This window comes from Papaver somniferum, chromosome 3, assembly GCF_003573695.1.
Source record: "Papaver somniferum cultivar HN1 chromosome 3, ASM357369v1, whole genome shotgun sequence".
Taxonomy (NCBI): domain Eukaryota; kingdom Viridiplantae; phylum Streptophyta; class Magnoliopsida; order Ranunculales; family Papaveraceae; genus Papaver; species Papaver somniferum.
This window is the reverse complement of record NC_039360.1, coordinates 158,764,865-158,836,953: the sequence shown is the minus strand read 5'-3', so window position 1 is coordinate 158,836,953 and position 72,089 is coordinate 158,764,865. Positions and strand designations below refer to the sequence as shown.

The 72,089-nt window shown below is 36.5% G+C and overlaps 1 protein-coding gene across 1 annotated transcript; it reads right to left on the bottom strand.

Annotated features, from left to right (window-relative positions):
• Positions 1-54,749: 54,749 nt before the first annotated feature.
• On the bottom strand, positions 54,750-56,899 carry LOC113361747 (amino acid transporter AVT6C-like). The gene is made up of 5 exons (XM_026604884.1): positions 56,489-56,899; positions 56,134-56,286; positions 55,760-55,963; positions 55,167-55,632; positions 54,750-55,070 (listed from the first exon to the last, which is right to left on the bottom strand). The coding sequence occupies exons 1-5, from the start codon at positions 56,874-56,876 to the stop codon at positions 54,950-54,952; spliced, it is 1,332 nt and encodes a 443-aa protein (XP_026460669.1). The 5' UTR covers positions 56,877-56,899; the 3' UTR covers positions 54,750-54,949.
• Positions 56,900-72,089: the final 15,190 nt, after the last annotated feature.

Sequence of the window (72,089 nt, the reverse complement as noted above, 5' to 3'; positions counted from 1 at the left end):
ATCCAGCATCTTGCTATTTTCCTTTTCAGGAAGCTCAAAACACTAATATGGATTATTATAAATATTGACTCCACATAGTCTTGTAATAAGTTCATCTTCATCCTACATAGTCAAGGCAACGTAGTAAACACAAAACTATCAAAATGTTCATATTAATTAGAAAATCCAAACTACATACCAAAGTGTACAATTTGGTTACACGTAAGACTTTTAACTTGGTTTGATGTAGGCCGATATTTATATACATAACCTAATCTTGCATCTCGTAATATCCTATCTCGTAATAAAAGAAAAAGAAAGATGATATTAATATTGCACATATGCTTGCAGGTGGAACAGATGGAAACAATCAGTCATCTGACTCTCTGCATCATAAAACAAAAAAAGCACACTAATCAACAAATTCATGCTTAAATTGTAGTATTTACCTTGGTCATATCTTGAGTGAGATAACACCACTCTGGATTTTTCAGAATGTATTTATCAGAATTCCATGTGACGTTATGATAAAAATCCCTATAGCTTCCAACTATGCAAGTCACACTCCAAAAAACGAAACCTGGAAAACAGATAAACTCAATGAAGGCCATAAAACAAACAAAACAATATAGAAAAAAGAAAGATAAAATTAATAAACTCATCCATAAATCCAGAATCTGGGATCTTACATTTTCTGACTTATACATACCAACAATAAAAGTATAATGAGAGGGTAACAAATTCTACAAAACAAAAGGTTAACCATACAGCGCCCTTATATTTTGATTTAACAGTTCCTACACCACCTATAAAATTGGATTTAAGAGTAAAAACAAAGAAAACCATCTATTAACTCACCCACATATCAAGGAGAGGTACCATCAACGAATGCAACAAAAACAACACCGAGGAGAGGTACCATTAACAACAACAACTGCAAAACAGACAACATGTCTCTCCCTTGAATTTTGATTTGACAATTCCTACACCACCTATAAAAGTGGATTTAAGGGTAAAAATAAAGAAAACCATCTATTAACTCACCCATACATCAAGGAGGGTACCATTAACAACTGCAACACACACAACACCGAGGAGAGGCACCATCAATAGCAACAACTGCAAGCAAAACAGACAAATTACCGCGCCATGTATTTTGATTTAAGGGTACCTACACCACCTGAAAAAGTGGATTTAAGGGTAAAAACAAAGAAAACCAGCTATTAACTCACCCATATATCAAGTAGGGGTATCATCCACAACTGCAACACAAAAAACACCGATATATCAAGTAGGGGTACCATCCAAAAATGCAACACAAACAACATCGAGGAGAGATACCATCAACAACAACCACTGCATAACAGACAACATTGTAGAAGAAAAAGCAGCGTAAAAAAAAGAGGTCTTGGCCCAAAATAAAGGTATCTAATTTTTATAATTTTGTATGACTACGCAATATTCGGATAGTCATGATAGTTGTCGCAACAGTTTTGTATGCAACAGTTTTATTTTCTTATTTGTTTTTCTATGGAAAGACTATGAAAATCCATCTAATATATTGTTTTTGCTTGGAAAAAAATAAGAAAAAAGTTTATTCTTTTCTCTGTTAGCTTGTTCCATTAAATATTACTGTATTTTGTTTCAAATAATATACGCCTTTATGCTAATGATTTTGTATATATTTTTTTATTATTTGATAGTTTCTTTGCAAAAGAGAAACAACATTCGATTACGATCCACAGATTAGTACTATATATGTTGTAATCCATTTCGTTAGAGTTCAAACTAGACTGAAAGAAGTTCATTTGCTCCGTTTGTTAAGACTTTATAGTTTGAAAAAAGCCCCACTGTATCGTGTGTCCTACTTGCTGGGGTTAATATCAAATAAACAAAAAACCATAAAACAAACCTAAAAATTATATCGCATCTTTCACAAACGCCAACAATCATATTTACGCGTTTTAGAAAAAACTCCTCAGGTAAACATACATGGTAAAAGCAACAGTTTTCTTACTGTCACAGGAGGGGAATGGTCACATTTTACACTTGCCGAGATGAATTCTCTTCTACAAAACTATCTCTGCCACAAAACTATCTCTGCCACAAACGAAGCTTCTCTACCATCCTAATCGAAAAATCCAGGGCTCAAAAAGTAAATAACCACTAATTTTTATTTGAAAGTTCTCAAATAACAAAAATATAAACTAAATCACTTACCCGATTCAATGGGAAGAACCACCGATAAATGAGACACAATCTCTCATATTCATCAATCAACCCAATAGAAACAAAAGAAAAGATTATGGAACAAATAAAGTATTGGCGTTTTTTGTCATAGAATAAACTCATAATTATACTACTTGAATAAACAATTATAAGCAAGAAAATAAAAATCATTCGACCAGTTTTCAAAGGGGAGAAGCATCGCCAGTCGTCTGCACACACTTCCATTATATCCTGCAAAATAAATGGCAACCACATATCAAAATAATAATCGATCGTAAACATCCATTAACCAAAAAAAAGAAGAAAAAAAACCACACCAATAGAATGAGGCTTGGATTTTGCTCAAGCGTTTTTATACAGGAAGAGATTACTGCTTTTGGAATTTATGTCTTATATATTTTCTAAGAAAAAAATTGTGTAGATTTTTCCTTCCTTAATTTTTGTTCGCGTATTAAATCTTTTGAAATTGAGTTATATATTTACCAAAAAAAATCTCAAAATATATAATTTTGGTTTATCTATTGATTCATTTTCGGAATTTTTTTTATTTTTGGTTCAAATTAAAGTTTTACTACTCACGGAAAGTTTTTTCTTTATCCAATTTTTATTAATTTCATTTATTTGTGGGAACATTTTTGCCCAAAAAATATTGAGCATTTATTCTACGTCTAAGAATAGAATTTATTTTATTTACTTTTTGTTTTTATTTTAATGAATAATCTTACTATGAAAAACTGCATTGAAACAAAATTGACTTTTTTATTTTGGTTCTCATCACGATTTTTTTTTCTTCTTTTTAGAAATGATTTTTTTTCTTTTAATAATTTTGTATTTTGATCATTTGATAGGATTTGTCAGTTTTTCTGGAGGAAGGAAGAAGTACAATTCGATTTTCAACAGGTACTAATCATCTAAATCTGATAAATAATTTTTTTATTTTTATCTCAATCTTAATTGTATTGAAATTAGTTTAATTATTAGCAGCTTGAAGCTGTAATGAGGGCTGGTTTAATTTTAAGAAGTGTAACTGGACGTTGGACATTTTCTTGGACGATTTAATTCTTAGATTAATATCATGGTGCACATTTTAATCAATAGTGATGAATAGCATAAACATTATTTCTTTTTAATTATTTGTCTGTGTGTTTTATTGATGGAATTTAATTATGATTTTCTAATATTTTCAATATATATTTGGTAATTTATAAGATTTTGTGCTTTTTTCTAATATTATGGGGTAAAAGATATTTTTTTAGATTATTTTTTCCAAAAATTTATAAAATTGCCCAATTTTTTTTATGGCGGGCCAGAATTAGCCAGAAGCTCTGATTAACCAGGTTGCTCCAAAAAACTCTATTTTTATATAGAGAATTATCGTTTCCGAATTTTGGACCGCCAGTGGCTTTGGTGATTGTCAAAGAGGTATTTTCTGAAAACGTCAGTACATCAAGTTCCTCGAGACGAACCCAGTTTTTAGGAACTGTTTGAGCACTAATCCATGGTTGTTCCTCAACGGACGATCCACCTCCAACAGCACTATAACATTGTACAAGTTTTGATGTCACTTGATTTTCAAGAGCGTCTGAACGGGAAAGCATCTCCCCTCTTTTAAGACCATTGATAAGCGCACTTTTCTCATCCCTCTCTCTATTGACTTCAGTTTTAAGGATGGCGTTTTCTGCTTCCAAGTCGGAAACTTTTTCCTCAAGAGCTTTCTTGTCAGACATCACTTGTTGCATAATACCAGGTAGACTCCAGAAAGCAGAATTTGATTCCTCGCCTGACCAGGTACCAGTTCGGCTGCCTCGATCCCAATTGATCACAAAACCTTGACAGTTTATCAACTTATAAATCCCATTCTTAGTATCAGGAAAGGAAGCTTTGAATGCAATGAAATCTGTCTCTTTATTATCGAGCAAACGCAGATGTTTGGAGAAACGTAAGCATTCTTTCTGTTTAAAATCACTTCGCTCAATTGGGGTGGTACCAAATGCATTCGTAACTCTATATACGCAAACGCATGAACATATAAACAATTGAGGATCTCTATACCACGACATAGTTAACAACGGAAAAGTTAGAGTGATCGATACAACCAGAGAAACTATTTAAAAAGGAAGAACCTAGCAAATTTTCTCCCTTGATAAAGATTAAATGCTTAAGGTTAGGGTTGTACTTATAGTAATCAATATTCCCCGGAATCAATATCCCCTGAATTCTAAACCCACCAACCCCATGGGGTTTTGGATTCCCGGCTATTCCTATTCACGGAATATGGGTATTCCTAGGAAAGTGATTCCTTCCGATCAAACGCTCAAACTCTCATATTCCCTGAACGGCATCACATAACACTCATTTTTTTTTTTTTTGCTCGATAAAGAAAATTATATTAAGAAAGAGGGCAAATTACAAAGCTGCAAAGTAGAGAGCCACCAAGCAGGGAAAAAGTCACATAACACTCATACATACTCTATATGATTTGAGCAACGCACGTAGCAGGATTCAAAGATGATTAAATAGTTCTTTTGGGTAGAGGTAAGTAGGTGGTATGAGCCATTACAGCAGAAGAGGAAGTTTATTTCAGGCAACATACAAGACAGAGATCCGTTTTCTGTAAATCAGTAAGCAGGTTTTGGGAGTCTAGAATTTCATTAGAAGAGATTTGATAGTTGGATCAACCAGTTGAAGAAGAAGAAGGGGTGGTAGCAGAAGAAGTAGGTGCCGCAGGAGGTGGCACGGAGAAGAAAAGAGATGAACCAGAGGAGAAAAAGGAAAAAAGTTTATTTGAGCAAGGGCTCAAAGGTTTCTTTGTTATCATGAATTAAGGTTTTGGTTCTCACTTTCACAGTTTCACTTATTGTGAAACTGCTTCTCAGTGATTTTCTTTTTGCTTCTCAGTGATCATACTAGAGCACTAAGCAGTCATGTTAGGTGCTTTTGAGATTATTAATCCCACATTGTTGGGCAATTTAAGATCCCGTAGTTTATAATCTCTTAGGGCCTCTCCACTCATAGCCAATTGATTTTGAGTTGGACGCCCGTATTTTAACATGGTATCAGAGCAAGCTATTTGTGCCGAGTCATTGACCCCGCCTTTACTCCGCATGTTTCTCCTTTGGATGCGCTAAGCAGTCATACATCTCTAAGAATGAGAAATTCTGTACAAAGTCTAACTACTACATGGTTTATACAGAGTGTTACATCATAGTTGACTCTGTATGAATATGAACACGCTATGTGAAATTGTTGGAAAATCTTAAATCTGTATAGGTAGATAGGTGAAACAAAAATCATTGAATAGCTTCTTTGATATGTTTCCGATCAATAATTTTGTTTCCCAATTTGTATATGTGGCGTGAATCTTTGGTAGTAGAGGATTGACTTGTTATGAAGGACGTTGTCTATTCTGATTGTGTGAAATTTTTGTTTGGTTTTGTCAATTTTTAGAACAAGCAGGTCGCTCATTTTTATTAGAAGTGTAGAGACTAGAGTTATCCTGGTCATTCGTCGTATTAAAAGTAAGAGTTTGACTTGTTAAGGACAGTACGAGTAAGATAGAATAAATACGGATGTAACATTAACAAAAGCATGGTAACCCGATAATACAAGTCAGGAATGACTTTATAAACTATGACCAAACCAAATGCAGACACTCAAGAGGAGAAGTAACACTAACTTAGAAGAAAAAACCTTCAGTTCCTTTAGATGTTTTATTCGTTTGAGTTCTGTTATTGTCAGATGGTAGTTGTCGAGATCTTTGCTCAACTTCTTTTTGTTTTCTTCAAGTCTAGCGTTAATTGATTTCAACTCAGAGTTTTCTTTCTCAAGAAATCTTGACTTAGCCGAATCATTTGATTTTAACTCGGAGTTTTCGTTCTCAAGCGATTGTAACTTAGCATAATTAACATTTGATTTCAATGCGGAGTTTTCTTTCTCAAGAAATTGTAACTTAGCCGAAACTGGTTCAGGGAGAATATCAGGTAGACTCCATAAAGGCGAATTTAGTTCCTCTCGTGACCAGTTACCTGTCTGGTTGGTAAAATTCCAGTTGATCACCAAACCTTGACGGTTTATACACTTAAAAATCCCGGATGTTCGAGGAGAGGAAGCTTTGAAAGCGTCGTAATCGCTCTCTTTATTATTTCCCAAATACAGATGCTTATAGAAACTTAATTTTTGAATCTCCATTAGATCACTTGGCACAATAAGGTTGATACCAAAAGATTTTGTAATCTTAAACACGGAAAACTTACGAGAATCTTTTTTTTGAACGTAAAACTGCGAATCTGCAACACGTACTATGAACAACTGAGAATCTCTATACCACGACATGGTTAGTCACGCTTTGGTAACTGAAAAGTGAGAGTGATAATTAACGAGAAAATGTCTTAAAAATGAAGAAGAAGGAAGAACCTGGCCATTGTTAAAGAAATGATTGAGATTTTTCTTATGACAGCCTGAGATCAAATACTATGATCATATATATAAATTTAGGATATATCAAGAACAAGGTAACAACATCACAATATGTATGTACATTCACATTCAAATTCACACCCTACAGCTCAACAATTATTAGAATTAAGTATACTGCTTATACAAAGTCAACCCATTTTATAGTTTATACAGAGTCCGTGTTATATCATGGATTAGCTTTCAACCATCAATCAAAGCCAATACAAGTAGACACTAATCTCAACCTAAACAAAATCTCCATCAACTACTTCACCCATCTCAACCATCCCTCTCACCCATCTCATACATCATGGATTAGCTTTCAACCTTTGATGAGGATCACATCCATTACATCATGGGGAAGCCTTTGACAATGAGATCTCGTCCACCGGCTAACCACCAGTTCCTTGAGGTCCGAAATGAAACCATTTAACAAATTTCATCACGTGTATACACGTTAATTATATATTCACAAAATTGGTTAAAAAGACCGAAATCAACAATTACTGGGTGAAAAAGACATTTAGATTTTGATACTGTTTAAATGGACAAAAATTAAAAGGATACTGTTCAAATGGACAAAATATAAAAATAGCCAGGATGTAACCAGTTTCATCCTACCCATTTTCAAATACTTTTTCTTATTTTTAATTTACATGAGGATACATCCAGTTTCATTGTTGCTATTTTCTAAGTTTAAGCCAGGATGAATCCAGTTTCATCCTTACTAATTTTTTTTTGTCAATTTCATCCATACTAATTTTTTACTCGTCCATTTGAACCATGTTTTAAATTTTTTTGGACAAATGACCCATTTTCCGTTATATATTAACGTATACTTCTTTCTTATTATATTAAGTATACACGTAAATTAGGTTCTTTCTCATCTCTCTCAGGAAACACTACGTGTCTGTAATATAGGTTTGGTAAAAATTAAGTAAAATATTGTATATTTACACGGAATGTCTGTAATATAGAGCACCTTCGTATACATCTCAACAATAAGAATTCAAAAAACTTAACAAAATCCAACTACTATAGTATAGTTTATATATCGATCCAGAGTGTTGCATCATGGTTGACTTTGTCTGCATATGAACATGCTATGTGAACAACACGTACTCTATGTTAATATTATCAAAACAAACATTCAGCCGAACTTACCGAACCAATTCTACCGAGCACTGATGAATGGTCTTGAGCCGATGATGGAAATTGATTGTTATTAAAATTTGAAAAGCTATCTCCCAACGAAGAAAAGGTGAAATTTAAACTCGAGAAGGGAGTTCTTCTAACAACCTACAACCTATTTATGCTTCCCCGGCGAGCTGCCAAAATGTGATGGGTCCTTAAGCAAGACATCCTAATTGTGTGTGTTCTACTTATGCCGTAATCAAGGCTACCATGCATTTGAGATATATTGCTCTTGCTAAGTAAAGACTTTTGTTACACCCTATGTTATATATTTGATGAAGGTCCCGGACGAATTGTAAATGCAGATGCAAAAGCCGTACATGATCAAGGGATTGCAGCTTCAAGTCGTTCTTGAGATGTGACCACATCTGGATTCCTTGACTACTACCTCAGCCATAACTAACACAACACATTTGAATAATTAATCAAAACAGAACCTAAACAATCTATTCCACAAAATAGATTGATGTGCCAGAATTGATTAAGTGGGCGTCTCAAATTTTAGAACTATTTTGGATCTGTACGTGAGTTGAAAACTGAATTAAAGGAATCCAGATTTTACGATACAACAGACTTGGATGATCCGATTTATTTAAAAGGAAACTAAACTGAGCATATAGAGATTGATGGATAAACTTTACAAACTATGACCAAACCAAAAGCAAACACAAAACATAAGGAGAAATAACAATAATTGAGCAGGAAAAGCCTCTTGTTCTTCCTTGAGATTTTTTATTCGATTCTTGAATTCTGTTATCGTCAGATGGTAGTTCTCCAAATCTTTGTTCAACTCCATATTGTCATCTTCAAGTGTAGAATTATTAGATCTCCACTCGGAGTTTTCATTCTCAAGAGATCGTATCTTGGCCGAATTATTTGATTTCAACTCCGAGTTCTCTTTCTCAAGAGATTGTAACTTGGACAAATTAATATATGATTTCAACACTGAGTTTTCTTTCTCAAGAGATCGTAATTTAGCCAATATTGATTCAGGGAGTATACCAGGTAGACTCCAGAAAGGCGAGTTCAGTCCCTCGCTTGACCATGTACCTGTCTGTTTGTCCAAATCCCAGTTCATCACAAAACCCTGAGAGTTTACAAACTTATGAATCCTGGATTTAGGCTTCAAGGTACCTTTGAAAGCTTCGAAATCACTCTCTTTATTATTCCCCAAAGACAGATGTTTAGAGAAGCTTAAGATTTCTATCATTCTAAGATCATCACCCACAACAGGGTTGATACCAACTTTTTTTTTAATCCTATATACAGAAAATTTCGAATTTGCACCACCTACTATAAACACCTCAGGATCTCTGTACCACGACATAGTTACCCGTATTGTTGTAGGAAAAGCTAGAATGATAATGAGAGGAAGTCTTATCCGGAATCGGAAGAACTTAGCTAGCTAGCTTGTGAAACAATGAAGCAAGTGAAATTTTTCTTATGATAGCCTGAGTTCAAACATTATGATCATATATATAGATATAGAGTATATCAAGAACAAGGTAACAGCCATAAAAATATGCATTGTTCTTCAAATACTGAGAGCGAATTCACATACAGCTCAAAAATTATTAGAATTAAGTAAACTGCTTATACAGAGTCAACCATAGTTAGGACCTTTGATGATGCGATCTCATCCGTTACATCATGGAGAAGCTGTAGGAGTGAAATATCGCACATTCATTATGTATGCGAAACAAAGATCATCTAACACAAGCGAAGATCATCGCACATAAGCAAAATTGAGATGACGTATTTGATGATGTCAGCATAGTCACGAGTAAAGTGTGATGATCTGTGCGAAGTATAAAGTGTGCGAAGTTGAGTGAATGTATATGAGCGATTGTAACGCATGGTGATTCCGAAAATAGGGGATATATTAGCTGTCACCCATTATATAAAATCCTATATAAAGGGAAGGGCTATCATGGAATGAGAGAGATCTCAGAGGGTGTGTTAGACAAGAAATTAGGAGAGAGAAAGTTTATTTGGAGAGAAAGTAAAGTCTTTGTATTATCTTGTATCCAACTTAAGATTTTAATAAGTAAATGAATGATTTTCACCATGATTTCTTAGTGTATTGTTTAGATTATATGGATGTGGTTGTAGGATTTTCTGCAACTACAGAATCCTTTGACAATGAGATGTAATCCACCGGATAACCAGTTCATTGAGGTCCGAAATAAACCATTCAATAGGATTCATCGTAAATTTGGTAGATATCTCTAGCAAAGAAATATTAAATTATTTTGCAGCCGGGTGTTTAGGGCAGCAGATGTCGTAATTTTTTTGTCCTTCCTTTTAACTGGTCTGGTTGCATTAGTCGTCATTGAAAGTGAGTCAGCTTTTACATAAGTAATTCGGTGACTCTTTGTGGCGACGACGATGAGCTGGTTTTGGAAGTTATAAATATTTGAACTATCCCTTCGGATGGCCGGTAAGGGAATACTCCGAATGGCAAGAATGGCATGTTTTATATTCCGTTGTGCAACTAGTACTACTAGTAATCTCTTAGAGTAATTCCTATGGAATGAACAAACCTGGAGTTTGTTCATTTTGCTCCCACTATGGAATGAACAAACCTGGAGTTTATTTATTTTGCTCCCACTATGGAATGAACAAACACAGAAAATGGATGTTCAAACCAACATCGAGTCGGAACAACCAGCGCGCGTCTGTTGTGAAGACGCGCGATCATGCCATTGACGCTGGCGCTCGAATGAATGTCGCTGACGCTCGAATGAATGTCTCTCCAAAACCTCATTATTATAATTATGGTTTATTTTTTATTATTTATTTTATTAGTTAAATAATATGTGAGACCAAATTCTTATTAGTTTATATAAATAAAATGATTAGTGGGACCCAACTCTTATTAATTTATGTTAATAAAATCAATAGTGGGACCTTAAAATATAAGATTTGTTCATTTTACCTTGTTTTCCATAGTGGAGAATGCAACTTGTTCATGGACGTGATTCAACAAAAAAATAAGTTTGTTGATTGTCATAGGAATTGCCCTTAGATGGACTTTCATCTGTTCCGGACCTTACAACACTCTCACTTTTACGACTAAGGACACCAAACAGCTTCCACTCATGAGACCTCCAATCATGAAAATTCTTATCCTTCTTCAGCTTACACCCAACTCTTGCTTAGTACAAAACTTAGGGAAGATTACTTTATCGATTCAATATAGTCCATGGATCTGCAAAGGGGTAAATACGCATATGTCAAAAGTTGCAGACAGACATGAAGTTGTTATCCATTAACAAAGAAACTGGAGCTGGATGCCCAAAAATCAGCATTGTAAATCCTTACACGAAGTTGTTATACTAGTTTGGAGACATCAATTTACAAGGTTCATTATCAAGACTTTGTTTATCAACTAAAGGTTCATTATCTTGGACATTAATTAGAGAAATGATTTGCATTACTTTTTATCGAGAAATGATATGCATTACATCCTGATTAGAGATGTAGAGTTTTTCTTAACAAAATTATTTACAACCTCCGACCACACCACTTATTGCAACTTAAACAAAACCAAACGCAAATTAAAAGAAAATCAACATAAGTTTACATGATTAAGCATGCAAATAAGGGCCTTAAATGAACCTTTCAATTCCCTCAAACAGCAGCTGCGATCCATTGATCTGCAGACATATTAACATGTCTTGTTGTGAGCATTGAACGTCGACATCTCTGAGGCTAATAGCTTACGGGCTGCATAACTATCACTGAAATACCAGTTTGGATGTCAAATCCGAAACTTGTTTTTGGAGAGCTTCTAAACCAAGAGCTGCATCAAGAGCTTGTTCTCTAACTGATTTTGGTTTGGCAATATCAGGTAGACTCCAGAAAGGGGAATCTGGTTCCTCACAAGACCATGTACCCACTGGATACTTCCAGGTAATCACCCAACCTTGAGAGTTTATGAGCTTAAGTTTCTCCATTGATTTAGGAAAAGGAGTCTCTGAAAACCTTATAATCGGTGTCCTTATTATTTCCCAAAAACAGATGTTCTGGGAACCTTAACACTTCTCGCTCTTTAAGATCAGTGGGATCAATTGGATCGGTACCAAATTCTTTCGTAATCCTAAATAAGCAAAACCCCATACCATAATATATAAACAGCTGAGGATCGCTATACCATGACATAGCTTCTCGCTTAATTTGTTAACAGAAAACTGAGAGTGGTGATGACAGAAGAACCTAGCAAGGTTGTGAAAGAAACAAGTGACTGAGGATATCATATGGGACGGATCAAATCACTTTTTCTTTGACTGGTTGCGCTACTAGTCTCCATTGTGATTGCTTTGTCATTTAAGATCAAATCAACTTTAATTAAAGTGTCTTTCTTTTTCTTCTTACAAACATTTAACAATTATTAAAACTCAATTAATGGAATCCCGAGTCATTTGCGCATTTTTTTTTTGTTGTAAAGTGGATTATTTGTTTGTTAAAGAAATAATCGGCACCTATCTGCATGACAACCTGTCCAATTAATGTTGCAATTAATGTTGCAGTACTCTCTAAGCTTGTTAGGCTCCCAATTTTTTTTTTGAAATAATACTTAAAGAAAAATGTTTAAAGAAATTGTTGTTTCATGTACAATGATGAATCATTTTGGGAATGACGAATTCCATTGGAAGCCATCTCCAATGAAGCACTGATACATAACGGTGTATATATTTGGCGTAGAAAATTTGGTGTATACCCAAAGCATTTTTTCGTACTAACCCATAGTCTGTGTGGGTATGTGTTGCAGCCATGACTACCGTTGATGTCTTAAGGGAAGACGTTTGATGTTTGATGAAGTGGTAAAATACTACAAGAAAAAACTTAATCATAAGCTTGTTGAGATCCGATCAGCCACTTCATTAACCAAGAAGAATAAAAACAATAAAACCAAATGAACACTTGTGAACTAAAAGAATAAACTTGATCATAAGTACCAATTAAGCAGACATGCATAAATTCAAGTGAACCAAAGGGATGATAGTGATACAAATGTAACAAAGCAGAAAAGATTTTACACCCTCAAACTTGAAAACATAGACAAAACCAAAAATTAAAAGACAAGAAATAGAAGTTGACCTAACTAATTAAGCATGGAAATGGCCTTCAATGAAGCTTTGAATTGCATCAAACGGCAGCTGCGACTCTCTGATTTGAAGACGTATGATAACATGTTTTGTGTGCATCGATCTCTGATATGGGATGCATAACTAACACTGAACATCAAGTTTGGATGTCAAATCTATAACTTGTTTTTCAAGAGCTTCTAAGCGGGCAAGCATGTCCTCTCGTTTAAGAGCGTTGATAAGAGTAGTTTTCTCATCCCTCTCTCTATGGGCTTCAGCTTTAAGGATGAGATTTTCGTTCTTGATCCTTTTGTTTTCTTCTTCAAGATAGGAAATTTTGACTTCCAAGTTGGAAACCCTTCCCTTAAGAGCTAGTTCTATACCTGGCAGATTCCAGAAAGGAGAATTACGTTCCTCACGTGCCCAGGTGCTTATCCCGTTGGGTTGATCCCAGTTGATCACCAAACCTCGAGAGTTTGTTAACTTATAAACACTCCCGGATTTAGGAAAGGAAGCTTTGAAATCGTCGAAATCGCTCTCTTCCATATTGTCCAAAGACAGAAGATGTTTAGAGAAGATTAAGTCTTCTCGCTCTTTCAAATCACTTATCAAAATTGGGTTGATACCGAATTCTTTCGTAACTCTAAATACATAAAACTGTGAATTAAAACCAAATATAAACAACTGAGGATCTGTATACCACGACATAGTTAATTACTAACAGAAAAGTAATAATGAGAGAAAGTCTGTAACTAAAAATTAAGCGAAGAACGTCCTAGCTAGCTAGGGTTGATAATGAAATGAATGAGGATGAAACTTTTCATCCCTTGGATCATTCATTTATCCCATTTCCTTGTGTAATATGCAATTGATAGTCCAATGACATCATAATTCAAAGTAACAGTATGGGTTAGGATAAATGATCAAACTGCTTTTGATAAAAACACAGGCCACTGACCCCAGGATTATCATGTCTATCCAACAGCTTTCAGGCTGTCAAACACCGTTTATCTCTCTAGTCATGGTACAGTAAAACCTTCGTATATAAAAATATATTATAAAAGAATAAACTTTATATATAAATTAACCGGCCGGGAGTTATAACCCCATAGGTGTCACTATCTATGTACAAAAACTCCAACAAAACAAATTGTTCAGAAAAACCCCATTTAACATAAACTATCAATATTACCCTTCTAGTTTAAATCACCCAAAAAAAATAAAAATCAACCCCACCTTTAATTTTTATTATATTCTCACAACAACACACCACAGCAGCACCACCACCGTGCCACTACCACTGACCACCACCACCGCCGCCGCCACCGACCACCACACATCGCCGCCGCCACCGACCACCACACATCGCCGCCACCGACCAAAACCACCACCACCGCCAACACATGCCGCACCGCCACCAGCACCACGACCGCCCAACATCACTACCACCGTCGCCGCTACCGACCACCGCCGCAGCCAACCACCACCTCGGCCATCGACCACCGGCCACCACCGCCGCCGCTGACCCCCGCCAGCGATGACTATCATCGCGCCACCACCGCGCAACCATCGTCGACCACCACCGCGTCGCCACCGCCACCACCGCCACTGCGCCATTGCACCACCACTATCAGCCACCGCCGACTACCACCACTGTCGACCACCGCCGACCACCACCGCACAAAACCAGCACCACCGCCACCAGCACCACGACCGCCCACCACCACCGACCAAAAATTAGATGGAACCAAATTTGGTTTCATCATAAATACGATGAAACCAGTTTTGGTTTCATCATAAATACGATGAAACCGGTTTTAGTTTCATCATAAATAAGATGAAACCATAATTGATGCGAACCGAGTGTCAGCCTACAACAAAGTGAACTAATGTCAACAAGCAGTGATACAACTTAAATACTCAAGAATGAACAAAAAGTAAATTCTCAATAGACAATCCAAAATCAAGTTGATCACCAATCGAAAATCAAGTTGATCACCTAAAAAAAGTTTCCTTGTCTACTAACTTATATGTCCTAGAAAGTTTATTATTTAATTGTACATTATGAATAACAAAAGATACCCATATGAACATCTAGAAAGCTTGACGTGATTGGTGAATAGTTAAGCAAACATGACCACTATATATCAAGAGATTTGACATTGCAGGTGCAAAGTTTATTGCTAAAAACAGGTATCCTATTTTAGTCGTCAAGAACTTCAACAAAACTATTATCTATTAGCAACAGCAGGCAACAGAAGATACATGCTAGGCTGTCGAATAATAATATAAATGTTATAACTTTAGCATGCACTTACGGAGTTGTTAAATTAAACTTTTGTGGTCTATGTCTCTAATAGAATTAAAAATCTCTTCACAAGCCAACCAGACAACATTAAGCATATAATTCTAGCATGATTTTATAAATCCCATCTAGGAGCTGGACAAAAGTTTCAAAATAAGGCACCAAAATGGGATACGATATACAGAGTAATATGTATGATTTCTACCTCCATTACGGTTCCGATGGCAACCACCATAGGAATCTATTGGAATATTTGACTTCTCAAGCATCTCAAGGGCCTGCAAAAGAAAGTTTCGGGCACCACAGTCGGAAATGAAGGCAGCCGCAATGGCCTTTTCTGTCTGTGGTTGTAAGGGTGTCATAATGTCATACTCAGCCCACGAAAAATAACCAACAGGAACATCTAATGAGAGACTAGTTGTCATTAAAACTTTAAAACCTTTCCTAATACAAAAGAAATTATAGCGAACGTTAGTCTTTAGAAACTCTTGATAGTTCTGGAGTGGTAACAACAATAAGACATAGCTGATGTCAAAGATGGTTACTCGTCAGTAGTTTCATTCTGATGTGCTAAGGTTAACTTTTGTAGCCTAAAATTCAGACTTGTAGGGATGCCTGTGAACGCTAAATAGATATTTTCAATTAGAAGTATTCATTTAATGCTTACTGGAACGGTTATCAAGTCACAAAGGGGATTACTTCTAATTCAACGCCTCACACATATCCACAATCTTGCAAATTCATCGTCTAAAGTCTGAACTATCAAACTAACAAGACTAGTTATTGCATCAATCTTATTTCTAAAAAGACATTTTGGATTGTTCTTACCCACTCTCGTGCCGGAGCAACGTTATTCTCTGAATAATAATGCGATGACTCCATTATCCGAAGAATCCCAGGCACTCCATTACTAGGTTGACCAAACGAAGCATCCGGCGTCTTATCATCTCCACTTTTATGTCCAAAATGACATCCAACAGAGCAAGTATCCCACTCCTGAGCCTATATGCACATACAAAAACTAACCATTTTCGGGCCTTTTCTTCAATTTCATGTAACAAATCCTAGCATACATCTAATCCATTATCAAGCACAACAACAATTCAAACTCATAAATAAAATTCAATTTAAGTAAGGATAAGATTAGATGGAACCAATTATGGTTTCATCATAAATACGATGGGACCAATTTTCGGTTTCATCATAAATAAGATGAAACCGTAATTGGTTTCGTCAGAATTCAACTACAAGAAAAATTGCAAACCATGATTCATTCTGTTTGACCAAACCAATACCAATAACCTGTGTTGGTTTATAAAAAAAATAACTTGAAACTCGCACAAATATTGTAAGGCATGGACACACACAGAGGTCTCAACTATTGAAACAAACAAATCATTTCACAAGTATCTATTAATGAATCACTCAACTTGGTAAACACATAACTAACAAGCAGCCACACGTTGAGGACTGCAACTAAGCATATGCTGCACCAAAAACAAACACTAATCAGGAAGAAAAAAACTGCGCAAAAACCAATTTTGGATTTCCACGATGAGAATAAAAAGTTTCTACACATTTGAACCTTCTAGAAAACACTCATAGTTACTAGGCTCCAGCCCGTCCCACATCCTATTCACCATTTTACAATACCATCCACCTCAACAATAACACGTATCCAGTGGATTATTGCATCCATGTTCTCCCTACCTATGGTTACTAGTTGCTAGCAACATTAGGTGGAAGTCTGTTCCACATTCTATATACCGTTGTATAAGTTTGGAGCAAATATAAACAAAATAGAATTTAACTACATCATAAATCTAAACAGCAGAAGAGTTAGATACAGAAATCCTATTCAGAACAGTCAAATAGGCAAAATACATCTCCATATGACTATAAAGTCTACCCATACATGACTAAATCTTCACTTCGCTTCGCTTGTAAACCTCATCAGACCACACTAGTGATGCAGTTGTTGTTTCATATGATCTCAACACATATCCAACCACATTTACAACAAAACATTTCTTCTCGTATAAATAGATAAAATTCATTTTTATTTACCTTAATTGTTGTAAAAACCCAACTCAAAATTCATTCAATTTTTAACCTAAAAAATCAAAAGAAAACTGATTACCTTCCATACAAAAGACCGAATTCCAGCACCATCAGGTATTCATACCGATGTTAATCTTTTGAAAGCTGATATTCATAAAATTAAAACCAAATTCTTTAGAAAGCAGATTCTGATTGGAAATTAGATACAAAAAAACCCTAAAATGAAATACGCACCTCTTGTAATAGTTGAGGTTGAGGTGAAATTTCTTCAAATCAAACAATAGATGATGATGATAATGATATATCATCATTGTGATTCAATTTTTTGTTTAGTGATTCTCGGAGATGGTCAGAAATTGTAGGTTGGATCGGAAGAGGAGGAGTAGGAGGTTCGGTAAAATTATATGATTTGGAGTACCACCACCGTCATCATCATTGATACAAATCGATTTAACTCAAAAAATTAATACCCAATCTTCGTTGAATCTAGATCTGTATTTCGAATTTGCTTGTAGATAAGGACATGGAAATGGGTTTGATTGAGGTGTAATGGTAGGAAGAGGAGTTGTGGAGGTGATTTTGATGTAGGATCAGGATATTGCAGTGGGTTTAGTGGTGGTGCAAGAGTAGGAGGTTGAGGTGTTGCTGCTGGTGAAGGAGGCGGCGATGGTGTTAATGAAAGATATAGACGCGGTACTGGTTTCAGTGGTGGTTTGAGAGTTTAAGAGAGATTGGGAAATTAATATCTCGTACAAAGAAAAGCATAAGAAAGGGTAAGCCTGGTATTTCTGAAATAGGAAAAGATCTAATTTAGATTATTATTTTGGATTTGGAGTTTTTGTATCACTTTTGGGGGAAATGGAGTTCTTATAATTCTCAACATATGGCTGGAGTTTTTGCATCACTAATTTGGTCACCTTGGTGTTTTATGACTAGTTTTGATAAATTAAAAAAATTAGTACAAATTTAGGTGAATCTTTGTAAAAAAATTGTATGTTGCTTCATTTCAAAATTTTCTATAAACCTCCAAGAAATGTGTTGAAAAAGTATTTTTTCTTGAGTGCTCGAGTAAAAATATCAAAAGGTTAACAAGTCTTTGGAATAAAAAGTGGAAAGTGACAGGAAAAAACATAATTAGTGGAAGAATTTAAGAACAGTGTGCCATTAATTATTGCTATTTGTAAAGTAAAAAATTGAGGTAAACAACTTTAATTGAAGTGTCTTTATTTTCTCTTTTAGAACATTTAACAATAGCTAAACTCAATTAGTGGAATCGGATGCTTTGATTAATGTGCGACAAAAGCGAATTCGGGTAGTTGTAGATACGTACCTTAGAACGATTGCGCCTGGCAAGATAAAATCGATACATAGACCAGTTGTTGAACCCATGAACTGAGAGAAGTACCATATATTTGGGATGGCTAGCTATTGTTATTATGTACACCAACACCAAAAGTAAACAAGTTAACAATTCGAATGGAATTCTGTGGGAAGCCAAAGGTCGACACTTTGGGAAGAGGAGTCCATCGGGATTGATCCTTAGAGGAAATACCAGCATAAGATATAAAATGCAAAACTTAAACGAACCACGTCGTTAAGGATTGACCCCACTGCTGAACCAAATTCTTGGTTGAAATTGACTAGTATGTCGGGCATAATGGACTCTTCAAAGAACAAGTACAACAAAACAGTAAATTCCAGAACACAAAACTAGTGATATTGATATACGCACGGACGAACAAACATACACTGGTGCAACATATTTGGGTTTGAGGGGTGGACCTTATGACACTAACTTTTACAATTATAGGCACCCAACAGTTTCCGCTCGTGCGACTTTCAATCATGGAAATTATTTTCCTTCTTCATCTTACACCCCACTCTTGATCCATTTAAAACTTAGGGAAGCTTACTTTATCAATTTAAATCGATCAATATAGTCTACAGATTTGCAAAGGGTAAACAGGCATATGTCAGAAAGGTGCAGTTCGACACAAATTTTACCGATCAAGTGCAGAAAAAGAGAAAAAGAACAAGTCCCAAACAAGTGCTATAAAAGGCTAGAGCAAGCCTGACAGAAGAGAAATCGGAGACATCAATTTACAAGGATTTCACCAGGTCTTACATTGCGAAGGCTAAAGCCACGAATATTTCCATGGTTGCTTCTGCCTTCTGCTGCGCCTTTTGGTGCCTGTTTTCGTGAAGAAGAACAAGGCACATTGCCAAGTATCCCTTTCGTCTTGCACAATAAGGAATTGGGAAGTATATGGTCTTCTTTTAACACGTTCATATCCGGAAAGCACAGTTTTCAGGTAAAGTTGAAGATCTGTTTTGTTCGGCAATTTTTCATGGCGGTTCATCAAAGTTTATGAATTCTGTTGTTACTGGTGTGCATCCGTTAAAAGAGAAGATCTTAGAGTTTGATATTTCAAGATTAAGACTGGGGTTCCAAAATAAAGATCACACTGTATTGACTTGTGTTTTACTTCTAAATTTGTAATGTTCGACAAAATGGCAAAGGAGGTTTTTGTTATAGCTAAACCTATCATTAGTGCAGTCAATGTCTTATCATAAGTGAAACAATGAATTCAAATGAAAACTTGTGAACACTTGTGAACTAAAAGAACAACTTAATCATAAGTACCAAATTTGAATCAGCCAAAAGGATACCAGTCAACATATATTTGAATAAGCCAACAAAAGGATGTTACCGGTCAAAATTTAAACAAAAGCAAAGGCAAACCGAAAGAAAAATAAAAAAAATTGACATAATAGAAAAGGCTGTTAGGATCTACACGCACCGCCGGACCTTACTTCTGGGCCCGACCACATATCACCGATATTGTCCCCACCTAACCACCTGTTGTAGCAGGTGTGGGATTTTAATCTAAAAGGCCTCGGTGCTATGTAAGGAGATGTCCAAACTTATTAGGCAACACATGTACTTCCTCTTATTCCATGTGGGACTATCCTAGCTATACATATGTGGTTTACATCACGCCACGTACTCCAATAATCTCCACCTTGGCGAGATTAAGCCACCTCACCAATCCAATCATACTCCACCATATGATCACCGTTCGTATATGCTACCCATCGAACATGATTATTGTCACTACGCGCCCTGGAACCCTACTCCACTTTGAGTTAATGGGAAGGATAGCACTAACTCCACCTTGAGCACAACCTTTCCCACTTAGAACCCTGCTCCACCTGAGTTAATGGGGTGCGACACTAACTCCACCTTGAGCGTCAGCTCTATTTTGGGCCTTGCCTGCTCCACCTTGAGTCTGACTCCACCTGCGCCTAAGCTGGGTGACATCCACAACCACTTCTCCGTTCGGAGAGTAGCCCCAACCATAGGCTCTGATACCAGTTGTTAGAATCTTCACGGACCGCTGGACCTTACTTCTGGGCCCGACCACATAACACCGATATTGTCCCCACTTAACCACCTGTTGCAGCAGGTGTGGGGTTTTAATCTAAAAGGCCTCGAAGTTATGTAAGGAGATGCCCAAGCTTATGAGGAAACACATATACTTCCTCTTATTCCATGTAGGACTATCCTAGCTATTCATATGTGGTTTACATCACGCCACATACTCCAACAAAGGCCTTACGTGAACCTGTAAATTCCTTCAAACGACAGCTTCCACACTCCGATTTGAAGACATATAAGCATGGCATGTGTGCATTGGACGACAAATCTGAAACAAATGGCTTACGCACTGTATAACTTATGCTGAGCAAGTTTTGATGTCAAATCTGAAATTTGTTTTTCAAGAGAGTCTTGAACTAAGAAATTGTGAAGAGCAGATTGAGAAGAAATGGAAACCTGGGTTTGCGGTGGGTTAAACTCATCGATCTTGGGTTGATTATGGCAGTGAACTGATGGGAAATCAATGGAGTTAGGTATTGAGATAACACACTGATTTATGAGTTTGGGTTGAGATAAATTTCGAATTTAGCAGAAGTTTTGCAGCCACTCCTACAACAACTTATTGAGATCAGAGTTTCAGGGAATAAATGATTCTGATGGTAGATATGGAGAAGAAGAGAAGATAGGTTGGAGTCAAAAGAACTGAAACCAGATAGAGGAATCTGAGTGGGGTTAGAAAGCAGATGCGAATGTTGTTGATTCCATCAATTAGAGAGCACAGAGTTGGAAGTGAGAGAAGGTTCTATGGGATGTGTTCAAAAGGTTTTATTTGATTCGAATCAATGATGGAGGTAAGAATTTTGGGGTTGTGGTGTCAACGATTGAGAGAAATGGGTAATAGATGTTGTTGATTATGGTGGCTGACAGGGAAGGAAAGAATATGATTTTCTATAGCTCCTTATTACTGCAATTTTGGTGGTTGTGATGAATCTGTGAGTTCTATAGGAGGTCTTTACATCTTGGGGTTAATTCGATTTAGTAGTGGTTGTGATGGTTAGAGTAGGAGAAGCTGAGAAGAAGGAAAACATGAAGGTTCAATGATATTAATGGGTTTTGCTTGAATTATGGCAGTAAGAACCAGTTGAAGAATGATATGATTTATGGGTCTTTCTTTGTGTTGCATTTGGCTAAGGGTGTGAGAAGTTCAGATGGAAGGAATGAAGTTAGACGATGGTGCATTATTTATTGTTGATGGATGGGACTTCAGATGCAGCGAAGGCATTCTGCTGCAGTGGTTGAATAGGTGGTACAGAAAACTAAAACTGCAAGGAAAACAATGTGTTGATGTTGTCAAGGATGAAAATGGATGAATGAGTCATGATGAATACTGTGAATGAATATCTGCAGGGTTGTTGGAATAGCAGTCTATGGAGCTGAGATATTGCAGGTGGGGGAAGTGATGTTGCACCATCAAGGATGGAACTGGAGTTGTGATGCACCATGATGGTGCAACAGTAGTTTCGCATTTGCAATAGCTCGGGCCTTGGAAGAATAGACCAGTCAGCCTAGCTGACCCTGACTCCGAGGACTATTCAGTCATTTTAAGTTCACTTAAATGAGCTAATTTTCCATCCACCTTTTTTGGTCAAATAATGCCTGGTTTTGTAAGAAATAAAAGAAAAGACTTAGTTATGTAAACCATAAAAAAGCAGGGCTAGATTTGTAAAAAGCACGAAATTTAACCATTCCATATCTGTAAGATCACTTTGCACAATTGGGTTGCCAAATTGTTCTGTAACCCTATATACGCGAGTGAATGAACATATACCACGACATAGCTATTACCTACTTTGCTAATTGAAAAGTGAGTGAGTGATCGATATAATGAGAGAAAATCGATCTTAAGAAGGCGATAAGAACCTAGCTAGGTTGTGAAATAATTCGATGTTACTTTTTGGGGGTTTATATCTTGGTGACGCGGAGGGTTCTATGAATCAAGTCACGTGTCTCACGTAAACCATCCCATTTGGTGGAGGACCGGAGGTCCAAAATCAAACTGGGCTTTGTAATTTTTACGATTGGAAAAGCCCAAAACAAAAATGCCAACAAACTATCAAATGATGGGCTTGCTTTTACGATCATTCCGCTTAACAGGGTTGTTACCAAAGTCTTTCGCAAATCGCAACTCTAAATACGAAAAAAGTGGGAAAAGCAGTGCCATGTATAAATAATTGAGGATCTCTATACCACGACATAGTTGCTCGTTTTTTCTACGGAAAAGTGAAGAACCTAGCTAGTTAGCTTGTGAAGAAATGAGCGAGTCTGCGAGTATATGATTATTTCTTTTAATCTCAAGTATTGTATAAGGTTTAATGGTGTTTATATTGGGATAAAGAATAAGTACTTTGCAGCTGCTGGGCGTAAAATTAACCAAAGAATTTCTCAATTCTGACATAAGATACTTATTCTTTATACAACTGTTAGAAGTTAAATCAAGATATGGTGATTTGGTTCGTGAATCAACATATGATGTTGATCCAGTCCAAGTGGATCAACTGCTGCAGTTGACGCAGTCAAGTTGGATCAACATACGTTGTTGACACACTGTGCGATATTTGGAAGTTGGAGATAACTTGAGAAGCAAGTTGTGTCGGTTGCTGTATTTAGAGTTTTCCTATGTTTAGAGTTTCTTTGTGTTTCTAGAAGTGTGCTTTATTTAGAGTTTGGTTTCATTAGGAAAGTACTTTGATTGATATTCAAGTTTGTGAGACTATAAATAGGCTATTGAGCCATAAGAACTATACACCAAACTGATTATCAATGTAATTGTTTTAGTTTATTCCGCGTTGTGCTCTCCTCTCTCTTGCTCGATCCTACATTTGGTATCAGAGAAAGGTGAGAGGAAGGGAGAGGAGAAGGAGATAGAGTTCGAGAAAGTTAAAGTTAAAGAATTTTTTTCATTTTCTGGTAGAGAAGTTGGTTATGCAAAGTTATGGTGATCATAAAAATTGTTTTTGGTTTTGAAGAAGGTGTAGTTCGTAGTTTTTGTGATGCACATCGAAAGTTTGTCTCGGTCGAGAAGAATAAAAGAAGGAGATGCTACTGATTGTTAATGGGTTTCTAGGTTGTTAAACCGTGTTGATGTGTTGCTGTCAAGGCTTGCCAAACCGTGTTGCTGTGTTGGTGTATCATTACCAGGTTCCAGAGTTAAAAAAAAAAGGTTTGTGCTTAGCTGGTGAAGACGTAAGGATTATTGCTATCTTGTCCGTGACTTGTTGCTTGTGAAGTCGTGGTCGTGTGGTTTTGTTCATGTGTTGTTGACGAAAAGAAGGACTTTGAGCAAGATGGAGAATTATATAAAGAAGGAAAAGATGTTACTGCCCTAGATTTGATTTCCAGTGATGATGTTTGGCTGTTGTTAGTTCGATGGAGAGATATGGAAATTGTTTTATGTTGATGCTGTTAACGATGATGGAGTCATAGAAAGAATGAAGACTGGAGATCGGCAAGAAAACATGGCTGGCTGGTAATTGATCATCGGTGATGGAAGATGAAGCTGCGATGGGTTAGAGAATGGCAGCCGTGATGAAGATATTCCGATCTCGATTTTACAAAACAGGATGCTGCGATCATTGGATGTTTACGGTGATGAAGCTGGTGGTATAATGAGATGTTATGTTTGTTGGGTGCAATAATTAAAATAAAGAAAAAATCAAATAAGAAAAAGTTATTGATACTTATCTCCTTTATAATGGAATTGATCGATTGACGAAACGAACGAGCTTCTCATATCTCCACAACAGCAACAAGGCAAAACTTTGGAAAAACAGAGTGAGTCACGTGTTCAACACGTTGACCTTAAGACATTAGCGCCCGGATACACTCAAGAGTGATGCTATAGCCCTCACAGGACGGATATCTCCAGGGGTACCGTAATACTCTACTAAGTGCATCCCAATGCTCTTGCTCTGGACAACAAGTATATGTACTTAACTTACTCACACTATAGGAAATGTATGGACACTTACAGTTCATTAAATTCATCATACATCCTATAACTCTTGAGTATTCAAGTTAAGATACTCCAATATCCTTAATTTTCTTGAGTCTACAAGAATAATCGTACGGAGTACAAGCAGGCTTACAATCACACTGATTGTATCTCTTAAGCACAAAATTCAACATAATGAGAACGACTAAGACTATAAATGCTATATTATCTTCTAATCCTCATCCCTAAGATTACATCAAAAGGGTCTAAGTCTTTCAAGTCAACGTTCTCATTCAGCGCATGTTTTTTTTTTTAGTGGAATTAATCACATCTAAGTTTGTATCAAGTATAAGCATATCATCAACATACAAGCATACAATCACACAGGCATCCTTAACAAGTTACTTGTAAATATACTTGTCAGATTCATTAACTTAAATCCACTATACATTATCACATGATCAAATTTTCCATGTCACTGTTTACGTGCTTATTTTATAAACCATACAAAATTTTGTTCAACTTACAAACTTTGTCATCATAACCTTTCACTACAAAGTCCTCAGGTTGGTCTATGTGAATTTCTTTATCTAATTCACGATTTTAGAAAAGCGGTCTTAACATCCATCTGATGTATCTCTAATTTTTTTATGACAGCAATAACAATTAACATCTCAACGTAAGTAAATCTCGTCACATGTGAATAAGAATCAAGGAAATATACACCTTCTTTTAGTTTATAGCCTTTAGCTACCAACTTAGCCTAATATTTTTCTACAGTTCCATATACCTAATGTTTCCTCTTAAAGACTCGTTTACATCTCATGGTCTTACTCTCTGGAGGTAAACTATAAACCTCCCAAGTCAGGTTCCGACGGACTGAGTCCATTTCACTAAATGAAGCTTCTTACCAGAATGGGGTTTCAGTAGATATCAAGGCTTCTTTACAAGTCCGGGGCTTAGACTAAGCTAAGCATTTTATGAAGTCGGCTTCATAAGAAGTCTAGGGATCAGCAACACATCTCTAATGAGGTGCAGGTTTAAGAATAAACATCTTCAAAGAACTCAGCATCCCTAGATTATGTAATCGTAATCACACCAAAGTCAGAAAAAATCACACCAAAGTCTGAAAAATCAGAACACACAACCAAAAATCTATATGTAGAAGTATACTCAACATACCTTATATGAAGACACAATCAACATTTTTGGTTTCTATCTACTTCTTTTAGGAAGACGAATGGAAAACTTAGTCAAACACCCCCACACTTCGACGCATTCATAAGAAGGTCATCTGCCTATCCATAAATCATATGGAGTTTTATCTGATCCTTAAGGGTACTCTATTCAGGATATACTAGTTAACATGACTGCCTCCTCCCACAAGGCTGCAGGTAATCCTGAACTAATCAACATGACAATTATCATCTTCTTAAGGATACAGTTGTTATGTTCAAGGCTTCTAATTGGTTTTGAACTTCAAGTTTATACATCTTAAGGCTTCTAAGGCATCATCCTTATCCCTAAGCAAGTATACAAGACAGTACCTCGTACAATCATCTACGGAAGTTATAAACCATCTTTTACCACAATGATTTTAGGTTGAACTCATGTCATCTAGGCCTAATTGAATTAATTCTAAAGGCTTAGAATTACTCTGAACATTTGTGCTAAAAGGTTTTAAAGCAAATTTGATTCTTCACAGATTTCACTTTTGTGTTCAAAGTCCAAACTAAATTTGGGTACGCAGCCTATGCAATCCAGTGAAGCATTGACTTATAAGTTTACGGTTACAAGCTTACCACATAAAACAATCAATCACATAAAGAAAGCACAAGAATCAAATATGTTCACATCATCAGTTTTTTCCGTTAAGCTTATATAGATCCAAAGTCCTATAACTCTGGCTTAAAAAATAACTGCCTTGTTACAACAAGTTTTCCAGAAAAAATTAAGATCTTAAATCTTTTTCCATCTACAATAGAACAAGATACAAGATTCTTTCATATGCTTGGAATATGAAAACTTCATTCAATGTGAGAGTATTATAGATATGAGCTTCTGCTCGACCTTTTCCTTTTATGCAACCTCTATTGCATATGAGTTACTCAAAAAGAGTTTCTCGACATCCCCTATCCTCTGATAAGAGGTGAACAGGTCTCTGTTTCAACAAACATTCTTGGTGGCTCCAGAGTCCACCTTCTGGTCTCTCACATTGGTTGTTAAAATAACTTCCGACATCATGTTAATGAACTCGTTCTAATTTGTTTCAACTAAATTAGCATTAACTTTCTACTTATTAAGGTTTTCTGTTTTCTACACTTTACTACCGTATGGCCCGGAATTTTACAAACATAACAATCACCCTTAATTAAAGTAACGCCGGATTCAGTTTTACGAAACATACCTTTCTTATGAATACTACGGTTAAAGTTGTGTTTGATATTCCCGCCTTTGTCAGCTTTGGAAGACTTGTGTTCATCCACATGCGCCTGGTAGCCATGTTCCTTTTCAATTTCATGTCACAATCTTCGTTTATACTCTGACCACGGACACGGTAATTTCCCAATCACCTAATACACCACATCTCACAAACCTTAATTCCGAAATGGAAGATAAAATATGAGTTTTGCAGATAATATCTATATTTACAAACTTCGTTTGAACCACCATATCAAAAAACTCATGAATACCCCATAAAAAATACTTTAGTTAACAACAAAAGTTTGCCCGTCTGAATTTTTCAGGAACATTTGTCTGTTTTGTAAAATATCAAAAAAATACTTTTACAACCTCAAAAATTCTGAAATTTTACGTGGGTAACTATCAGGATGTCGACTACGTTGTGTCAAAAGGGTTCATCGAAATTCCTTCTAGGTTAAGAGATAATCTCGAAACTCTACAGCTGACCAAAAAATTGTTTTTGTTTTTCACTCCACAATTAACATCCATGACTCACAAACCAACCAACCATTTTCGATTATTACAAATTATAATGTCTTAAGATTTTTGGGTGCAATAATTAAAATAAAGAAAAAATCAAATAAGCAAAAGTTATTGATACTTATCTCCTTTATAATGGAATTGATCGATTGACGAAACGAACGAGCTTCTCATATCTCCACAACAGCAACAAGGCAAAACTTTGGAAAAACAGAGTGAGTCACGTGTTCAACACGTTTCCCTTAAGACATTAGCGCCCGGATACACTCAAGAGTGATGCTATAGCCCTCACAGGACGGATATCTCCAGGATAAAACACCCTACTACACCTACTACTAGCATATGTAGTAGATGCTCAACTTGAGCTTGGGAACTCCGAAAAAACCGTTAAGGAAAACCGCGAACTCTTAAGAAACGCTATAAAATATTTTCCCTTAGAGGTCCCTCTAAAATATAGAGCAACCCCTTTCCCATAGATTTTACAAAAGTAGTGACTTTCTTTATATAATGGAATAAAACAATTTAAGAAGTGGAAACTCCACAATGTGGGACTAATAAGTTTATATAGTTTCTTAAAACTACTAAAAATTGGAAACTCCACAATGTGAGATTAAAAAGTTTCATTCACAAAAGAAAACAATAAATTATAATTTTTTATTAAAACTTTAAAAAATTATTTTTTTATTAATGGTTTTCCAACAATGTTGCCATTGATAGAAGCAATGTTGGTCCGGAGAATGATATAAAAAGATTGAGTCTGATTGATGGTGGTTGTGTGCTGTACACTAAGATGGACGACTTGAGTCTGGAGATGTGAAAGGTGTTAGGTCGAATGATGGTGTTCCTAAAAAATTGCTGCTGGTAATGATGAAGATCGATGCTGCCATTAATGGAGGTTATCAATGGACCGATGGGTGTAGGTTAGAGATGCGATGGCAGCAATGACGATGACCGGCGATGAAGTGATGTCATTGGCAGTAATGAGGAGGGTTGGTTACGGTGATTAAACAAGTTGCTGCTCGAATGATTATGGCCACTGGTGTTTGCAGGTAGTAGGTTAATGGAAACAGAAATCTCGCGTTTTTTATTACAAAAAAAAAAGAAAGAGTGTTATCGAAAATTTGTAGCAAATTGGGTGTTACAAAGACAACTGTTACAGATGAAGAGTACTGTGATTAAAGGATATCACAGTTAAGTGTTACTGAAGAATTGTTACAGAAACGTAACAAAAGAAGTGTGACAGATTGCTGGCAGAGGCGTTGCAGAAAGAAGTTTTTGTGTATGTTAATGATTGTTGAGGTAGTTTAAGCAAGGGTTGTTGTGGCAGAGCAAAGGCTGATTTTAGAAGGTAAAGAAGCTTAAGGTGATTGGTTGTTTGAAATGGTTAAGTTATGGATTTGAAATATACGCAAAAGAAGATCAAAGTTGGTATTGCAGTCAAGAAGGACTGGTACAGCTTGATGAAGTTGATCAAATTCAAAGACTTAGAATGACAAGGAAAGTTGGATGGTTATGTTTGATCTTAAGGGAGGATGGTATCATGTTGGAGTTTAAGATCAAACATGTTAGAAGAAGTAAAGTGTGGTTGAAGAGTTTGTGGAAGAAACTTGGAAGTCTTACAAAGTGTGGGAGACTTTGTGTTAGTTATTGCTTGTGTAAGAACCGTAACAAAAGAAAGATTGTGAGAGAATCTTGAAAAACAAAGAAGTGTGAAGGTTTCGCAACAATAGCGTGACTGGAACAAGAGAAGATGAAACAACAACAATGTTATGAAGAAAGAGAAGTAATCACAAGGTGGTGATGAGATATTGAAGAGAAGAGACGTCACAAGGTTGTGATCGTGAGAAGTGAAGCAAATCCAGTGTGGGGATTTGTTTAAGAGTTGTGTGAATCAATCCCAGTAGGGATTTGGCTAGAGTTGTGTGAAGAAATCCCAGTGTGGGGATTTGGCTAGAGAAGTGAAGAAATTCCAGTGTGGAATTTGAAGAGTGTGGAAATCCTTCATGTAAATTAGGTAAACAAGAGTTGAGTGGATGAGCTACAATGCTCGGTGATGAGTTTGTTTTTGTGTATGATTAGCAAGTTGCATAGAGCACAATGAGGTGTTTCCATCTTGCTAAAATATTTGTGTTCCGCTGCGATGAAGAGGAACGTGAAAGAAGTTTGTGATTATTGCTATTGTATGATAGCAGTACGAAGTGAGTGTTTGATGATTGTTGTTAAGCAAATGAAGAAGATTGGTTTGTGAAATTAGTTTGATAATGATGACGGAATTCTGATATGAGAAAAGACAAGAATGTGTTAACTTTTATCAATGGAAGAAGAGGAATGGAAAATGAGAAAAGACAAGGACGTACAAATGTTTATCAATGGAAGAAGAGGGTTACAGAATTGTCGTTGAATGATATCTTGGTTTAATGGAGGATGTTGGAAGTTAAACCAAGATATGGTGATTTGGTTTGTGGATCAAGTCCAAGTGGATCAACTGCTGCAGTTGACATAGTCAAGTTGGATCAACATACGTTGTTGACACACTGTGCGATATTTGGAAGTTGGAGCTAACTTGAGAAGCAAGTTGTGTCGGTTTTTGTATTTAAAGTTTTACTATGTTTAGAGTTTCTTTGTGTTTCTAGAAGTGTGCTTTATTTAGAGTTTGATTTTATTAGGAAAGTACTTTGAGTGATTGTCAAGTTTGTGAGACTATAAGTAGGCTATTGAGCCATAAGAATTATACACCAAACTGATTATCAATGTAATCGTTTTAGTTTCTTCCGCGTTGTGCTCTCCTCTCTCTTGCTCGATCCTACAACAACAAAGAAGAAGAAAAGAATTAGTACCTTGTCCCCGAATTGAAAAATTATATGGCTAAGTTACGAGCAGCCACAAGATACTTCTTCGATCTAAATGACTGTATCAAGAGTTTGCTAATCACCTAGAGGTTCATTGTCTTGGACATTAATTATACAAGTTACATGCATTACGTCGTGATAACAGATGTAGAAGTTTTCTTAAGAATCTTTTTTTTTGGTGGCAAATTTTATTAAAAAAGGCATTCAGTCATAGAATCATGACTAAACACTGAAAAAAGACATGTCAAAAGCTCATGTCAAAACAGCATCCCAGTTACAGATGATAGTACTTAAATAAAAATTCTCAAAAATCTTAGTACATCTACGCCAGTTGTAAATGGTGCATTTAACTGCAATTATTAACTGGTTAACACCTCTTCTCCTATTCCCATATAACATGTTGTTGCGCTCATTCTAAATATTCTTCCAGATGGAAAATGGTAACAAGCCCCATAGTTTTTTGTGCATAGCATTTCCTTTCTTAGCAGGCCACTTCCACAAAGTAGATTTAACAAAATCCGAAAAAACCTAATCAAAACCAAAACTTTTGAGGAAATAATTCCATAATTTTGAAGTTTCAGTTCAATGCAGGAAAAGATGATTGTTAGTTTCCTGAGACACATTGCATAAAAGGCAAGTATTGGTTTCCCGTTCTTAAGAATACGTTTAAAGATATACAAAACACACAGTTTTCACGTAATGTCGAAGATATGTATTGTTTGGCGTTTGTGGACGACGGTTCATTAAAGTCAATGAGTACTTCTGTAGTTATTGGTGTGGATCAGTTAAAAGAGAGGATCATAGAGTTTGATATTTCAAGATCAAGAAATGGGTTCGTAGGATGATTTACGGTTTGAATACTGAATTCATTTCATTATAGACAAAAGAAATTCAGTACGAGCAAAAGGTAGAACTACAACGGCCGTATTACGGGTAGGTGCGACTCTCACTTGTGAAGTACAGTATGAGAATTCCTTGTCGAGATCAGATTCACGCTTAATTAACGAAAAGTTAAGCAATGGATTCAACGAAGACATGAGAAGTAAAAGAAAATCTTAATTATATGTATCAAGCAGGCAAAAATAACTCAAGTAAACATAAGAACAAATGCAAGCACAAGTTAAAGAGAATTAACTGAAGTTGACATATAATTAAGCACGTAGATTTCCTGAAATGGTAGCTTTGCCACGCTGATTATAATTTTATTCAAGTTTTGATGTCAAATCCCTAATCAGTTGTTGCAAAGATTTTAAGCTGGACTGGCATATATCCTTTGTTTTAAGACCGTCTAGTATTTTCTCGTCCTTTTGTTTATTGACTTGAGTTTTAAGGATGACGTTTTCTGCTTCTAAATCCGAAACTCTTCTATCTACAGCTTCTTTCTCCACCTTGTTGCTGTTGGCTTCATCTTGAAGAGATGATATTTTGGCTTCCAAGTGGGAAACTTTTTCTTCAAAAGCTTCTTTCTCATTCTTGATTATTTTGCATTCTTCTTCAAGTTTTAAATTATTTGCTTTCCACTCGGATTTTTCTTTCCCAAGAGCTCCATTCTCAAACATCGACATTTCGGGTGTTTTAACACCAGAAAAACTCCAGAAAGGGCAATTTAGCTCCTCACGAGAAAAGGTACCTTTCTGTTTGTTAGAATCCCAGTTAATCATCAAACCTTGTGTAGGTACACGAAATAGGTTCGCCACGTGTCGGAGATAAAGAGAAGAAATAGGGATAAAAAACTCACTAAAAGATCCCAGTCAGAAACTTGTCAATTCAAATGTCAGAATTATCTCGCCGACGATCTCTCTTACGAATTACAAAGAGAGTGAGTGTGGAAGCGAGGAAACTCGCACCAAGTTGAAGTATCCAACAAGATATCAAAGACGGAGTCATAAGGGACGAAGTAAGATTACTTGGCTGAAAAGACAATCCACGAGATAGATAAATTTTGGAGCAAGAAAGAGACAGGTGTCCCGACAAGCCCATGTGAAGTAAGCGAAAGAAGGGGAATTTTTTTTTAAAAACGATCTGGGCGAAATGTAAAGCATTACTGCGAGAACGCGACAAGATAAAATGAGTTGTGTTCCATTAGGGTTAGTTGTCCTATAAATAGAGGTCCTTGGGCAATGTATAAGGGATCAGGTTTTTGGAGAGTGGGATAGCTTAACCCAGGGGAGAGATTAGGATTTCCTTGTATTCAAGAACTTGTATCTTTGTTACTTTGAATGATTCATCAATAAGAATTTTCGGTGTTTACTTTACTTAAGATGTCGTAGATCTTGGGTACTATTACTTTGGGTGTGCTACTGGGTTTCCAGTAGTTACATTTTGGCGTCCAGAAATAGGGAACATAGATTAGGGATTCATCCTCATCTAAGGAGTGGAGAGAAGCTAGAGTTTTAGGAGTAATAGATCTTGACGAGACATCTTAGCTAAAGTTGTAGGAGTAAGAGATTTTAGCAAACATCCCTTTTAAGATTAAATTTAGAGAAAGACCAATATTGAAATTAGGATAAGTCGATGACTAGAGCACCAGATCGGGCGGCACACATGATAGCGACGAGGAGAATTAAACGATTGGAGGCCAAAAGAGGAGGAAGAATAGAAAAAGGAGGAACTTCAGCTGCAAGGGAAAGGCAACGCGTGAACCAGCGGCAGACTGAGGAGGCCAACGAAGATCGTTTCTGAGAGGGATCTGTACACACTTCTGACACAGACACCATTTCAGAAGAAGAAACGACGGGTGAGGAATTGGAGGAGAATATCGGTGAAGAAGACATGACGTTGGACCAGTTGAGGGAAACGCTCCGTCTTGAAAAGGAACGACATATGGATCTAGCGGAGCCGTATGCCCGATTGACAAGGAAAAATACCAGGTTAATGTTGCATAATCTTCAACTGAACGAAGAAGCGGCAGTTGACGTCACGGATTCCGAAATGAACGTGATATCATCAGGAGAAGAAGAGTTACGACGAAGGAGATACACTCGCGAGGACGACGGAGGAGAGCGAAGAAGGAAACGACGAAGAGAAAAGATTAATAAGAGAAGATGAAAGACAACTTGAATTCAACCGGAAGGATGGGGAAGAAAGGAGACGTGGTGAAGGAAGGCTCAGTGTGATGAAAGAAGATCGACGGGAGAGAAACGGAGGGAACCTGAACCACGAAGTCTTGGACGAGCTGCGAGATATGAGAACACTGATAAACAATTCGCGAAGAGGTAGCAGAGTGCAGCTGGCGGAGGAAATAGAAGAGGCCGATAAATCTCCATTTACCTATGATATAATGTCTGCGTACATCCCAGAGAAATGCGTGCTACCAACGCTACCAAGCATATTCAGCGGGTCTGATAGTGTTGTGCAACACTTGAAACAATACACCCTTTCGTTGATGCAATGGGGACGAAATGATGCGGTACTTTGTCGATACTTCCCCACGAGCTTGGCCGGGAAAGCGTTGGCCTGGTTCGATAGGCTACCAGAAAGATCGATTTCATCGTTTAAAGACTTACAGAGGATATTTCTAACCACTTATATAACTAACAACATGTTGAGACCAGGAATTAAGACCCAAAGAAAGCCTACGAGAATTGGTGACGAGATGGAGAACGGTATGCAGCGAGCTTGCAGGGAGAGTTGACGAGAAAAATTTCATCTTAGCTTTCGTGAACGCTTTAATCTCAATTGACCTGTTGTACACTCAAATATTCATTATCCGAAACTCGTTGACGATGAATGAATTGAAAGAATACCAAGAGGAGTACATAGCCTTGGAAGAGAAGCAGAGTCAAGTTAGTGAAGTGGCACTGATTCCAGCAAAAGAAGGAAATTCAAGGCTATTACCAAGGACAGTGCATGTCGTGGAGAATAATTCGAAACATGAGAAAGGAGAGCCTTCAACTACATTCCCAGCGAAGCTTGTAGATGTATCAAGTGGAGATCAAGAATGGATTGATCAACAAAGATATTAGGAGTCAAGACGAAGGAATTATGAGCCACGAAGTTACAATGAAGGGCATCAACAAAGAAATAATCAAGGACCTAGATTTGGAGAACGGCGATCAAATGTGCCAGATTTCGAAGATCTGAAGCTCCCAAGGCTTAACACGACTATGGAAATGGTATGGGAGGCAATAGCATTAATAGAGGAGATACCACCACCACCCAATTTGGGAAGAGAGCCACCCCCAGGGACCAGGAGTCATGAGTTATGTAGATATCATCGTTTTCACGGGTACCACACAAGGGACTGTCGAAACATACGACGAATTATACTTCGTCTGATAGAACAGGGAAACTCGCACATTTTCTGGAAGCCTATGTGCCGCTACCACCGCCACCACTTCGTGACAATCAGCAGATATACATAATTGAAATAGATCGGGGAGCACAAAAGCCGAATTTTAATACGATAATACATGCAGCGAAGAGCATCCAAAATTTCCATGACAACATACTTAAAAGAGTACATAAGAGGGACTTCGAAGGCAATGAGATATTCAGCGTTACAATAATAGAACCATTAGAGGAATGGCAAAAAAGATAAATAACATTCTCGTCAAAGGATACACCCGAAGGAGGAAATTCTCACACAAACCCCTTGGTTGTAACCCTGAATTTTGGGAAATACTCAAAGTGGGAAGTAGATCAAGATGAAAAGAAGAAAATCTGGGAAATTGATAGGATCTTGGTGGATACGGGGAGCTCGGTTGATATACTCTTTTATCACACCTTTAGAACCATGGGGTACAAATACTCGGATCTCGTGCCATCAACGTGTAACATATATGGGTTTAACGGAGTTGCATCTAAGCCGAAAGAAGAACTAGTTGTAAAAAGATTTGCTGGCGAGCTGGAAACAAAAGTCACGGTATGCGATATAGACACAGACTCACCATACAATGCTCTCATAGGGAGACCATGGATACACAGAATAAAAGGTATTGCATCTACATATCATCAAGCAATACGATTTCCCATGCCAATTTCGATTGGAGAAATAAGAGGAAACCTCCTGAACGCGCAAGATTTCATCAAGAAGGATGTCCATAACTATGAAGATAAACAAAGAAATAAAATCGAGCAAAGAAAGAAGGCGTGCGAAGAAAGAAAAGCGCAGCAAGTGATGGTATTAACAATCGGGACATGTGAAGAGTTGGACGCAACACGGAGGGACATAGGCGAGGAGGAAAAATGAGGAGTGATGGTGAAAAGGAGAGCGAGATGACTCCATAAAAGGGAGGTCCAGCTGAGGTAAAGAAAAGTGGAAGGGCAAAGAAATGGAAAACGGCGGATGAAAGCGAGACGTCGAGAAGTGAGAAAGAAACCTCTATCATAAAAGAAAAATGAGCCCTGCGAGGAGGAGAAAAGATAAACACTTCAAAGCATAAAAGGGAATTGAAAAAAAAGGCTTATGAGAGAGTTGAGTTACATGATTCCATAAGTATATGGAAAAGGGCTTGCGAAGAAGAAGAAATGGAACGATTGAAGGAGTAACTCTACCTAGAAAGACGAAAAAGGGAATACTTAGTGAAGGAGCACATAAGGTTGGAAAGACAAAATGAGAAGCTTATAATCAAGAACAACCATTTAAAAAGGAAGCAGGAGGGGAGTAGTGCACACAGAGGAGAATATGTTCCGAAAAGGATAACTGAAGGATATCGCGACTACCGGCGAGATAAAAAGGGGCGAGGGGAACAAAACGAACAAGAAGAATTAAAGAAATCCTTAGAGAATAGCAGGAAGGAATTCATAGAAAGAGATTATTTAATGCAACAATCGATGGTGGCCGGCAAGAGAGGAAATATCACCCAAATAATAGAAAAGGAAACCGGGATACAACCCAAGCTAATGAAAAAGTGTGTAAGAAGCGAACCATGCAAACCAGAAATAGTAGCACTATTTTTGTTAAGAAAAAGAGAAAATGAAAATCTGCGAAGTCTAGTGGCGAGATGGGACGCGATCTGCAGAGAACTAAAAGGAAGGATTTCGGAAGAAGATTTAGTGCGATCATTCATCTATGCGTTGTAAACTAGGCATCCCTTATTCACGACGTTATTTAAGATCAGATTCGAAGTAAAGATGAAGGAACGATATCAGTATTAGAACATTCGCATGGAAGAAGAACATTGATAATCGAGGAAGAGTGATAGGAACCAGATGAATGTACTTAATTCAATCTATCAATTGATAATGTATCAAATCTCAAAAGGATAGCAATGAAATTTTTTATGAATTTTTTGATAAATCATGTCATGAATATGAAATTCACAAGAGCAAGGTAAGACCTCACATTAGGAGGCAAATAAGATTCACAAAATAAGCAGTTTCTAGGGAAACTTAAAACCTTCGCCTAGGAAGGCTGAGAATCCACGACATGCACCCTAGTTCACATGAAAAGTGCAAGAGGAAAGACCTAACGCATGTCATGAACAACTCTCAGAGAGAGAAGCTAGGGGAAATGATAAGACCTATCCGCTGAGGGTCCCTTTTTATGATAGCCTTCACTAAGGGGTGCAGAAATATGACCAAGGCTCCGACGTATTCGATTAAGCTACGGGTGCCCGGGATGTCTGGAGCGTTACCGGCCATGATCGTGGAAAGTCTTGGCTACGATGCACTCGATACCAAATAAAACTAACTTAAGGTGTGGCTTTGTAACCCCAAGACATACCGGCGAAGGTGATAAGAAGTCACGAAAACAACTGACTGTCGTAATAACTGGATGGGGGGAGACCAACATGCATGTTCGGGTTAACCTCCTTGAAAGGGCAATCAGGGGGAATATAAAGGGATGGTACCCTACAGATTAGGGAGCCGTGTGACCAAAAATCAAGGCAATGTCATGGGGCTAATGTTCATGGGAATATCTAGGCATGTCGCATTGTCGCGGAGAAAAATAAAATAAATGTTAAGACGAGGTAGATGGATTATTATCCGCAAGGTTAGTAAGCGCCTGATACTTCGTCGAGTTAAAATCCTTCAAAATGGATGAGGCAAAATAAGACCTTAATTATGAGGCGCACTAAGACCTTATATAAAGTAACATATAACAATCAGAATGTGAATAAGGACTAAAGGCGGCGAGATAATTCTTGGAAAGTAAAAGCAATAAGGAAGCAAAGGTAAGACTGTCAGAACTAAAGGCAACGAGAAAATATTTTTACATTTTATGTTTAACACCATCCTCGCGAGGCTTAGCGTTTCGCCCCGACGAGAAGGGCAAGAGGCAAAGGCAAAAGGCAAAAACTAGAGCAAATAGCATAAGAAAGCTGAAAACACAGACCACATGAAGAATGCATGCGGAACATAAGATAGAAAAGATAAGATTCTCCATGAACCCAAAGGAATGGAAGCATTTAGCAAGATCAAGGAAAAGATGTGAGGTGTCAATTATCTCTACACCATACTTCAGAAACACACAAAAGAGTAAGATGTAATTATATACTTTAAATTTCATTATTCTTTTGAATGTTTCTTCGGTAAGTATATACTTGGCGAAAAAAAAAATTATAATAAATATATACTTAGAAAAATAGAAAATAACACAAAATTCAATCAAAATACTACCCATAGAAGTTAAAATGTTTACCCTCCAAGCTTGGGAGCGCCCAGAAAGAAAAATTAAATTGTTCCTAAAAAGTCAGACGTGAAACCAAAATGGTTGAAGAAAATTAAAGCTACTGTTGAGGGAGGGTGTCATCAGCAACGGTTGTCTCGCGAGTTTCATCACATGCTCCACCAAGACCAACATCAGTACTAGCAGAAGCGCCCTTGGACTCTTCCTCCACGATCTTCATGTCATCAACCCTATGCTCCTCGCAATCTTCAGTGAGCCTATCTTCGTCACCAAAGATAACATTATCATCCTTTGGTTGTTCGTCATCAGAGAACACCTCCAAAGGAAAGGTAGGATGAGGAAGGCCTTGGTCATCACAAAAGTTGACAAAAAGAGAGACCAGATAGCTCTGGGTGTTCTTGCGATCTAATATCGCCACCTTCGCAGAAGACTCAAGCATTTCGTCCAAATCCTCATTGAAACCATTGACATCATTTTGAAGGCGAAGAATATCTGTGCGCGACTCATCCATTTCACGAGAAAGGCGGAGGACTTGTCTCTTGTGACGCTCTTCGGACTCTGCAAAACCAAACAGAACTTCATCAGGAACTAGAAGTTTTACGTAATCAATGATATTTGGCATCACACCTAAAACTAACTTCCATCTGTAAGATAGTGGTATTCAAGGTTTCTTGAACTCAGTATACGAATGATCCAACTTGAAGCCGGACACATAACTCGTGATATTCATTGTCCCAGCCTTTACCATGTCCAATCTTCGAGGTATCTTTGTTGGATTGAATGACAAGAGCACCCTTGTTTTTGCGAGGTTCAACGGACTTGGCTTGACAGGAAGATTTGATGAACTTCGGGCGAGATAAGTTATCTAGCTGAGCCTGAAGGAGTTCCACTTTCCTTTTTAGACAATCAATCTCTTCGTTTAAACCGTCTACTTTATTACGAGACTTCCGAAGATCATCCACAACCCTACTTTTAATGTTGATCACGCGCTCGTAATCTTCTTCCAGTCTCTTATAGGCAGCCAACGACGAGAAGTGGAGACCCCTCGAGGTAAGGAGGGAATTTTTGACTCGTTGAAGTTCCAGCTTGAGGCGCTCATTGTCATCATGAAGATGGTGATTCAGCTCTTCATTACGAGAACAATCAATGGACAGACGATCAACTTGCGAAAAAATCGTTTCGACCTTCTTGTTTAAAATTGTGTTCTCAGAAACATAGCAGTCATTCTGGGTCACGAGGTTCACGTTCTCGGCACGAAGATATTCTAACGAGGCAGATGCTTCGGAGGCACTCGTTTGGCATTGCATGCACCGACCTTGACGAAATACGAGATAAGAAAATAACATAAGGAAAGATAAAGGCAAAGAAAGAATCTGTGAGGTTAGGGAACTTACTTAGAAGCTTCTCTATCTTCTGACTTTGCTTGCTGGAGTGCTCCTTCTCCTCTTTTAGCTCCTTTGCCAAAGTTTCGATTTGAGCTTCATCCTTCTTGGCTTTCTCGCGCACCAATCTAATTTCCATGAGACTGGCCATATGACTATTGGCCTCCTGTGAGTCCAAGAACCAAAAGTTACAAGTAAGCCTCGGAGCGAGAGGAAGATCGAACTGAGAAGATACAAAGGATTTACCTGGCACATTAAGGCGGAATATTGGTGGAGAGACAAGTTCATAGAGGCGTTAAGCATCACATAAGGATATTGGGAAAGAAAATCACCAGAGCTAAAGGTCACTAAGGATTCTAAGGCACGGGACTTCAGAGATGAATCTTCGCGAGCTTTGTCATAAACCTCCTGAAGAAACTTCATATCAGGATCGTAAATGAGTTTAGACATCTCCGACGAAGCCGCTTGCTTCTTCTTCTCGCTGACAGAAGGATCGTCGGTGGGATTCTTGGAGAACTCAACCTTGGGAAGAACGGGAGGATCAACTACTGTGGGAGATGCGGTCGTGCAAGGCTGAGAATATTGAGGCTTGGGAGGAGTAGAGAGGCTTGTAAGTACGACATATTTCGGAACCGCGGTAAAACCATCTAAATCCAAGACCTTCCGTTGCCTCTTATGCTCGCCTGAAGGAGGAGCGCGAGTCTGCGAAATAACAAGATTAGCAGGAGGATGGCTAAGAGTTTGAAACAGGCGAGGTAGTAATGATAAAGACGTAGAATACCTGAGAAGGAGAAGGAAGCGGAGTAGGGTGGTCACGCTATTTTTGCCCCTTTGACGATCACGAGGTGGGCTGCTTAACAAGAGGGATACCGTCCTACAAGGAAAAAAAGATTAGAGTTTAAGGATATCACGAGAAGAAAATTATAAGAGAGATGGATACCTGTTTGGGAGTTGAGGACTTGGTTGTTACAACCATTTCCTTGCCCGTTCTGAGAAAGCCAGCGGCAGGCATCACGAACTGAAAGAACGGAGAAACATGAGAACTAATCAAATCCAGGAACAAGGTGGATCGTAAGGAAGGAAGTCATACCTCGGCTGGCACAGACCACCGAAGTCTCTAAGGTTCACAATCACCGAGATAGCTGTGTTTAAGAAGAGGGCCCTGGCGAGGAACCCCCTTCTCGTCGAAACCCCAAACAAGTGGGACACCCACCACCAGAGGAAACATTGCCCAATCATCATCATTAGAAAGGGAAATCTTGGAATTCACATATAACAAGAGAGCTTTGATAGGAGCCACGACATTCTTTCGAGAAAACTCAATGCCCTACTCCTGGTGCTCTCTCATACTTGTGAACTTCGCCGAATAGTTAGCCATGAAGGAATCCACGTTAAAATCGTGAGAATCGAATTCTTCAGCCACTGATGGAACATGCGAGATACCACTACCAGAACGGATTTTGAACTCGCTGGAGATGCAAAATGCATTACCCGAAAGCTGAAAAAGCCCCGCACTGCAGCTTTCCCAGAATCTCGAGGAAGATGGGGTTGAAAGGATCGTAAAGTGGGAAAGTTAGTCCAGCCCTCAACTGACCAATCGTGACGATCATCTTGTCTTCCGTCCAAGTATCCGAATGAATCCACCTATAGTTAAGCTCCATATCCTGAGTAGAAATAACAGGAGGACTCACAGAAGAGTCAACAACAGGAGTTAGGGTTAAACCCATATTTTGAAAATCTGCTTGGAAATCCTCAAAGGATTTAAGAGATATAGTTACGGAGACATTCTTGTAAGACATGATAATGATAGAAGAATAGGGGATAAGAAGCGGAGCGACAATGGCAGAAGAAAGAAAAAACACAAAACCATATAAACGCAGAAAGAAAGAAGAGGAAAAGAAACCCCAGACTTAGGTTGAGTGGGATATAAATAGCACATGAAGGACGACTGGTTTAATGGGTTGACGGTACGTTCGAGGTATGCTAACCGGCAATAAACGGTTACCTAGAGAACGTGGACACGTGGAGGCAGGGAAGTGGAGAACATGGCGGCTAGGGAATCTGAAGCGGTTCTTATTCCATTCTCGTATGATTAGAATAGAATAAAAAAAGGAGAAATGTAGGTACACGAAATAGGTTCGCCACGTGTGGGACATAAAGAGAAGAAATAGGGATATAAAATCTCACTAAAAGATCCCAGTCAGAAACTTGTCAACTCAAATGTCATAATTATCTCGCGGACGATCGCCCCTGCGAAGTACAAAGAGAGTGAGTGAGGAAGCGAGGAAACTCGCACCAAGTTGAAGTATCCAACAAGATATCAAGGACGAAGTCATAAGGGATGAAGTAAGATAACTTGGCTGAAAAGACAATCCACGAGATATATAAATTATGGACCAAGAAAGAGACAGGTATCCCGACAAGCCCATGTGAAGTAGGCGAAAGAAGGGAAAAAACTTTATGGAAAACGGTCTGGGCGAAATGTAAAGCATTACTGCGAGAAGGCGACTAGATAAAATGAGTTGTGTTCCATTAGGGTTAGATGGCCTATAAATAGAGGTCCTTGGGCAATGTATAAGGGATCGGATTTTTGGAGAGTGGAAGAGCTTAACCGAGAGGAGAGATTAGGGTTTCCTTGTATTCAAGAACTTGTATCTTTGTTACTTTGAGTGATTCATCAATAAGAATTTTCGGTGTTTACTTTACTTAAGATGTCGTAAATCTTGATTACTATTACTTTGGTTGTGCTACTGGGTTTCCACAAGTTACACCTTGAGACTCTATAAGCTTACTAATCCCACGAACCTAGAAGCGAATGGAATCGAAGGCGCTGAAATCCCTCTCTTTGTTACTGTCCAAAGACAAAATATTCAGAGATATCAAATGAAAAATGTTCCCTAAAATCTTGCACCCGAATAGATTCATCATTTGAGATTAGCGTGGTACCAATTTCTTTGGAAAATGTATATACCCTGAAGATTTCAGCATTATACTTATATATAAACAACTGAGGATTTGTGTACCACGACATAGTTAAGGAGAGTGATAATTGATGATAGAAAATCTCAGTGAACTTCAGTGTGAACCTAGCTAGTTAGCTAGCTCGTAAAAGAAATAAGTTTGTAATGGAGGATGTGAACATTTTCTTACCTACTTATAATATAAATAAAAGGTTGTATGGTGTGTGCGTAGGGATAAAGAACCGATAAGATTTTCTTCACAGTTCACGGTCTACCTTCACTTCTTATCTGTTTCAGACTCGATGGCATTGGAAGTGGTACTTTATTTTATCAACTAGACTAGAGGTTCTGTTTTATTGATTGTTTAAACAAATTAATTGTCGTGATACACATTTTTTCTTAACAAAACTAGAAGTTCGTTTTTAAACGAATGATTAATGCTTCATGAATAGTGTCGGATTTTTGGTAAAAAGAGAATAAATTAGTATCACAACTAGTTTATGTTGACTTTCCAAACCAATATAAACCATTTTTGGTATGACCTAAAGTGGACACCAAGTGTCCACAAAGTTTATCAATTTTTACGGGATATATGATGCGAGTCCATCACGTATTGGGAAGTGTAATGTGACGTGTTCAATTGTATTCAAAACAGTTACGACATCTTTATTGGTGTGTCCCCGTAAATTTTTTAGACGCTTTTAAGGAGAAAGCCTCCAAAGAAAAGAATTACACCTAAAGCTATCATTAGTGCAGATGTCGTTACAACACAGTGATAATGTCATTGATTCATGGGGTGATGATATCAGTGACCCGAATTTAAAACTCAGCGGATAAAAGAAAATGTTTGTGATTACCAAACCATAAAGGAAAGCAATGAATTCAAAATGAACACTTATTAAGTAAAAGAAAAATTAACAAAAAGTGCCAAGCAGTTGAACATATATTCGAATGAGCCAAAGGTATCCGGCCTCACCACTTATTGCAACATAAACAAAAGCAACACATAAATCCAAAGAAAAAGCCTTTGACGAACCTGTAAATTCCTTCAAACAGTAGCTTCGCCACCCTGATTATAATTGTCTTCAAGTTTAGATGTCAAATCTCTAAGTTGTTGCTTGAAAGCTTCTAAACCTGCAAGTATTTCCTTTCTTTTATGACTGGCAAGCATTATCTCATCCCTATCCTTATCGACTTCAGCTTTTAGGAAGGCGTTCTCTGTTTCTAAATACAAAACTCTTTCATCTACAACATCTTTCTCGACCTGAAGAGAGAAGATTTTTCCTTCCATGTCGGAAACTTTTCCTTCAAGATCTTGTTCTGTGACTGATTTTAGTTGAGGAATACCAGGTAGTTTCCAGAAAGGATTCCATGGACCCACATTTCCCCAAGCTTTTCTGTCTTCAGTATACTTCCAGTCCAACAACGACCCTCGAGAGTTTATGCAATGACGATAATTCTCAGATTGAGGAAGGGAAGCTTTGAATTCGTCGTAATCGCTCTCTTTATTATTTCTCAAAGACAGATGTTTAGAGAAACTTAAATTTTCTGTTTCATGAAACTTCGTACTTGGTACTCTCGTGATCCTATATACGTGAAAAGTACCATCAAGATGACGAGTTATATACAAATTAGGATCTGTATACCACGACATAGTTTGCACTTTGACAACAAAAAAGTGAGAGTGATGACGAGAAAAACTTATGTTTTTTAAAGAAAACCTAGCTGTGGAAAGAAATGAGTGAAAAACTTTCTTATCTCAGAGAAGTACATGAATGGATACAGTATATATAGACCTTAGAAAATGAAAACTCCCAACTTTGTGAAGAAGAAAGAGGAAATCTCCTCTCGTGGTTGTTATGGCCTCGCAAACAAATCCATCCTCAAGTTTCAACCAATAAGAATTCAAAGATTAAGATGACTACTGAAAATTCAACCAATAGAAATTAAGATAAATCTTAAAAGTGGCGCTCCGGATCTCTGTGCCCCTGTTAGCTGACACGTGGTTCTAATCGTAACTATTTTGAGTTCACAGAATTAGTTATGTTCCACGATTCTTGCTTTCAAAAAAACAAAAAAATCGGAGAAAAGAAAAGGAAACTATTTATTCCCTGTATCATATCTTCCCCTAAAAGATTAAGTTTCATATTTTTTGTCAAGAAAAAATTATAAGTTTCAGATCTTCAATTTGAAGAACAAATAACATGGAAAAGACAGTAATTAGTCGATTGTCATCATGAATTAATTGATATTCTGGTGTTTGGCTAAAATGAGCTATGCAGGCAACATAAATTCAGACGAAGTTAATAATCATAAGTGCCATGCAGGCAACATAAATTCAGACGAAGCAAAGGGATATATGATATATGTGTGAATAGACTTTACAATCTCTGGCCTCACAACTCATTGCAACATAAACAAAACAAAACACAAATTGAAAGAAAATTAATTAACAACATAATTAAGCATGAAAAAAGGCCTTCAATGAATCAGTAAATTCCCTAACGAGCAGCACCACAACGCTAAACAACAAGGCTCGATGTCAAATCTGTTACTTGTTTTTCTAGAGCTTCTAAACCTGCACGTATTTCCTCTCTTTTAAGACCAGCAAGTTTTATCTCATCCCTGTCTCTATTGACTTGAGATTTAAGGCTTGCGTTTTCTGCTTCTAAATCCAAAACCCTCTTATGTAGAGTTTCTTTCTCGGCCTTTGTTCTGTTAACTTTATCTTCCAAAGAGGAAATTTTTGCTTCCAAGCTGGAAACTTTTTCCCCGAGATCTTGTCTTGCAACTGAGTTTGGTCTAGGAAGACTCCAGAAAGGCGAATTGTAATCCTCATGTGACCAGGTACCTGACTTATTGGGATAATCCCAGTGGATCACCATACCTTGACAGTTTATCATCTTCTCAATCCCAGATGTGGGAAATGTAGCTTTGAAAGCGTCGTAATCGCTCTCTTTATTATTGTCCAAAGACAGATGTTTAGAGAAGTTTAAAGCTTCTCCGTTTGTAAAATCATTTTGCACAATAGGGATGGTTCCAAACTCTTTCTTAACTCTAAAAACCACGAGCATTGGATCAGAAGTACCATGTATAAACAACTGAGGATCTCTATACCAAGACATAGTTAGTTGCTAAATTTGTTAACAGAAAACTGAAGAAGTTAGCTAGCTAGGTTGCGAAGAAATGAGTGAATGAGGATATGACAATTTTCTTGTATCTTTGTATTATAAGGTTGAGTGGTGTGTATATGAGGATAAAAAAATAGATAAGATTTCTTCACCATTGATGGTCTACCTTCACTTCTTATCTGTTTCAGAGTTGATGACACTGGAAGTTGTAGTTTATCAACTAGACTAGCTAGAGACGTTCATTGTCTTATTCATTGTTCAAACTAATGGTCGTGATACACGTTTTTTTGTTAAAAATATTATTGACAGACAATCAAGTTAACAACTCTAATAACAATTTTACTCTAGTGAGTTCCGCAGTGTAGAGTAAGATAATGAATTCAAATGAACACTTGTGAACCAAAAGAACAATTTAATCATAACTACCAAGCAGGCAAACATAAATTTTACCAGTCCACATGGATTTGAATAAGCCAAAAGGATGTTACCGGTCCAGATTTAAACAAAAGCAAACGAAAAATAAAAATTGACATGATTAGCATGGAAAAGGCCCTAAATGAACCTGTAAACTCCTTCAAACAGCAGCTTCGACACTCAGATCTGATGACATATATTAACATGTCCTGTGTGCATCGAATGACATCTGTGAGGCAAATGGCTTAACGGCTGCATAACAACGCTGACCAAGTTTTGATGTCAAATCTGAAACTTGTTTTTCTTGTAAACCGAATAATTTTTCACCTCTTTTAAGAACATTTATGAGAACACTTTTCTCATCCCTCTCTCAATTGACTTGAGACTTTAGGAAAACGTTTTCTTCTTCTACAGCTTCTTTGTCTTTCTTGATCTTCTTTATGCTTCAAAAAAAAAAAAAAAAAAAAGTAAAGCTTCTTTGTCTTTCTTGATCTTCTTGTTTCTTCTTCAAGAGAGGAAATTTTTGCTTCCAATTCCGAGATTTTTCCTTCAAGGTCTTGGGATGTAACTGATTTTTGTTTCATGATACCTGGTAGACTCCAGAAGGGGGAGTTTGGATCCTCATGTGACCAGGTACATTTCATTGTGTTCATATCCAACTCGATCGACAAACCTTGAGAGTTTATCAACTTACAAAGACTCTCAGAGGAACTGAGGAAGCTTTAAAAGTGTCGTAATTAGTCACTTAATTATTTCCCAAAGACAGATGTTTAGAGAAACTTAAATCTTCCATATCTTTAAGATCACTACAATACGGCTACCAAATTCTTTCGTAATTCTATACACCAAAATATTCGAACATATAAAACAGCTGAGGATCTCTATACCACGACATAACTAGTTACCTACATTGTTAGAAAGTAAGAGAGCGGTCGATATAAATACCTAGCAAGGTATAAAATATCTTTGAAAAACCTAGAGAGCTGTCGATATAAATATCTTTGAAGAACCTAGCAAGGTTGTGAAAAAAACGAATGAGGAGGACATGTAAAATTTAAGATCAAACACACTTTGATCTACATATATTGATCAGCAAAAAGTAATACGTCTGTTAGTTCTTCCTTTCAACTGGTTGCACTGCTAGTAGTCGCCATTGCGGTTGCTTTGGTCCAATTTAGGGTTTTTTTATTTTTTATTTTGGGGAAGCGGAGGTTTCTGTGAACTCGGTCACCTGTCTCACGTAAACCATCCCATTGGGTGGAGGACCAAAGGTCCAAAACCAAACTGGGAATTCTATCTTTTACCACCGGCAAAGCCCAGAGAGTTTCAATTTACCTTCTTTTTTTTTGATTTTTTTTTTTTTTAGATATTTGATGTGACCACCGTATGTTGAAGATGTGTTTTGTTCGGCATTTGTTTACGACGGCTGTTCATTAAAGTCTATTAGTACTTCTGTAGTTATTGGTGCGGATGAGTTAAACGAGAGGATCATAGAGTTTGATATTTCAAGATAAAGACATGGGTTCATAGGATGATTTACGGTTTGAATACGAGCAATAGGTAGAACTACCACGACCATAATTCAAATTATTAAAGAAAGTGAGATTCTGACTTGTGAAGTACAGTATGAGAATTTCTGTTGAGATCAGATCCGCGCTTAATTAATTGAAAAGTTAAGCTTGGATGTTGGAATTTCAGCTCCATTAACCCTATACTTAAGATCTAAATATTGTAGAAAACAACCTTATGCTGAAATTAGAACTTAACACTAGTATTAGCATACTCAACAACATAAAAAAAAGTACCATATGCAGCAAGAACACTACATATAGTTCATACTAAAACAGATTGTAGTACAAGGAAATAGAAACACAAGACACTAAACCTTTCATGACTTATTATCAACTTCTATTTCCTCACATTACTTCATGCTGGAATGAAAACAGATTTGCTTTTAAGGAAAACTTGTGAGGCTTGAAGAGAGTCCTAGTCATGCTTATCACGTGTCACTCCAACCTTTCCATCATGAGTTGGAGGACACATCATGGCTACAAAAGACACCTCATATGACATGTCAAGCTAAAGGACATGTCATGCTTAGACTCGACCTTATCTAGCATTAACCTTAAGCTAGTCTTTAGTGCATGATTAATACCATAAACATGCCTTAATGCGGATTAAGACTAATCCGACTTAACATAGTATAAACAAGATTAATTTAACCAAATGGAGATTTGTTGCGCAATACACATAAATGCTAACATCTCCCACTTGTTTAAGCAACAAAACTTTTCCTAAAAACTTTATAAAAGAATTTTTATGCTAACAGCACACTCGAGTCAAGTAGTAGGCTAGCCTTTGACCATAGAGACCTACACGTCACATTTAAGATGCGTAAGCCATTTCCGTAATCAGAAAACTAGAAGGCCAATTATTCCCAAGTAAAACATTTTATTTTTCAAACCAGAAAACATTTCATTGGTTTAGCTTTACGCCAAAAACAATCTGAACTCCAAAAATTTTATGCCAACTGAATTGCACTTATAACTTTATTGGCTTGGCTTTAAGCCATACAAGCATCACTACATATGCTCTTACGCCACCCGCTTTTTCTTCTTAAATGTTACCCTCATTGTCTTGCTCAAATTAAGCATTATGCTCATATTCTAATGAGACCAGGAACTTTAGGACATTAATGATATCGAATGAAAACTATATGTCTCAAACCAGAGACTACTTTATGAGGGTATAACACCTTACAAAAGTAAGGAAACAAACAAGATGCTTAGTTAATTGAAAAGTTAAGTCGTGGATTCAACGAAGACTTTGGGACTAAAAGAAGATCTTAATTATAAGTACCAAGTAGGAAAAGTAAACTCAAACGAAGCATAGGGATGAGATTACAAGTCTGAATAGATTGTACAATCTCCGACCTTATCACTTGTGAGCATAAACAAAAGCAAGCACATGTTAAATACAATGGAAAGGGCTTTTAGTGAACCTGCAAATTTCCTCAAACGGTAGCTTCACGCCACGCTGATTATAACTTTATTCAAGTTTTGTAATCAAACCCCTAATCTGTTGTTGGAAAGATTTTAAACTGGCAGGTATATCCTTTGTTTTAAGACCGTCTAGTATTATCTCGTCCTGCTGTTTATTGACTTTAGCTTTCAGGAGGACATTTTCTGCTTCCAAGTCCGAAACTCTTTTGTCTGCAGCTTCTTTCTCCACCTTGTTGTTGTTGACTTGATCTTGAAGAGATGATAATTTTGCTTCCAAGTCTGAAACTTTTTCTTCAAGAGATTCTTTCCCTTTCTTGATCCTTTTGCATTCTTCTTCGAGTTTTGAATTATTTGCTTTCAACTCGGATTTTTCTTTCCCAAGAGCTCCATTCTCAAACATCAACATTTCGGGTGTTTTAACACCAGGAAGACTCCAGAAAGGGGAATTTAGTTCCTCACGAGAAAAAGTACCTGTCTGTTTGGTAGAATCCCATTTAACCACCAAACCTTGAGAGTTTATAAGCTTACTAATCCCCACAGAAGTTTCAAATTCAAAGGAACCGAAAGCGCTGAGGAAATCGCTTTCTTTATTACTGTCCGGACACAGATATTCAGAGAAATCAAATGAATTTTCCCATATATCATCCTCCGTAAGAGGATCATCATATGAAAATCGGGTGGTACCAGTTACTTTAGCAAACGAGTATACCCTAAACTGTGAATAATTATTATCATCACTCTTCCATAAATATATAAACAACTGAGGATTTGAGTACCACGACATAATTAGGGAGAGTAATATTAATTGATGATCGAAAATCTCAGTGTGAACCTAGCTAGTTATCTAGCTTGTAAAATAAAATGTGTAAGTGAGCGAGGATGTGAATATTTTCTCACCTCCTCATATAATATAAATAAAAGGTTGTACGGTGTGTATATGGGGATAAAGAACCGATAAGATTTTCTTCACAACGCACGGTCTACCTTCTCTTCTTATCTGTTTCAGAGTTGATGATATGTAAGTTATTGTTTAAAAGCTAGAGGCTCATTGTCTTATTCATTGATTACACAAATGGTCGTGATACACGTTTTTCCTTCACAAACCATTGATAGACTATCGAAATGGCTATAGTGGTTAGATATGAAGATACTATGCACCATCAATCAAGATTACGTTAAAACAAATGGCTCAAGCACCATCAATCAAGATATGAAGTATGGAATAAGATTAAAATCAAATCAAGTACACACCCAATACGAGGATTTATAGTGGTTAGATCAAGATGATCTGCATCCACTTTCGAAGACCACCCAATGAATCCACAGCGATCAAACAGGTTGACACCAAAATCATTCAAACGCCACTCATACTCTCTCCTACATCTATTTTTCTTACAACAAAGGAAATCTCGTATTTCTTTCATGTTTACTGTTGATCTAACACGTAATGCACTAACTCCTGGTGTGTTAACATTGGTGCAACAGCACCTATTGTCATTGTACTATACAATGGTTCACATGTTGTTGAACATTTATGAATCTTTCGTCACGTGAGTTTGATTTACTTGAGCACTTATTATTATTTTTTGTGCTTAACTTACTTGTTATTCATCATAACATTGTAAGATCTTGGGGTTTGCCGTTAGTTGCAAAAGAATTATGTGCAACAGTTCCGTTAGATTTCCAGGGCAGACATATCACACGCATCGTTCATCCGAAAATGCTTTCTGTTCTGCTCTTTTAGAATTTAGCATGGAAGAACGATTTCTGGGTTGTTGTTTTTTTTGAACAGGTGAATAATCATGGAATTTCAATTTTATATTAAAACAGGGATCAATCACTGTGTAGTGTGTACCTCTTTATTCAATTTTATAATCGTGATTACTTACGAGTTATGATAACATTATGAAACGACAGTAGGGGAAATCTGCAGATTATCATGGATTCATACCACCACTGCCATTCCAATTCTAAGGTATAAGCACAAATTAACACTCTCCATACTGGCTAGAGGGAGCCCATGAATTTCTTTAAATCTTATACACACCACACCGAAGAAGGAAATAAAGGTAGCTAATTAATTGACGAGACATGCAAAATAAACAAAAAAACAAACCCTAATCTCTCCTCCTTTAAAATACTAAGTCATATGAGCTCCCACGTTGCATGGTGAGCGTGACACCCCCTCAAATTAACTAGATAAAAACTTTCAACTAGAACTATTCTGGAGATGACATGTGGCTGGACTCTATTGGTTGAGACCGTAAAATCTGGATTACACTCGGTTTACACCATATATTTAACTGGCCGTTAATAACGCCGTTAGCAAAAACGTTGGTATACAACATTTATTTGTGGATCTATGCTTTTACTACTTATTTACACTTGGTTTACACCAAATACTTAACTGGACGTTTAGTATGTCTGTTAGGTGTACAATTTATCGGTCGAAGAAGAACTTTCAGCAGATAAAAATAAAAAAAAGAACCTCTTTAATGGCGCCCGCATCAATTTACATCTTCTTCTTCCTCTATCAGGATAAAAAAGATCAACTAATCTTCTTCTTAACCTTACTAGAGAAAAAGCGTTATCAGTGGATGATTTTCAATTTTGAAACAAAGCCATCAAATCTAGCTAATTACAATGACTTTCAACCAAATTTTCTAACAAAACCGAACTTAATTAGAACCCAAGTGAGTAGTTTTAACTATTTATACATTGAAACATGATCAGTCTATAGAATTTTAAATCTCACAAAAAACCAGAGGTCCGTAAAAATAAAACCGGAGTTTTCGGGTTGTGGCGGGTTTAGAAGAGAGGTGTAACGGGTCAGGTAAATCCTTACCGGATCTAATGCGAGACCAACGTCAAATCCCACTTCAAACAGCTCGGCTAACGACTCGGTGTACCAACTGAGTCACACCCCGTCTCGGCTAACGACTTGTGATGAATGATGACGAACAATTGATAATGCTCCAAGAATCTTCTAATCACTGCTGCCCAATTTTTCTTTTCTTCTAATGATTAGTGCCGATTCATTTTTTTTTCCTCTATAATAGCATGGATGTAACTCAGGAGTAAAAATAGTTGTACAAGATGGCAGACATGTATCTTTCAGACATGAGGCATTAAACGTCATGTGGTTCGATGCACCAGAATCAAGAATCCAACTATGATCTTTTCCAGAATTAATAGCAAGTACAGTAGCATCAACATTACTTGGTTTATGAAAAACGGTCGGATTAACCACTGAATGAGAGTCAACAATTGTATAAGAAGTATCAGTTTCTGTGTTCTTCATTGAAGTATTCATAGCTGCTGCCTTTTGAACTCTAAAGGTTTCCCACCAATCAGGAAACCCAATTTTCTTAAAACACTTTTCCACAAAACGTGTATTGCTTCCACAGTGAACATAATGTCTATCGGCAGACATTATCTCGATGAAAGAAGAAAGAATACAATGTATGCAGGTTGCAAGCAGCTTGCCATAAGTTTGCAAACGATTTGCCGAGGACGAAAAATTTCCACAAACTAGTAAAACGTGTACAGACAAAAATGTTTTGGTAAACAAAGTTTTCCGTACAAAATAGAGGAAATCAAAATAGTTATACCCAAAACAAATTAATACTCCCTCCATTTTCCGTACAAAATAGAGGAAATCAAACGGTCACTGACGTCCTTCAAGGACAATTGAGTTCAAATTCCGTATTTTGAAACACAAATACAAATTAATACTCCCTCCATTCCTATTATAAAGGCGGAGTTGTAAAAATTTGTAGTCCCATTAGATAGATAGACTTTCAATTCCAAGATGGGTTTTTCCATATACTGCCCTTATTTATTATAGGTAGTTATCACCACAATTAAGCTAATGTTTTTAGTGTTGGAAATTGTACCAAGGATAAAACAGGAAAGATGATGGAAATGTAGGAAATCAAAAAAAATTTTAATTTTCAGAGAAACTCACTTCTCCGCTTATATAATGGGGACGGAGGGAATAGGAAGTAAAGATTACAACTTTGATGAGTAACTGAATTACTGTAGATCAGCAAAGTAGTAAGGTGTTTTAAAATAACAAGATCTCGAAACAACAAGTAAGATTAATTTAACACTCAAGTAAGAACAATAATAGAATCGCTAAGGAATTTCAAGATCAAATAAATCTAGTAAGACCCAACAAAAACAGATTTACTTGACAAATCAAACAAAAAACAAATAAATAACTCTTACTTGGCAGTCGAAATTAAAACGGATATGATGAACCTTAAGATTGCGGAAGTAAAGATGGATCGGAAAAAAAGGCACTCACTCTACCATGGATGCTCTGATATCATGTCAAGAAGCTCACGGTTGATCAACAAAATAACGTTGGATAGATAAAAACAATCTCCAAAGGAGATATTTATGGTGATTACAAGAGAAGAAGACAACACGCTTTCAGACCGTGTTTGTCAGGGGAAGAAGAAAAAATGTAAATCAAGGTTAGACTACTATTACAACCACTAACAAGTAGATTACTATTACAACTACTTACACTATACACAATTAGTTATTCAACAAAAACAGCATCCCAATTACAAATGACAGTACTTAAAGAAAAATTCTCAAAAATCTTAGTACATCTACGTCAGTTGTAAATGGTGCATTTAAGGAAATAATTCCATAAAGTAGATGGCAAATGGTAACAAGCCCCATAGTTTTTTGTGCATAGCATTTCCTTTCTTAACAGGCCACTCCCATATAGTAGATTTAACAGAAAAAAAAACCCAATCAAAACCAAAACTTTTAAGGAAATAATTTCATAATTTTGAAATTTCAGTGCAATGCAGGAAAAGATGATCGTTAGTTTCTTGAGACACATTGCATAAAAGGAAAGTATTGGTTTCCTGTTCTTAAGAATACGTTTAAAGATATCCAAAACACACAGTTTTCACGTAATGTTGAAGATATGTATTGTTTGGCGTTTGGGGACGACGGTTCATTAAAGTCAGTGAGTACTTCTGTAGTTATTGGTGGGGATCACCAAACCTTGACAGTTTATCATCTTCTCAATCCCAGATGTGGGAAATGTAGCTTTGAAAGCGTCGATATCGCTTTCTTTATTATTGTCCAAAGACAGATGTTTAGAGAAATTTAAATCTTCTTTCTGTTTAAGATCACTCCGGTTAATAGGGCTGTCACCAAATTTCTTAGTAACTACAAATACCACAAAAATGGGATCAGAAGTACCATGTATAAACAACTGAGGATCTCTATACCATGACATTGTTACTCGATAAGTTGTTAACAGAAAGAAAACTGAAGAACTTAGCTAGCTAGGTTGTGAAGAAATGAGTGAATGAGGATTTGACAATTCTCTTATATCCTTGTATTGTACGGTTGGGTGGTTTACCTTCACTTCTTATCTGTTTCAGAGTTGATGGTCCATTGTCTATTGGGAGTTGTAGACCGTAGTTAATTAATCAACTAGATCGTACATTGTCTCATTCATTGTTTAAACAAATGGTCGTGATACACGTTTTTTCTTACCAAAATTACTGACACACCATCAGGGTTAACAATTCTAAACATGTCGTCTACACTAATGGGTTAGAAGTTAGATACTGGTCCTTAATTGATTTTGGTTCCTCGTGATTTAAAACAAAATGAAGGCGACGTAAACCAGGTACATTTTTAACATCAGAGAGCCATTGCAGTCAAAGACGCAGCAAGACTTCTTCAAAAAAGTATCAGTACGATAATCCGTATACAAAGTACTGATTGGCAGTGCCAATTTTTTGTTTTTTTACATGTATTTTCTTTTTCTTTTTTATTAATCGATTTTGACAAGAATTTGTGTACATTGTGTAAAATTTAGAATTTAATCGCAGTCAAAGACACGGTAACATTCATTCATACAAGTATTAGCTAGGCGACAACAAGCCATATACAAAGCCCCAATGCTGGCTTAGTTGCATTGCTTGGTAAAAACAAGTTTCTTTTCGCCATAAAAAAATTGATATCTGCTTGTGCTTAACGCGCGACTAGACTTGTAATATTTGAAAAAATGGCAATGGAGCTTGTTATTACAGCTAAACCTATCATTAGTACAGCCAATGTCTTATCCTTTGTTGTTGATATTGCATGAACATCTCTGCGTATCAAAACAAGAACAACGTATGGTTTATGAGATCGGTATGGTGTGGTATATGTGCAGACAAAATCGATTTTACTAGTTGCAGATACGTACCTTAGAACGATTGCGCCTGGGAAGATAAAAGCAATACATAAACCAGTTGTTGAACCCATGAACTGAAAGAAGTACCAAATATTTGGGATGGCTATTGCTATTATGTACACCAACACCAAAATTAAACAACTTAACAGTATGAATCGAATTCTGTGAGAAGCCAAGGGTCGACACTTTGGGAAGAGGAGTCCATCGAGATTGATCCTCAGAGAGAAATTCAATAGAGGAAATACCAGCATAAGATGAAGTGCAAAACTTAGACGAACCACGTCGTTAAGGATTGACCCCACCGCTGAACCAAAATCTTGGTCAAAATTGACTAGTATGTCGGGCATAATGGATTCTCCAAAGAGCAAGTACCCAAAGAATCCAACAAAAATGTAAATTGCAGAACACAAAACTAGTGATATACGCACAGCCGTGACCATATCAGAAGGTTTTCCAAGTTCGGCTCCAATTGGATGAACTGCAAGAGGAGTACGTATATACATAAATGAGCTGAATTAACAACAATGTACTGAATCTGCCAAGTAGTACGTACATAGTGGATCATTATGTACATTACCATTGAAATGGATTATTATGTACTTTACCATTGAAATGGAAGGTGAAAGCTCCCACAATGACAGGAACGGCCGTGAAAAGCTCGAAAAATGAAGCTTTGTTCACCAATTCAGGAACCAATTTGGGACTATTTGTTTTGCCTTGCCAAAGCGCAGAGACAGCCATGACAGTGCTTATAACAACAAACACCACAGCAAGAGCAATTGATATTGCAGAAGTGAATCTTAATGACTCTGCAATGACACACCAAATTCGGTTTTATCCTATATGATCCACAATTTCTAGTTAATGATAGCATTGCGAATGACATGATGCAGCAGGTGACATGCATAGAAAATAGACTAAACTAAATTGTGAAAATAATGGAAGTATCAATTTTTTCAGGGACGGAGGGAGTACTAACCTACGCGTTTGAACAACACGAGGGGAAGCAAAACGAATACCAGAGTGAAGAGAATCACAAAAGCTCTTGAATTCCACCAATATACTCCAAACCATTCTCTCAGTACCCCAAAATGCATCGCACTCCCTTCTCCGGTTCCGGACAACACATCCCCTGCACCATCAGTAGCATCACTAACCCGACATGGCTCGCCAACCGAGCTATAATAAATAATTAAGTACTGGCATCTCTGTGCTTTGCACGTTTTACTATATCTTTTCGAAATTTGCAATGGCTGGCAATTTTGTTGTTATTGCAAAAAAAAAAATAATTCATTAAACGCAGAAGATACTGAAATCAAGAATTAATTAAATACCTATGATAATGAGATAGATGATAAGGCATCCGAGATTTGTAATCATGACACAGATCTGCAACATCATTGACCCAATCCTCCCGAATGAATCTCCCATTACTCCGGCGTAAGTCGACTTCTCCGAATTCGTGAACCTCAGGAGGAAATCCGCAGAGATATCAGCCAATAGAGCAATGATCAAGATAAGTCCAATCGCCGGAATTACACCCAGAACTTTGAGTGTGGCTGGAATTGACATAATTCCAGCACCTACTATACTCGTCGATACGTTAAACACTGCCCCAGAGATCGACGCGCCACCATTAGTGCTACTACTGGTATTGGAAGAACAACAATTTTGTTTTCTGTGCTCCGGTAGTAATGGAGATGAAATTCCGGTATCCTCCATTTTTTTTGCCGGGAAGTATAGAAATATGCTGGATGGGATTGGGATCATGAAGTGTGGACTTCTTTAAAGAGTGGTAGGTAGTGCGCATCAAGTGGCAAAATGAGCTGGTTATGTTTTTCTGCTGAATTTACCAAAACAGGCTTTTGGTTTTTGTTAGAAGTTATTAAGAAAGAAGGGTGTTGTTGGTAAAGATCAGAAAATGCTGAAAGAGTGTTCTATTTTGATGGGCCTATTGAGAATAACGGATGATGTACGGGAAAATTAGGCTAACCCCAAAAAAAATATTATTTTTATTGGCTAGCCCAAAATATTTTTCAGCTAACGTCACACCTATTATTTTTCAAAATTATAAAAAGAGATAATAAAAAAAGTCACCCTTAATGTATTTACTTATAAGAGGAAGATATTTGGATTTCCTATCTGCTTAGTAAGAGTCTGCATAACTCGTTATGCGTCCTATTTTTTCAGGGGGATATAATTGATATGCAAACTTGAATATAACACATCTAAAAAACCGTGTCTTGAAATTTTACAAATATTATCTCATTGGAAAGCTTTTAAAAAGCTCTACAAAACGAGCACAAACAACAATATCAAATTCGAATTTTTTACGGAAAAAGTCAGAGGTGATTATCGTTTTAGGAGAAAATTCAAAAACTGGATACATTACCATTATGCAGCCACCATAAAGGATGCATAACACATTATGCAGACACCACAAAAGATGCATAACAAATTATGCAACCATATTTTGGATTATGCATCCACTAGTTAGGCTATGCAACCACTAAAACGATGTATATGTCTACAAAATAACATTCTAACAAAAAGAATGATGCACGACACATTATGCAGTCACAACAAAAAACGCATAACACATTGGGCAATCATATTTTGGTTCATGCATCCACTAATTTGATTATGCACCACTAAAAACATGTATAGATCTAAAAATTAACATTTCTACAAAAACAAAATGAATAACAAATTATGCATTCTTTTTTTCGATTGCGTAACAAGTTATGCAGTAATTTTTATAGCTGCATAATAGGTTATGCAACTATTTTTCTTTTGTTTGATTTAAGTGTTAACTAATATGCACCTATCTTTTCTGATGCATGATAACTTATGCATCTATTTACGTGGGTGCATAACAAGTAATGCATCCATTATTGCTGTTGCATAACAGATTATGCAGTCGTTTTCCTATTTCAGCGCTAACAAAAAGGTGGCTGCATAACATTATGTAACCATCCAAAAAAAACATAACATGTTGTGCAAGCACTTTCGAAGGTACATAATAAATTATTCAGTCATTTTTCAATTGACTTGAATATCATCAAAAAAAAATTGGCCGCATAATAGAATATGCAGTCATTTTGTCAACTGCATAACAAATTATGCATCATTTTCTAGGATGCATGACAGATTATGCAGTTGTTCTTGTAGTTGCATACAAGATTATGCAGTCATTATTTTATTTCAGTGTAACAAAAATGTGACTGTATAATGCGCTTTGCAACCATTTTTGAATGCATAAAAGTTTATGCAGTAATTTTTGTAGTTGTATAACAAATTATGCAAACACTAAAAAAAAAATAACTCACAAAAATCTTTAAAATGATAAGTCTTTATGTTACAATATGAAAAGTACAATTACTTGATCATCATCAACACAATAATAAGTCAAATGAAAATTTCATTTGTAATTCCCAGGGACTTCTTATATCTCACTGTTGTCATGGTTGAATCATTTGGATCACGGTATTGTCATTTTCCATTTGAAGTGTGCCTCCTTATATCCCATTTCCGCCTAATCCCCTGCAACGGCAACACAACACTAGGATGTGAAGAACATACAATGATATGAAAAACTATTGGAATACTAAATTAGAAAAAGTTGTTTGCAACTGCCGTTCATCATACTACAATCCAGAACAACAACATGACCACCACAACCACAGGTAACAGTATTCAACATATTCAACTTAGTTCATTGTCAGTACTCATATTCAACAGTAACATGACCACCACAAGTGATTACAATTTTGTTTCATCTCAACGGTTTAAAGGAAAATCATTATAATTCATACCCAATTAGCAAGTCTAGAGAATCAAATGGAAAAGAAACTTGTGCAATCTGATTTCTCTATACTCATATATTCATATTCCTCAAATTTTCCACCAGATCTGGATCAAAATCACAAATTTCATAAAAATGGTTCCCAAACTAAGAATCATTCATAATTTTTTATTTAGATTTCTTAACCCATTTGACTAAAGAGATATAAATAAATTAGTAAACAAATTTTTTTTTTTGCGAAAACAGCTAGTAAAAGAAAAAACGTAACAGAGAACTAGCAATCTTTTCTACGAAAACAGCTAGCAAAAGGCTTGAGAACGAAATTCTCTCATAGATTATATGTTCGTACAAGAAATTAGCTTGATAATCCATGATTACATCAGGAATTTCCAGACTACGAAGACCGGCTAAATCACCACATTTTCGATCTTTTTCTATGTGATCTTACAACAAAACCACAATTACCTGTAAGAGCGAGAGTATGAGCTTCTCCGACAGCAATGGCGATAATTTTTGTTGATGAACTACTATAATCTGTAGGTATTCCAATATCCAGCATAATTAAAGAAACTAATCCAGCAACCAAATATAAATAAATCCAATCAATTAAAAAACTAGATCCTCAAATTAAACCCTAATCTATCAAATTTCGAAGCTATAACTCAAAATCACAAACGAAAAAACAGAAAATTGATATTAAATTGTTGCATGATTGATTGTTAAAATTGTAAAAAAGATCATGGTGCAATAACCCAAAATCAACACAAAAAGCAGAAAATCGATATGAAAAATTGATTCCCAATTGACAATTGTAGGTTATGATTTCTAGAATATGGATTGAAACAGTGAGAAGGAATATCAAAGAAAGATGTTAACGTTGTTTCCTGAAGAAAAAGAAATCAGCAGCTTCTCTGTCGCCTCTCTCTCTGTTTAAGATGAAAAACGAAGAGAAATAAAAATACGAAAGGTCAATTTGGGATTAATGAAAAAACGTAAACCTAATTTCGGAAAATATGGATCTCCGAGAAATTTTCTCGTGAAAATTGGGTGCGTGAGATTTTACGCCCGTGGGTTTGTGTGTGGAGAAAAACCAAAAAATGGGATGACAGTAGTTTTCACATGATGTATTGGGAAGTAGAAGAAAGGTCAATTTCAAACGTAAAGTCCAAAATGATAGAGAAGATAAGACGACTCTTTTGAGTCTTGACTAGACCATGACATGACATGGCACATAGTGCCATTTTTTACTTAGAGATCCACTTATGGTTATTACATTGAAATGAAAACATTTTTTTAGAACTAGGAATTACTGGTTATTTTTTACTTAGAGATCCATCCGTCCATGTGGTTATTACATTGAAATGAAAACACTTTTTGAGAGCTAGGAATTACTGGTTAATCCTGCTGGGAGAAACCTATAAGTGTGTAGTCCACCTATAAATGAACATTGCTTTGCTAATTCAAAAATATGTTTTTTGGACCAGATTTTTTAATTGCTCGTTTACACGTGTGAGTGATTTGAATGCTTTTTTTTTTGCATATATCAAAAGTATTTTTCTACAACTGTATATAACGAAGAAATCAAATTCGAGCTCTACTCCCTTCTTTTTTTGTTCATATCAAATCCGAGTCTCTCGTTTCTCTGTTGTTGCTTGTGCCTCTCTCTATGCTGCTGTTTTTCAATTAGGTTTATCTCATATTCGAATTGGGTTTATCTCAGGTTCGAACAAGGTACTTTACTATATATCATCTTTCTCTGCTGCTGCTATTTATTTATTTTTGAAATCATATGGTGATCAGAATAATTTGTCTATGATGTACATTATTCAATTTCTTTATCGATTAGCAACTAATTGTTTTTAGTCGTTAAATTTCATTGTTCAGTTCCATTTTCCACCGATTTTAAATAATTTTTGTTTTGTAATCTGATTTTTATATTTTTGTGATATTTTGTTCAATGATCATCGTTTTTTTTTTTATATATGATAATGTAGTGCAGATATGCATTTAGAGACTCAGTAAATATCTCTTTTGTGTCACCTTATGAGAAGTTATATGGAAATCCTCCCGATATAGTTTATTAAGGTTTTTGATGTGCTTGTTATCCATGGATCAAGCCATACACTCACTCCAAACTAGAACCAAGAAGTAAACTTTGCATTTTGATTGGATATTCAACATCTCAAATTATCTAGGCTATATGTGTCCGGAACTATGTGCTGGCACAATCTTCATCTCCAGACATGTTATTACTTTTCATGAAGATTAGTTTTCTGCTCCATCCTTCAGGTTGTCTAAAGTATTTAAGAATACTACTCATAAATCTCAATTGCTTCCTCACAATTGTGTCACATTGACAGAATCTCACTTGGTTTCTTCTCTAACTACTACATCTCCTTCAGCAATTACTTGTTGTTCTTATGAAACTACACTTGCATTTGTATATGAGGTATCCACATGCATCATCCCAATTAAAGGCTCAAAATATCTTGTTTCTACTGGTATACTAGCTACCGCTGCTGAACTCATTGCCACTTCATTTGCTCAAGCTAAGAAGCATCCTAAATAGTTCAAATACTTGGTTGATGAATGCACTGCTCTTGAATCAATTGGCACTTAGTCTTAAGAACCACCACATCCTTCGCAAAACTTAGTAGGATGCAAATGGATGTTTAAAATTAAGCATAACTCTGATAATAGTGTTCAAAGATACAAATCCAGACTTGTTGCAAAGGGTTATCATTAACAAAAAGGGAAAGATTATGCGGAAACATTTATCCTAGTTGTTAATCCTACAATAATCAAAATTATCTTGTCTCTTGCTGTACAAAATTATTGGCAAGTCAAATAACTAGACATTAGCAATGCCTTCATCATGGTGATATAAAGGAAGTTGTTTACGTGACACAACCTCCAGGCTTTCAAGTTATAGACAAGCCAGACTATGTATGCGGATTACATAAGTCTATTTATGGATTGAAGCTGGCACCTAGGGCCCGGTATTGGAAGCTTATGAAATCATCACTCTCTCTTGGGTTCGCAAATTCTCATGCGAATACATTTTTATTCACATTCAAGAATGGTTTTATATTCATCATTATTGTCCTCTATGCTTATCACTGGATCTTACTCAGACTCTTATAACAAGGTAATAGCTCAACTTTCTAGCTTGTTTCTAGTTAAAGAATTAGTTCGTATTTTTTATTGTTTGAGCTTAGAGATCAAAGGAAATGACTTTATTATGCATCTGTCTCAAACAAAGTATATCCTAGATATTTTGGAGAAAACAAATATGTTAGATGCAAACCATGTTCAACTTCAGTTATAGCAGATTCCAAAATGACCAAAAATGATGGAGAACCTGATCGAATTTTATATAGTGGTAAGAAGGTTGTCGTTCTCTCGAACTTTGTTGAATTGATTCTAGGCTTAAATATAAAAATACTAAAAATAAGAAATTATATACAAAATATGTCACGGGATGAAGAATTTACTGGGACTCGGAATTCCACTGCTTTTTCATATTCATGGGGTTCATAAATTAATCCTAGACATTTATAGCTCAAAACAAAAGAAACAATAACTCTATTCTTTGCCAAAGTAGATTTCATAAAACATTAGTTGTAAGTTGTGAGCATGACGCATCAAAAGTAATTAAAACCAAGCATGCGATATCAAACAAAATAACAAATAATTAATAGAAATCATAAAACAATTAAATTCTATGCAAATAGTTATAAAAGAATTATTTTAATTACCACATGAACGAAACACAGCCTCCTCCGTCGTCCCAATGATGGGTCTAGCTCGGCATGGTGAAAACACACTCAAAGGAATTTTTCATTGCTCAAAAAGGTATTTAAAAATGATGGAGAAGGTGATAAATAATTAAAACCGGGTTTGTAACAATTATATTTGTTACAAACCAAACTATTACAGAGAACGATAAATATGAAGTGTCGCTGGCACTGTAGCAATACGACTGTCTTCCGTGGTCTAATGTTCTTTGTGTTCTTCTTCACTAGCAAAACTGGTTCATCTCTGCAACTTTATTTTTCTCCATCCTCAACCCTCTGTTCGCTCCCCTGTCACTCCATATCTCCTCTGCTTCTCTACGTACACCTTAAATAGCCTCCCAGAACCGAAAATAATCCTCCATAACTCCAGCAAATTTTCCATTACTCAGTATTGAAGAAAAATATTCTCGGAAATATTTTCTTCCCCTGTTTCACGAGATTCCGTGTATCTTCCTCTTTGATCGAATTGAAAGCACTTACCAACCCTATTGTAGTATAACAGGCTGGTATATATCCAAAACAAGAGTAAATCTGACCAAATATCCATGACTTTAATGGAGAATATCTTCCCATGCACGTACGTCTCTGTCTTCTTCAAGACGAGAATCTAGCCAATTTTATCCGACAAAATAAGCCATACCATGTCTGTGAAGACCAGTCACATCATCCCAACAATTCTCAGCCATTGAGTCTCTCTAAAATGTCCTCGAATCTCGAACAAAAAATTCTGCATGTGAGAAACAAGTTTCCCGCCAAAATTCAGTTTCAAATGAGGAAGATGATGGTTGCCCCCTATCCAGAGTATGGGCGCCTTTAACAGCTGGGGTGCCTGGGGGTGCCTTTATCCAAAATGAGGGTTCCTTTAGTACTTTTCCGGGGTGCCCCGAGAAACTTTTCGAGCCAAATTTTCCAAAAATGTTTATTTCCCAAAAATACCTACAAACACATAAAACACCATAATAAGTATGAAATCGAGTACCAACAATATAGAACATTGATGTCAAATTAGACACAAAAATGTGTCTATCAAATACTCCCAAACTTATTATTTGCTAGTCCTCCAGCAAAACTAATCTAGAAAAATAAAATCCTAACTCGCTAGGTGGCCCTAGCGACCGAGATATAGTTTCGGGAGGGTTTACCAGAGGTGTACCCACAAAACCATTACTCCAGACCCTAGCTATCTACGCAGAACCTTGGAAGGAACTAAAGAATCTCCTTGGTTTTCATACAAACATTGACTATAGGAGGAAGTACCCTGATGCGAAATTCCAATTGTTGTACACGAGTTTGCACTCAGCATATTATAATTCATATATAAGTGAAAGAGCTCTAATCAGGTTGTTTCTAGACATCACAACCGGAGTCAACCAATCACATGGAAAGATTAAGAAGATGGATAAAGAGAAAATAGATGGTTTAAAGTGAACGGTGTTTCCCATATCTGTCTGAAGGCCTCTGCCAAGATGAACCTATACTAATGGACTGAAATACCGGTCTGACTAATATCAACACAATTGGAAAATACAAGGGAACCAGTGGTCGATAAACCTAACTCTAGGTCAACACAACTGGCATATACAAGGGCACCAGTGGTCGACTTTATTGGATTTATTCCGGTTGGTCTGATGGTCTAGTCTCAATTTTTTTTTTGTGGTATCTCAATCACTCTATTTCACCCTAGCAATGGTAACAACTTGAATCGTGTGCCCCACCAAATCACTTAAAAAATAAAAACATAAGGATTAGGATTCAACGAGATATGGCGAAACTACCATTTTTTTTTTAATTCTAACACATGAGCTCTGTGCTTTTATGAATAGACTCTTTAGATGTTTCCATCTAATCAGATTGGTTCCTCAACTCCTACAACCAAGATATTCCCATCCACTTAGATTGGTTAGTGCCATCCTTAATAAACATAAATTTCTAGGCTTTGGAGTTTATTTATTGCAACTAAAAAATTTCTCCCATACCCCCAAACTTAAATCTAACATTGTCCTCAATGTTCTAAAGATAAAATTAAAAGCATGAACAAGGAGAAACGGTTACCACTCGAAGCAAAAGAGTTAAGGAAAGATATTAACGTGTTGCATGATATTGGGTTACCTCCCAAGAAGTGCTAAGTTTAAAGTCTTCAGCCAGACATTGGAAGGAATTAATCACCTCATAGAATCATAAAGCAGTAGCCGGAATAACTGTGGGTCATCTGGATCAAAAAGTGCTAACCACAAGAAGAGGAAACTACAACAAACCAAGAAGACATCGAACATACTCTTGTTTAAGACAACTACATCTAGTTGTGGTTCAGGTTCAGACTCTATAAAAGGGTCTAAATAAAAAGATTTCATCGGTTGGATTTCCTCAAAGGCATTCTGAAGATCAGGCTGAAGAGTCTGAAAATACTCAACTAAGAACCTGAATAATTGGGGATCCTCTAAGTCAATCATATTTGACTCACATAGCTGACCACAATGAAAGAGGTGGTCTTCCTTAAGAAAATGTGTCGACCCTATTTTCCTAAAGTAATTTGGTTTAGTCTCAAAACTTAATAACCGACACATCTGAAAATCATATGTCCCCACAATTGGAAGAAATTTTTTTGGTGGGAAAGCGAAGTCAATCTTCGTATCGTAGCCTGGGTTAACCACATCAACTAGAGGATGGGTTTCTAACAACTGAGCTCTCTTATGGACACAACTAGGTTCAGGAAAAAGTGTATGAAGATAATCTTGTAAGATGGTTGAGGCACAAATGTCAAGTCCTACACGAGGGAACTTTCTAAGAGTTAAAGGTAAGGAACCAGGAAAGTGATAATCACCCTCAAACTTAGAGTTTTCAGTGTATCTAGGTAGACTAGTCACAATTTTCCTAATTTCTAAATCATTAGATTCCTGAAAATGGTCAATTGATTCTTCTAAGTTGTAATCAGGTACATCCTCACTCATTTTTACGAGTTCACTTTCTTTGTCTAAGACTGTTGTTTCTAAATCGCTAGACTCAAAATAAACTCGTTCCTCTAAACTATCATCACAATCATATAAAGGATTATCAGAGAAATTTTCTAGTAAAGGATCATTAACTAAGGTGTTAATCAAAGTTACTTCCTCTGATTCACTAATAGGCACATCTAATAATGGATTATCCAACACACTGCATGCTAAAGGATCATAAACTACATCGTCTAAAACGGTGGTATCCCTAGTCAAATCCTCATCCTTTTGAATAGGTGAATAATTATTAAAATTATTCGGATTTGTACTAGAAACAAAACTATCATTATAAATCTCAATCGGAGTAACAAATTCCTGATCACTATGCCTACATATTTCATGTTCTTCATCAATACTATCCTCATCATAATCATCATTATAATAACATGAAAATGATCGAACCTCATCTAAACAAGTAGTGTTACCAATTCTAACCTCTTCATCTTGATTATTTTAAACATTATCCTCATTTTCACGGGTGATATATGAAAGAATATATTGGCAATCACGAGTAATTCAAGCTTCTCTTTCTTCCGTCTCTAATCCAAGCCTACGTGTTGACTCAGCAAACTCACGTGTTGACTCAGTTAACTTACATGTTGACTCAGCTAACTTCCTGAGGGTATCTTCTAAAGAAGTTTCACTCATTTTTATCGTTCTTTTGTCCATAACTAAGTCATTTGTGTCCGCTAACTTATGTGTCGACTCAAGTAACTTACGCGTTGGCTCAAGTGTCTTACGTGCTTCATCTAGAGGAGGGAAATTATAAGAATCTTGCTCGTATGACCGGTGGGCATGTGGATAGTAATTGGGCTCACCATGGCATGACCCATAACCTTCAAAAGTTTGGTGTTCCCAACCACTATTCACACTATGGTCATAAAAAGAATAATGTTCATGTTGCTCAGTCGAATAATCATTGTATTGGTTATACCAGTTCGACATCCTAACTGCAAGGGAATTCTAAACAAACACAAAGAAGGCTGACTCGACCACAACAAGCCTATTTCATATAGCAAACAAAAAGCATGATGGTTCCCTTAGATTGTTTCTAGACCATCTTTTATTCTTTAGAAAAGGAATTCGTTACAATCTGAGCAAACCTCTCTGGAATCAATCCGAGTCATAGTAAGTTGAATATAGACGAGGGAAGCTCAGTGGAGATTTAATACCCAAGGCCTCACCGGCGTCACAAGGCGGCGTATTCAACTCACAGAAACCATCATGAACTTTAAAGTATGCTCAAAAGAGTAACCAATATTTTCCGAACGACTTTCCTAATAAGCTTGTTACCCTATCGATCTCGTTCTAGTCCAAATTTTAAGGCTTAGGTTCGCGTAGGTTACGTGTTCCTAAGGCGGGCAAGAAGGAAACGGTGATGAAATCCGATTCCTTGTCTTGATTTTGCCAGGCCTTGCCCTTTACTAGAAAATTAAATCCGATTTCAGGTCCTCAACATATATGCATACGAAATCATCCAGTAAACCCGCTGAAAGGGGATTCACCGTTGTTTAGAATTCTTACCTCCCGTTCCAGACGGGGGATGAACCGTTGAAGTCGACTCGGGCCACGACTCTTATGTCATGTACGAACCCGAGGGGACGAGGCGATAGCGTAATCGTCGTCCTTCTATGCAAACAGTTTATTTAAAACTACCCTTCCGTAGGGTTTTAAAAATAAAGTCCAATGTTCAATGTCCAAATGAAAAGAACAAAAACAATGTCCAAAAATAAAATATTACAAAAATAAAAACCTTACTTACAGTTTCCAAAAAAAATAAAAATAAAATTATTTACAAAATCTTCTTCTTCACTCCTTTTGGATTTCTCTTTTCTTTCCTTTTTGGGCTTTTCCTTTCTTTTCAGCACTTTCTCTTTTCCTTTAGCTTAGCTCCAAATCTTAAAGAAAACAAAAATACCAAAAGACGTAAAAAATAAAAAATAAAATAATACCTAAAAACAAATCCGCGTCGGCGGCGCCAAAAATTGATCGAATTTTATATAGTGGTAAGAAGGTTGTCGTTCTCTCGAACTTTGTTGAATTGATTCTAGGCTTAAATATAAAAATACTAAAAATAAGAAATTATATACAAAATATGTCACGGGATGAAGAATTTACTGGGACTCGGGATTCCACTGCTTTTCATGTTCATGGGGTTCATAAATTAATCCTAAACATTTATAGCTCAAAACAAAAGAAACAATAACTCTATTCTTTGCCAAAGTAGATTTCATAAAACATTAGTTGTAAGTTGTGAGCATGACGCATCAAAAGTAATTAAAACCAAGCATGCGACATCAAACAAAATAACAAATAATTAATAGAAATCATAAAACAATTAAATTCTATGCAAATAGTTATAAAAGAATTATTTTAATTACCACATGAACGAAACACAGCCTCCTCCGTCGTCCCAATGATGGGTCTAGCTCCGCATGGTGAAAACACACTCAAAGAAATTTTTCATTGCTCAAAAAGGTGTTTACAAATGATGGAGAAGGTGAGAAATAATTAAAACCGGGTTTGTAACAATTATATTTGTTACAAACCAAACTGTTACAGAGAACGATAAATATGAAGTGTCGCTGGCACTGTAGCAATACGACTGTCTTCTGTGGTCTAATGTTCTTCGTGTTCTTCTTCACCAGCAAAACTGGTTCATCTCTGCAACTTGATTTTTCTCCATCCTCAACCCTCTGTTCGCTCCCCTATCACTCCATATCTCCTCTGCTTCTCTATGTACACCTTAAATAGCCTCCCAGAACCGAAAATAATCCTCCATAACTCCAGCAAATTTTCCATTACTCAGTATTGAAGAAAAATATTCTCGGGAATATTTTCTTCCCCTGTTTCACGAGATTCCTTGTATCTTCCTCTTTGATCGAATTGAAAGCACTTACCAACCCTATTGTAGTATAACAGGCTGGTATATATCCAAAACAAGAGAAAATCCGACCAAATATCCATGAGTTTAATGGAGAATATCTTCCCATGCACGTACGCCTTTGTCTTCTTCAAGACGAGAATCTATCCAATTTTATCCAACAAAATAAGCCATACCATGTCTGTGAAGACCAGTCACATCATCCCAACAATTCTCAGCCATTGAGTCTCTCTAAAATGTCCTCAAATCTCGAACAAAAAATTCTGCAGGTGAGAAACAAGTTTCCCGCCAAAAGTCAGTTTCAAATGAGGAAGATGATGGTTGCCCCCTATCCAGAGTATGGGCGCCTTTAACATCTGGGGTGCCTGGGGGTGCCTTTATCCAAAATGAGGTGCCTTTAGTATTTTTCTGGGGTGCCCCGAGCAACTTTTCGAGCCGAATTTTCCAAAAATGTTTATTTCCAAAAAATACCTACAAACACATAAAACACCATCATAAATACAAAATCGAGTACCAACAATACAGAACATTGAGGACAAATTAGACACAAAAATGTGTCTATCAGAACCTTTAGTTGATGCTACAAACTACAAATCTCTTGTTGGTGCTCTACAGTATGTCACATGGATTAAACCCGAGATAAGTTATGTAGTAATTAGGTGTGTCAGCATATGAGAAATACTACAATTGTTCATTTTTTGCAGCTAAAAGGATAATAATAAACTTGAAAGGTATTTTGGATTCTGGCAATGTACTAAAAAGGGCTTAAGCACTATTTTCTTTTTCTGACTTGATTGTCTGCGAATCAACATGATAGAAGTTTAAATAGTAGTGTTTATGTGTATTTTGTTCCTAATTCAGTGTCTTGGTAATCAAAAAAATAACCTACAGTTGCAAGAAGTTTAATTGAGTTTGAATACGAGTCATTAGCTAGTTCACACTGCTGCAGAGGTTCTTTGAGTTTGTCAGATACTCAAGGATCTCAATATCTTTCTATCATCTGCTCCTACTCTTGGTTATAATAATAGGATTTCATATCCTTGGCTTCTAATCCTATTCTTTACATCCTGATGATGCATGTGGCTATTTACTTCAGTTCATTTGTGAGCTTATTCAGTCCAAAGTATTGACATTATATCTCTACGAATTCACTTGTTACACATGTTTTTACTAAGGGCCTTTCACCTGCACGGTTTGATATTTTAAAACACAAGATGAGTGTTCTTCCACATGCTCAGCTTGATGGGATACGGTAAGGGTGTAACTATCATTTTTGTCTGCGCTAACAATATTAGCGGGTGTTCTTATCAATAGTCTTTATAAGTTGGTTACTACAGTTGTACAACATGAGGTTATACTCCGTCCTGTTAATTTTCAATAGTCGGCTTGATAGCCTGTTCATTGTATTAGTGTCTGCGTATAAGGCATGCATGTATTATTCTACTTTATTTCTTAATCAAGATTTCTTTTCACTTTTCATTAAAATGTATTGAGATGTTTCGGATTCAGATAATCAATAGGCTAAACGAAAGGTTGATAATTCCGAAAATAAGCTGGTTTCATTTTTGTTTGAAATTAGAAAAATTAAATCAATAGACTGAATGGGAGGTTATAAAAAAGAAGGGTATTGTTGGTAAAAGTCATATAATGTTAAAAGAATATTCAATTTTGATAGACCTCTTGTTGAGAATAACGGATGACGTATCGGGAAATAAACATCAATTTCAAACCAAGAACCAAAAATATGCTATAATTTTTCTCACACCGATGCTTGTTAAAACTGAATTATAAATAAATATATATGCAACTAATTAACTGATTTATTTAATGTTAACAATTTCTTTGATCAGGCGGTGCAGGTTAATATATGATAAATTTGTTGTGGTTTATGGTGGATATGGAGGCATAGATGTGCTATTGTGTTTGATAACAAACAGGCCAATCCTATTATATTTATTTCCTTAGTCAAGGATTTTATTTATGATGTGAAAATGCAATTATGTCACTAACACCTTCAGCTGCAGCAACTGAGAATGTCAAATGGAAACCACCTATTGCACAATATATAATACTTAACTTTGATGCTTCTTTTATTAAAGCTGAACTACCTATAGGTTTTGGACCTTTGGTCTTATATTGCGCAATCATGCAGGTACATTTTGTGCAACAAAAGAAGGAAATGCAAATGCAGTAGATGATAAGCAGACATAAGATGTAGCTGCTCTGGAGTCTATGTAGTGGGCGAAAGAAAAAGATATCCAATTTTTGGAGATTGAAGGAAATAGTTTGAATGTGATCAATACTATAAATGGTAGAATAGAGAATAATAAAATGGACAACAAAAAATGTTGTTCAACAATACATTTCTATATTTAAAAACTTTTCTTGCTGGTCTTGTAGTTATGTTAAGAGAGAAGCTAGTTGTAGCTTATACTTTAGCAAAAAAATCCGGGAACAATGTTGTTCATTTTTGTTATGATAATCTTCGGGTATTCTTATCAGGGATGCTGGATAAGCATAAATTTGATGTGGCAGCTTAAGTTTATTTAACAAAATTTTATTTTATATCATAAATAAATAAATATATATAATATATATGCTATAGAGGAATGTTACATTTAGCATGCTCAAATGATTGCTAAATTTAGCAATGTATGACACGAATTGGTTCGGAGAACTGGCCTAACAAGATGATAGGTTTGAGAACTTTCCTAATGATGAGGCTAGGTTTGAGAACTTTCCATAGTACTTGAATCCCATTCGAGTTAGTTTTTCTATAAGGATGGATTTGACAACTAGCATGGTTGCTAATGGGGAGACCGGAATTAACAGGGGTATCGTTTGAGTGACCCGACGGTCAGGATCGGATATAACTTTTTTATCTCATATAAAACGGTACTCCCGGCAATTCCGGTCCATCCATTAGCAGCCATGGACAACTAGTATATATAGCATCATACTTCTCCTAACATACAGTCCAAAGAAGAAAAAATCCCACTATGAGTAGGGACTTGTTATACCCAAATCCTACGTTAAATTTAACTTTTAGTTTAGTTTTTAACATGCGCATATGGTCTAACAAATAGATAATGTGAATAAAAGTAAAACTTAGGCTTCATTCTTTCATGTCTTCTTGTATTTTATTGCATCATAATAAACAAAACCAAACGCAAACTAAAAGAAAATAAAATATATTTTTTTGGTTAAATAGCCTTTAAATTTGAATTCCTGGATTTAAAAAACAAGCAAAATATGGCTATGGTTCAAATAACCAAAATTTCAAATTCAATGTTCTACTATCCTTTTGGGATATTCTGCCCAAATATTTTTATATCAGTTTACCGATTTACCCTCTATTTTTCTTCTTTTTCTATTTTCTGAAACTCGATATTTTGTGTTCCCCATTTTTAAGTTATTGTTCTTCAATCAGATCTTCAGACCATGGGTGTGTTTTCT

What these genes read in the sequence shown, in the direction of transcription:
- LOC113361747 (XM_026604884.1), bottom strand. Translation starts at nt 56,876, where the DNA reads ATGGAGGATACCGGAATTTCATCTCCATTACTACCGGAGCACAGAAAA. An exon ending in CGTGTTGTTCAAACGCGTAG is followed by an intron (nt 55,964 to 56,133) that starts GTTAGTACTCCC and finishes GTGTCATTGCAG; the next exon opens with AGTCATTAAGATTCACTTCT. An exon ending in CCAGGCGCAATCGTTCTAAG is followed by an intron (nt 55,071 to 55,166) that starts GTACGTATCTGC and finishes TTTGATACGCAG; the next exon opens with AGATGTTCATGCAATATCAA.